General features: G+C 43.1%; 1 protein-coding gene across 1 annotated transcript; it reads right to left on the reverse strand.

Moving 5' to 3' along the window:
* Positions 1 to 12,294: 12,294 nt before the first annotated feature.
* On the reverse strand, positions 12,295 to 41,480 carry ADTRP (androgen dependent TFPI regulating protein; the record flags this gene model as incomplete). Its single annotated transcript, XM_079533285.1, has 6 exons — positions 12,295 to 12,338; positions 17,522 to 17,673; positions 22,169 to 22,284; positions 32,667 to 32,768; positions 34,118 to 34,252; positions 41,328 to 41,480. The coding sequence occupies 6 exons, from the start codon at positions 41,478 to 41,480 to the stop codon at positions 12,295 to 12,297; spliced, it is 702 nt and encodes a 233-aa protein (XP_079389411.1).
* Between the last annotated feature and the right edge of the window lie 30,609 nt (positions 41,481 to 72,089).

The raw sequence follows: 72,089 nt of genomic DNA on the forward strand, positions 1-72,089 counted from the left end.
AAAATGCCTGATTGTGTGGGAATGTGATGAAGTTGTTTGTTTGTTTGTAATCTACATGAGAGTTAAAGAAGAGGAAAATCCAGTCCCTTTTTTCTCTCTCATTTTTGTTTTTGTGCAGGAATTCAATCTATTTTGCTATTTGAAGCCACTGGCTATAAGCGGCCTGGCTTGAGGTTGAACTCAGTGCTGCACAGCTGCAAACAGTGTACTTTGAGATCAAGTGGTGCCTCTTTACAGCAAAGTAAGAATAAGCTGCTCTGAGCTGCTATGCTGGCAGTAGGAAGAGAAGACAGGGGAAGGTGTGTGTGAATAAAGCAAATATGGAGCTGTAATTGTGACTTGCACGCTTACTTGATTGTTTGCTTTTGATTTTAGTATGACCATGTCAACTTCATGGCCAAAACTTTACTGAAACAATGGATGAGTTTTGTAATATTTGCTAATTAAAAACATAATAATAGCACGTGATCATATGGGAATGCACAGTTGAGTGGATGGCCAAAGTTAAAGCCTGATGCAAAAGAAAACAATTTTGCCAGCATTGATCCAAAGACCAGTACAAATAAAGGGAATAAAATAGTGCTCTTGTGCTGGGAGCCAGAAGGCCTCTTCTGCTAAGCCTACAGTGTTCTGGAGGGACATTCTAGCTGAAAGTGGTAGCTTTTGCTTCATGTGCTTTTCTAATTCAGGGTAATACTATAGCAGCACTATGGCATGGTCATCAACAGAACTGTAAGGCAACCTTTTCCTCTTCCATTTGTTGTGTGAAGCTGTCCTGGAAATTCAGTCTAGATATGTTTTTACATGCTTCCATCCAGAAGCAATAGATATCACCAAGTTCCTTCATCCCACTTTCAGGTTTAGTTAATATCTTGGTGGGTATTTCGATAACTTCAAGTGAAAGAAGAATTATGCTAGGTCAATGACTCTAAATGTGAAATGATTTGCTGCCACTGACTTCAAATAGAGCTGTGCTGATACCCAACTTAAGACCCTACCAAAAGTACCTGCAGATCTATTCAAACAAAGCATTGTTTAATATGCTCTTAGAAGCAAGGTCAATCTGCTGAAGGAGAATTTATGATCATTATCCTCTGACATTCAGTCACTCTTAAAGCAGCAAGGAAGCCTCGCTCTGGGATATCAAAAACTCTATTAATACCTACGAAACTATAAGCCTTTACCTGAAAATCTCTTCATTAGCTTAGGGTTAAGAATGTTCTGTCATATTACCTTGTTTGCCTCAGAGCAGAAGTTTAGAACTAGTGAGTAAGGAGATTCAGTGTTTCAGTGAGGTCCTGAGGGGAAGGAGGAGAGAATCTTTGAGAAGGAAAGAGATTCTTTGCAGAGAGTGGTGATTGGCATCTGCCAGGGAGTCAAGTTTGGGGTGGAGGTGGAGGAAAGGAGAGATAAAAGGAAGTAAGAAGGCTTTCTGTTAACTCAAAGTGATCTGTTTAAGGCAGACACAAAAAGTTTGAATGACAGAAGAGAAGAGAGGTGGTCCTTGTGTCTCCAGCTCCTCCGGGGGAACAAGGGAATGCCCTGGAGGAGAAATTGAGAAGAGCTACAAAGGCAAAGCTTGCATTCAGATTTAAATGCATTCTTCAATATTTAGCTTTTAGAAATGCTTTCAAGAATCAGCTGAGGGACAGATTGTATAATAGAGGTTGAAGTGGTGACAATTACTTTTTTGGATAAGAGCAGCCTTGTCAAGGAAGAAACTGTGAAGATTTTCTTGTAGGGAAGCTGGGAGAACAGAGTGGAGAGCAACTGAATGGGGCAGCTGGAAGCAGGTTGTCATATTAATTGGTGCTTTTTCTGGGTTATACGAAGTGTTGTCAAGTTTTGAAGCCTAGTTAAAAGTATGGCAAAGGGAATTATAGTTGAATGTATTCTGGAACAAATATAAAGGGGAAAAATAAGGGAGATGTTTGGGAATAGCACAGAGCTGTTTCCAAGGCTCAGAAAAAGATAAAAACAGCAGTTGTCTTTGGGATGGTTACAGCCATTGATTCACAAAGCAAAGGCTCATGTGATGTATACTTGTAGGACAGGACTGGAGCATCATCTGAGATGTCCTCAGATGCCATCCCTGTGCAACCCTACCCATGGCAGGGGGATTGAAACTAAATGGTCTTTGAGGCCCTTTTCAACCCAGGCGATTCTATGATTCTATGTCAGAGGCTCAGTGGCTGTGAGCTGTTATGAAAGTGATGGAGGAAAGAGAGAAGGGAAAGGGAAGGGGGAAGTATAATCTCTCCTGCAAAAAAAAAAAAAGGCTTGTAAGGAGAGGCTATCTCATAGTCAGAAGCCAAGACCAGCTCTGTGCAGAGGAATGCTGTACAGAATCAATACAAAATATGTGCAGAAATAAGAACTACACGCAAGCACAATGAAGCACGATGGCGCACTGATGACTGAACTCTAAGAAAGCACAACGCATTTCAGACTTGAATATCTGAAATAATAAGAATCCACTTAACCTGCCAGCCCTGTGTGGCACCTGTAGAACTTCGATCGCAAGTACGTGCAAAACAAGTGGACAACTGTGTCCTTCATGTTATTTCCTCTCTGCTGCAGTCACTGCTGCAGAAACACACCCTGCTGCTGCACAGATCCACGTCGCTGGGAAAGCTGTTGTTCCTCAGAAAACAATGCGCCGAACGAGGAGTCCAGTGCATAACAGTGCACTCGTGTCACTTTGGCACAAGCGGAGCAAGCTGCTCTCCTCCCAGCCCCCCCCCCCCTCACACAGGAATACCCTAATCAGGGAAATATGTGCTGGCTGCTTAGCGGAGGGGTCAGATCCATTTGGATGAAATTCCAGGGCTGCTGTGATAACAATGGCAGGAAGTGGGCTCCTTGAGCTGGCTGTGGTGGCTGCCTGCCCTCAGCAGTAGGGTGCTGGAAGCTCTTCCCACCATCTGCTGCTCCGTGCTGCCCAAAAAGCCCTGGTTGTTCCCTGCGCCGTGGAGAACCAAAAGCTGATCGAATGCCATCAAAGCTAAAAGGCAGGAAGCCCTCTGTAACCACTGAACGTTATTTTGTGACTGAACCTGAATCACCTCTTTAAGTCTTTGGGAGTGGGAAGCTGTATGCACTCATGGTCATGTTAGCAGACAGTGAATTCCCCTCTGCCCAGTGGAAATTCCTCCTGCATGAACATTGCTATAGGAATGCATTACAAGCCTGATTCTCAGATATTTTCAGTTTGGTCTAGTAATTCAAGCTCGTCTGAGGAAATTTTGCACTGCTTATTGCTCTTAAAAGTGTATGGGGCAGTACACAACTTCACAAGCTTGTTACTAACTTCTAATACAATAGTTGATTTTCATTCTCTCAGCCTCTGTTTTGTTTTTTTGTTGCTGTGTTCTGCTTGACTGAACCTTCCCATCAGTTAAGACAGGTGTGCAAAAGGATCCAGCCTAGGGCAAAGGAGCACGTCTGGCATTTCCTGGAGCAGTGCAACAGCGCAAGTCTCCCCTGTGCACTGCGGGAGATGTTTGCCTATCTCACTCTGACCCTGAGATGACAAGGAGGAGGAACGTGAAGGCAAGTGCAAGCTGAAAAGAGCATGAGCACATTTTTCATTTCTAACATGCCATGGAGTACTTCGATTGCCTGATAGCAACTGTATGGGAAAATTCTGCCTTATCGCTTAGTTTCAAATTTCTTCCTCCTCTGGGGACAGGAGACAGCACTTACATGCGCAGGCAAAAAATGTGGGAGTACTCTGTGAATTCTCTGATGACTAGGAAACTCCAGACTTCAATAACTTAACAAAACAAACCCCAAACTCCTAAACGGCACCACCTCAGCTGTTAAAAGGAAATGCATTTTTTCTGTCAGTGTATTCACCATTTCAGTCTCATTCCTGTTGTGACTGCTTTTCTTTTTTTTTCCCCCCTCCCCAGCTGCTGACAACAGTGCACTTGTGCAACTATTTCCTGCACTTTCCTGCAGATCACTTCCTTTCCTCCAGCTCTGGAAGGAGGTTGTACCGTGTCACCTCAGCTGACCAGACCTGCACCCACATACTTGTTTCCCATGTGGATGGATGCTGGGCTCCCAGCGAGGGTGTTGCTGCTCCCACACGTGGAACATACTTTTGTAATGAACATACACACATTCCCCTGAGGCAGGCATGTCCAACCGGTGGCCCACATGTGGCCTGGCCCAGTCCATCCTGCAGTTGCCCTGTGCCATCATGGCGATGGCTCTGCCCCACTGAGTTACCCTAGGCTCGCACCCATTGCTCACAGCAACCACACACAGGTGTGCAGTTGGCACTGCATAGGCTGAAACCTGGACGTGGAGGGGTCATGGTGCAGTGCTGACTCAAGTGATGGCACATAATTATGTGTGTTGTGGCACATTGGCTAAATGCTGTCCTGTGAGCAGAAAAATATGTAGCTCTGCTTTCTGTTTTGATACAGGTTTCAAGACTGCCAATCAGTATTTCAGTTCATTTGTGATTTCATTTTCAGTCAACATAAATACATTACTTGTGAATTTTCAAGTGGAATGTACAGAGTTGCAGTCAAATGTTCAACTCAAACAACAATATGCTTGTGTCTCTTTACCAGTCTTCTATAAGCTCTCTTACTGGAAAATATCCCTCACTTCACAACTGCGCCTTATTTGTGTTTTCATTCATTGGCAGTGCAAGCACTTGCGAGCAATTGTTTTCAAGGATGAAGCACAGGAAGAGCAAAATTTCATCAGAAATCTCTGACAGACACCTTGAGAGCTCCCTAAGAATGGCAACTGCTGCTGTCAAACTATACTTATGTGTTAGTTCCTCAAAAACAAGGTCACGTATTCCAGCAGATTTATGATTTTCTTATTTTAATAAAAAACATTGAAGATTAAAACAAGTTTTGTTACCTCTATGCATTAACTATATAATAAATTTGACAAGGGCTGCTCTGGAATTCATGGCTTCTATTTCATTACGTAGGCCTGCAGTGTCAGAGGCAGAAGTTGGTTGGTATGGCAGCAGAGGTTGAACCTCCCCACCAATACTGTAATGTTGCTGTGTGACAGATGGCAGAAGAGGGGCAGTCTGACAGAATGGCACCTGATGTGGAAGTGCGTATGGAGCAAAGGCGTGTCACTGAATTCCTCCATGCAGGGTATACACCAATACCCACAGGCATTCATTGATGCTTGCTGAACACTTAGGGATACCAAACAGTGGATGTGAGCACAGTGAGGTGGTGCATGGTGTGTTTCAGCAGTGGTGACAGTGGGTCGCCTCCATTGGCACAGATTTTTATGAGTGCAGTATGCAGGCTCTTGCTCATTGTTGGCAAAAGTGCATAGCTCATGGTGATGACTGTATTGAAAAACAGTGTTTTGTAGTTGAGAATTTGCTGTAGTAGTGTTATTGAGCTCTTTGTAGCTGTTGTCGTCTTGATGGAAATAATTAGGAGGCATTAATTTCAGAGCATCCTTTGCATATAGGGCCCTAGACAATTCCTATTCATGCAGTGCACCCTCTGCAAGGTTTAGAATCATAGAATCATAGAATCATAGAATCACCAAGGTTGGAAAAGACCTAAGAGATCATCCAGTCCAACCATTCACCTATTCCCAATAGCTCCCAGTTTGAGGCATGTGTCCAACCTTTATGCTTGCCTGGGCTGTACTGTGTCAAGAGGAATTGTCTAGGGTTGCATATACAAAAATTGCTCTGAAAGGGACAGGGCTGCTGAATGGCACAGGCTTTGCCTACAATGCTTTAAATATGTTGGTATTTTTCTCCCTTATAAGGTATGTTCACATTTAAAGAGAGCATAACTCGGTCTCCCTCACAGTCTGGTCTTTTTGGCCACTTGGGGCCTGACTTTTGTTTCCTTTTCTTATTTTTTGTTCTTCAGTGTTTCTCTTCTATTCTTCTGTGACCTTGTAACGCCACAGATCATTCATCAAGTACCCAGCAATGGCCAAACAGAGGCCCATTACAGCAAGCATACGCAGCATTTTGCCAGCAACAAATATGCTGTGGTTAGTAAATATTGTGTAATTGGATAGCATTACATAGAAATCAGCTTTGGTGTTTGCCAGATATTCAAGTTGTACTTTAAAAATAAAAACTAGATAATAGCTGCCATCTGAGATAGCTGAGGTGATATTTTTGGCCCATTCTGGTTTTGCTACATTTATGATTCAGAACTTAGGTTAAAGTTCAGAGCTCTATTTGATCGGAGTCCAGAACTCGGATTTTGAATGACTGAGATGTCTGATGACAAGATGTGAATGAAAACTTGAAAGTCACAATTTCACAGCATGAACTGTATGTATGTCTGTGGATTTTTCCTTTTGTTCAGGGTGCTCTTTATCAGTGAGAGAAATGTAAAACTACAGAGAGTGAATGACCGATGGCATAGAGACTGTCACCTTTATTTTGTATCTAGAAATATGCAGAAAGCAACAATACAAAGTTCTCCTGGATGACCAAGATGCCTTAGCTGTGACTTGGGCTGCTGACAGCAGAAAAGGCAAGCTGCTCCTTCACTTTCTGGGCTTCAGGTAGGAAATAAATAAATTCCATTGCTAAGAAAGAGAGTCAGATGCCTATGGTTTCCAGATATTTTGCTTTCACATTTCCCAGCCAAGACTGGTCATCATTTTATGGTATCTCACAAACTGTTATTCAAGTTTGTTTCTTGAGAACTAACACAGGAAAATGCTTTTTAACAAAGCTTTTCATAGGAAAAGTTAAAGAAAGAAGCGGTAGGACAAAAATTACCTTGGCTTTCTTTACATTTCCCTCTTTGAAATGTATTTTCTCTCTCAAATCAGAGCATTATAAAAGTAGAACTAATCGTGTAAGCGTGTAACTTCGTGCTCAAGAATAACATAAAATTCTGAGATGCATAAGCACAGGGATGTGGTACCTAAATACTCATGTTCTGCTCTCACCTATCGAGGCAGCAACACAGAACAGCCCCTTAAAACTCTGCAAACGCTTAATGCGTGAACTCTTTCTCCTCGTGTTTTTCCCTCTTGCATCCCCTGCCTCTTTCTTCTTCCTGCTTCCCCCACTCCCAATGTTCCTACATGTGTTCCAAGTTGTTCTGCTCCTGTCTGGTTTATTTGTGCTGCACACCAGTCACAGTCAATCCTGGAAATAAGTACTTTTGCAAAGACAAGAGTGGGAATGCAGTCACGTTCTGTATTATTGTTGGCAAGATACTCTGGGAGCAATGGCTGTTATTTGGCAGCTAGCAACAAGGAGGCTGCTTTAGCGAGGTGGCAGCTTAAAGCCAAGAGGGGGCTGTTCCTCAGAAAGCCGTGATCCGTTTTAAGCTATGCATTTGCGGGGGGTGTGAGCGCGGTGGGAAGCGCTGGGTGCGGGTAAGGAAACCAAGCGCAGCCTCTCCCGGGGCGGCGCTGCTCCGGCGGCCGGCCGCCAGGTGGCGCTGTAGCGCCTCGTAACCGCGGGTCGGGCCGCCCCTGCCCTCTGCCTGCCCGGGCCTCTGGAAATTGGAAAATCCCCCCCAAAAATCACAGCGTCACGTTCTACCGCGAAACCAAGGGGCTCAACTCGAGTTCCTTTTGCTGGGACGGCTAGTGAAGAGCGAGAAGTGGCTTTAGCTCAAGAACCGGGCAGCCAGTAGCGTCTTCCTATGGGATGAGTGGTTAAGCAGCAAAGATAAACAGGAACAAAAAGGATTATGAACTCGTATATGAATACCGTGGTTTTATTCCAATAGTTATTGAATACCTTGCCTGGGAAATGGGTGTTTGTATGGCTCTCATGGACGACTCTAAGCCTCCTCTTCCCAATACCGCAGAGGGTCTATGGGTAATTTTGTGGCACCAAGTATTTAATTATGTGCTCTGCCAAGTGAAGGCAAGGTCTCCGATTGAATTTTAACCTCCCTGGACAACTATTTTAGATGCTTTGGTAGAACACAAATGCATATTTTCTGTATGCCAGATTCCGGCCCCTTAACTATCAAAGAGTAGATCTTCAACAAGTTCCACTGAAGGCTTTGAACAGGCAGGCGGACAGGAAGGCTGTGGAACTCCACAGCTTTTATGCTTTAGTCTTCACTGGCAATATTCTTCGCACATCCCTCTAACAGAAGGTGGGGACTGGAGAAGCAATCTCCCTCCCATTGCAAGTGAAGGTTGAGTTCACAACCACCCGAGAAACCTGAACATCCTATGGGTCCCAAGAGATGCATCCTAGAGTGCAGAGGGAATTGGCTGATGCAGTGACCAAGCCATTCACAATTACATTTGGAACATCTTGGAAGTCAGGTGGTCTCTGGTGAATGAGGAAATGGCAAAGATGTACCCATTTTTAAGTGGAATGGAAAGAAGGACCCAGGGAACTACTGACCTATCAGCCTTACCTCCATGCTGGGGAAATCATGGAACAGGTCCTCCTGGAAGCTGTGCTAAGGTGAATGGAAACAGGTGATATAGGAGAACCCGGCTGGCTTTACCAAAGGCAACTCCTGCCTGATCATTCTTGTTGGTTTTTATGATGACGTAGCTGTGTGAACAGGGGAACAGACACTGATGTCATCTACCTGGACTTCAGTAAGGCCTGAGACATGGTTCTCCATAACATTCTTCTCTCCAGATTGGAAAGATATGGTTTTGACAGGTGGACTGCTCAGTGGATGAGGAACTGGTTATGAGATCGTACCCAGAGAGTGGTGGTCAATGGCTCAATGTCTGGATGGAGATCAGCGATGAGTGGTGTCCCTCAGGGGTCTGTAGTGGGACTGCTGCTCTTAACATCTTCATCAATGACACTGATAGTGGGATCAAATCACCCTCAGTAAGTTTGCAGATGACACCAAGCTGTGTGATGTGGTCAACATGCCTGAGGGACAGGATGCCATCCAGAGAGACCTAGACAGGCTTCAGCAGTGGGCTCACGTGAACCTCAGGAGGTTCCACAAAGTCAAGTGCAAGGTCTTGCACCTGGATCATCACAACCCCTAAAGTGGGAGATAAAAGTCAAGGGAGGTGATCCTGCCCTTCTGCTGTGTGCTGGTGAGACCTCACCTGAAGTACTGTGTCAAGGTGTGGAGTCCTCAGTACAGGATCTGTTGGAGCATGTCCAGAGGGGCACAAAAATGATGCAAGGGATGGAATACCTCCCCTGTGAGGACAGGCTGAGAGAGCTGGAGCTGCTCCATCTGGAGCAGAGAAGGCTCCTGGGAGATCTGAGAGCCACTACCTTTCAGTATCTAAAGGGAGTCTATAGGAAAGAAGGAGACAGGGTCATTAGCTGGGTCTGTTGTGATAGGACATGAGGAAATGGTTTCAAACTAAAAGAGGGGAGATTTAGATTGCATATAAGGAGGATGTTTTTTTACAATAACAGTGGTGAGGCACTGGAACAGGTTGCCCAGAGAGGTGGTAGAAACCCCGTATCTGGAGACATTCAAGGTCAGGCTGGACGGGGATCTGAGCAGCGTGATGCAGCTGTCCCTTTTCACTGCAGAGGAGTTGGAGTATAGGTGACCTTCAGGTGTCCTTTCCAACTCAAACAATGCCATGGTTGTACGAACAGCACTCAGTTATGTTGTTGAGGTTGAATCTTGACCTTAAAACCCTGGCAGGGACCCAGACCAAGAAATCCATGTGGGAAATTGGAGAGGGAATAAAGTAGCATGTCTATGCTTTTTGCAGAAGTAAACTGGTGACGAAGGCATGAGTTGGGATGGAAGCTCCTCAACATGGTGGAGACTGTCCCCAGCTGCTGCTGCTGGAAATAGCTTGGGGTGAGTGTATGGGATAGGTCCATGTGGTGCTGCTCTGCCACAAACAGCAATCCCTTTTATGTTTACCAGTGCTCTCTCTCAAAAGAAAACAGAAAAGCACAAACAATTTTGTAAAAAAAAAAAAAAAAAAAAAAAAGTCCAGTGATAGGTTATGGTGGTAGGTTGTTTTTTTATGTGCTTTTCCTCTGGTGAATTTAAACCTTCATTTTCTCTCTGCCGAACAAAAGTGGCAGGTCTAAGGAGTATTAGGTAATTGTGGTTGTCAGATTGCACATAGTGTTGGCGAAATATTAATTGCTGTGTTTTTGCCCAAGGCTTTATGCAGCAGCCCCTTCATTTACCTGGGAGCAGGTCATTTCCCTCCCGTTTCAGACTGTGTACTGTTGAGCAGCATGAAAGGATTCCTGTACGGCTGCACTGTGTGTGTAGGCGGGCATCTCATTCAGTAATAATTTCTAATTTATACAGCCATGAAAATCTGCTGCTATAAATAAACAGTTCTGACTGACTTTGCATGCTTACTCAAAACAAAACGTGTGAGAGAGAGAAAGAGGCTGAAAGAAAAATCTAGTGTAAATGTCACAAAGACCAGTGTTCCTCAGAGAAGCCTATCATAGAATCATAGAAGGGCCTGGGTTGAAAAGGACCACAATGATCATCTAGTTCCAACCCCCCTGCTGTGTGCAGGGTCACCAACCACCAGACCACGCTGCCCAGAGCCCTTCTGAAATCGTAGGGAAAAGGTTTGTGATCAACAATGTACAGTTTTTCCCATATGCAGCTTCATGTGTGCGTTAGAGAAAAAGGAGCAAAGCAAAGCTGAGATCCTGCCGTTCGTGTTCTTGAGACAAGTATTCCTGATCTTCCTCTCAAAGCACATAACCCAGACCCAGCCTCTCCCTCCTCCAGGCAGCATGCAGAACATGGCAGAGCAGAGCCTTCCTTGAGTCCTCACTAAAGCAAGTAATGAATGCAAGCGATCCTCCTCACACTTTTGCAGTCCAGCAGGAAGGTCCTCAGCCTTAAAAGCCACAGCAGGAGCCCAGTCTGCCCTTCAGATCCTCTGGCTGGTAGGTGGGGAAAGAATAGTCCCATTGTCAGGGCCCAGGCTTTGTATTGAGCTTCCAACATTTAAAATGCTTGCATTAGGTTATCAGTAAAAAAATAAACAAGAAACAAACAAACAAAAAACCAAATAGCCATATAAGGAGTAGCCTGAACTCTATCCTCTTCCCTAACTCACTGCATGGCTTTCTTCTGTCTGCCTCTCAGAAATAGTTCCTCTGACCAGCATCTTTTAGCTGAACCCTTTCCTCTCTCTCCTTCAACAGGAAAACTCTGTATACATGTGCACATGTATCTCATGCATATAGTCTGTTTGCAGCCTCTTTCTAGCATGTAAACTACCCAGTCTAGAACTTAGGTGCTTAACACCTGAGAAAAACAAATGTACATACACATAATTTCTTATTGCTCACAGGCAGCTTACAACGTGCTTTGTTTTTCTTAAGCTACAGCAGCATGAAAAAGATGAGAATAAGACCCCGGTGAACTGCGTGTGCAGTAACTGTGAGCTATGGGTTTGGGCAATGAAGGCAGAAGCATTGCAGCTGGTTTCAAATCCTCATTGAAACGCAACGCTAATAAGAGAGATCCCTCCCGTTCATGTTGACCACGAAGGAGTGCTTACACCACTGCCAGTTTTGTCTGTTTATTGGAGTTTACAAAGCACATCTCCAGTGTTATAGATGTTAACAAGATGTTGGGGCTAATAACAGAAATCAACTATATTGAGCGAGTTTAGTAAACATGTGAATGGGGTGTAATTATATGGCAGGCAGCTTTATGTTAAACAGTGCTTTAAATTAACGTGCTTTCTGTCAAAGCAATCATACAGTCGGTATAATTAGGTTACTTTTGCTACAAGATTAACTGAAACCAAGAAAAAGGAAAAAAAGTTGCGTTCAGATTTCATATTAATGTGGAAGGGGGGATATTTTGCTCGTTAATATTCCCGAATGTTTCTCATTAGAAGAATTTGGCTTTGTGGTGAACTTTCTGAGCAAACATTCCTAATTGCAGTCCTTGTTAGCCCAATTTGTTATCTATCTAGCTTGGAAGTCGCAGCAGTGTTAAAATTATCCCTCATCTTAATTTCTTCCAGACTTGATGAAAGGCAATCCAAACAAGAGCTGGCTTGCATGCACAGGTCCTTCACGGTGTGGTGCCAACTTGTGAGGGAGTTCATTTACCAGTGACAAGTTTTAACTGTGGTCACATCCCGATGCACGTTGTGCAAGAGACAAGAAATCTGTGTAAACAGATGAACACGATTTTCTGATTCATAGCAGTTGCGGAGTTATCATGTAAGAGGCAAACGTTTCACATTTTCCACCAGTTTTCCATATGTCTGATGACATAATGGCTTCACCAGAAGCTGCAACGCATTGGAGAAAGGATTTATCACAGCTGCATTTATTTTCCTCTACTTCATGGCTTCAGCATTCATGGAGAGATTGTTTGGCTTGAAGAGGAGCGTTCACTTGCCTTTCCGTTTGTAGTCCAGTATTACTATTGAATCTCCTGTTCCAAGGCAGAGGAAAAAAGAATGTTTAAAAAAAAAAAAGGTAGAACAGAGAGAGAAGTCCTCAGATAAATTCAGGCATGCTGCTGGGAGGTGGCTGTGAACTTGTCCCCAGCCTGCCAGCAGGAACTGAGCTCGGTGGGGATTAGGAGCAAAATGCCTTAGACCAGCTGCCTGCAGGAGTCAAAGGAGCTTGGGATGTCCCTGGCAAGTAAGGGATTACTCAGTTTCTGCAAGAGGGACTTACAATCTGCCAAGGACCACATCCTTGGTTGGGAATAGTGGTGCTTCACTAGTGGAAAAAAGCATCTGCCACTGAGCAGCCTTCTTCGCTGTAACAACATGTGAGAAGCTTTCAAAATAAAGCACCTCTGAAAAGGCAGCAGATATGAATCCAAGCAGCTGGGATATCTGTAGGATGGCACAGGACTTACTGCTGAACCACAGCTTTTTGAGAGCATCTGTACTGCCATGGGCACCTAGCATGGCAGTAACCAAGTATGTTGGGGTACCTTTATTTAGCGCTGTCGCAGCCCCTGTTCCTCTGTGCTGATGATCACTTACAGGGAGCCCTTTTTAAAGGTGCTGTATTTTGTCTGCAGTCCTCAAAGGGCCTGAAACACTGTAATTGCTGGGTTGTATTTATCTCCAGCCTGCGCAGCATGTGGTGATTGACCTGATAAGTAACAAAGTCCTGGCATTTCTTCCTTCCTAAACGGTCCTGTGAGCATTTAGTGCTGACCAGTACAAAGACTGCAGGGAGTATCAGATCAGCCTATGGGGCCAGAGACAGCATATTAGCAAACACCTGTTTGTATTTGCCCTGCAGTGATGAAATTGTAAGCCCCGGGTCGCCTGAGCTTCCGCCTGTGTGTCCCTCTCTCCCCTGCAGATCATCAGATAAACCTGTCAGCACCACCAGGGCTTGTGACAGATGGTGTGGGTTCCCTTTAAACAGCTGAACTCCTGTACCAAGGGGTAATCTGCAGCTCGGGGGAGTGGCAAGTATGACGGATATAAATATGCCATCACGAGCCTGTGGCATAACTAGGATGAATGAATGAGGCAAAAGTGGGTATTCGTACGTGGCTTGCAAACTCGGGCCTGTTAAACCCTCTTACAGGTGAGTCCCATTCATCACTGGCAATACTGTGAGACTGCAGACAAAAACGTTATTCGTTCACTGAAATAAATGGATATACCTTGGACTGTTACTCTCCAGTCCTAAAGGCTCAATAGAACAAATGCTCTTGATAGAACAAATGAAGATATATTCTGGAAAAGAGGCTCTGTTTAAAAATCCCTGCTGGACCCTACAGAAACAAGAGGACTGTCAAAATGAAGGGTCGGTTCTGTCTCTATGCTGACAATTACCTGCAGAGCATCAGCATTTTAGGGTTCGTAATAAAGCTGCTGTTTGTGAGCCAGCACAGTGGTAGGATGACTTCTCAACCCACACAGCTTTGCTTTGTACCCCTTCGTTTGCCACTTGGCTTTCTGCAATCTCAACTCAGTAGCTGCTCAGGAGGTGTCAAGACTTCAATTGTAGGGAGGTATTACTTTGTATTGTGCAGGTTCCTCTGCCACCACGCAGGCTGTGTATCCCAATAGCTGAGCACTCTGTATTCAGGGAGCTTGGCTTCACAAGTACGTAAGAACAAAAATAAAAGCCAGGGAAAACAACCCAGCTCCTAAAACAAGTTATATGGTTCTGTAAAATACATTTTGCACAGAGGTGCTTCAAAAAGAAGAGGGAAAATATGTTAACGAGAAGATTGCCCTCTAATTTTAGCTTAGCCTTGGGTGAATATATTTCAGCTAAGGCTTTCCAAAGCATTCAGGAGCTCCTACAGGTTCTGCAAGCGCACATTCATCTACGCCTGAGGCTGTTGCTAGTTGCTCACCTATTGCTCCTGTTCACCTGCACTTCACAACATGAAAATGAAACAGCTGCTGAACTTTTATCAGACCTGCTAGACAAAAGGCAAATGAATCCTCTGCATCTTCAAACGCTGGTGCCAGAGACCTCATCTGAAATGTTGCTTTGTCTGCAATGGAGAACTTTGATCCTGAGGATCTGTTTGTCTCAGCTGGAGCAAAACCTGAGGGAAGCTTGCTTAGCTTTTGCTGTTCAGGGTTCTAGTTTTGCAGATCAAAGTTGCCTGCATGATGTTTCCTACCCGTCAGGAACGAGAGAAGCTATCACACAGTTCATCTTTGGCACCCTGACCCTGCAGCCAAATTCTTGGGCTGAGGTAAATGTATGGCAATGAAAGAATCAGCCCGTTGTTTCCAATTATCCTCTTTGGAGTTTCTGTATTACTCAACATTGTCTAGTACTCCAGAAACTCTGGGATTTACAACAAACAAAAAAAAAGTCATTACTTGGTACTATTTTCTGTGCCTCTCGGCCTGTGCAGCTGGGTTGCCTTAGTTACCATGAATCCAACTGTGCGACTGGAGGGAAAGGCAAGTGAGAAATAATACATTTTTAAAGCCTCTAATACTATATGAGGCAGTTTGTCTATAAATAATAAAACAAATTTAGGATCTGGCATCTTTGGGCTGTTCTGAAAAGGAAAAAAACAAGGTTATGTTATTAAACAGCCTGCATTTTTAGCTCGCAGAAATGATGCTGCATCTCTCTGGTGGAGCACAGGACATAGCTTTGAAATGACATGCCCTAAGCTGAAAGTCGCTATCCTTGGACTTTGGAATAATTTGGAGCTAAATATACCTTTATGGGTGGAAAAAACAGTAAACATTTACATAGCTGATGCTCTTTTGTTTTGGCAGAAGTGGTGGTGGCCTGAAGCTACAGAGGAACGTGGCAGAATCCTTATGGAGCACAGTGCTGTGGGACAAGCTTCATTTGCTGCCTACAATTCTCCCCAGGATGCGAGTGCTCCAGGAAGCCAGGTGTGATGCTCTCACTGAGCTATTTGCTAATCACTTCTTGCCTCTTCAAATAAGCACAGCTTATCTCCATTGCTCTAGGCAGAGTCTCAGCCAGCAGCAGCCCAGGCAGGTTTGTCCTTTCCCACTGCAAATTGCTTTGCTTTGTTGGTTTGGGTTTTGGGTTTTTTTTGGTTTTGTTTCATGTGTGTGTGTGTTTCTTTCCACCCACTTATTTTAACTGTATCATCTCTTAACTGTGATGAGAAGATGAGATGGGAAAGGGTAGGATGGAAAAAAAAAAAAAGTACGTGGAGGCATTTTTGCTGCAAGAAGAAAGGTATGTTGGAATTGCATCTTCATTCTATTTGCAGCTGTTTTTACTCTGGCAGTGCTGAGCAGATTTGTTTCAGTCAGGAATACATTAAGACTCTGGCACACTGTAATTTGGAATACCTTCCCTCTGGCTGTGTTTCAACACTATTGGGATCTTGTTATCAATACCAGCTTAAGGAAGTCCTGCCTTTCTCTTGGGTGGACACAGCCGGGAAATGGATCAGTATAATTATCTGCGTTAAAGACAAACCCCTGCTCACAAGAAACAGGCATGTGTGGTGGAGTAGGAAGGAGTTGGAGGTGGTGGGCAGGAGCTCATCGAGATGTTATTGCTCCCAAAGCCCCCGTGTAATCATACTGCAGGCTCAGATACCACAGAGGAACCAGCTATTGGGGTGTAGCTTGCAGCTTTTTGTATCAGTGTGCTGTAAATCTAGGTAATGCCATCAGTCCTGGAGGTAAGCAGCTGAGGATGCATTTAAAGAAGTAAGGAGAAAGTGAAAAATATAAATGGAGAGACAGATCCAGCACATGGAGAGGGCCTTCATGGAGTATGAGGGCACATCAGACATAAACAGAGAATTATCACGTATGCTGCACACATCTATATGATCTGCAGTTACATTAGCACACACTCTAGACCTGAAATTGTTACTACCTATGCATTGTGAAAAAAAATCTGATTCTTAACTAATACAAAACCTGATATCTAACACGAGACCTAAGCTGTCTTGTGGTGGTTGTGTCGTGGTCTTTGATTAAACGGAGAGGTCAGAAATTACTCATAGTAATGGTTGCTATTTATGTGGTGCCTCTTTAACTAGAGCTAGTGCAGAGTGCCTGCAGATCTGTTTTCAGTTACTCAGGATCCTCATCATGCATCATATTTATGCAAGAATAAAATTCATCCAAAATTTCCAAACTTGGTATGTAGAGCAAGTGTCTTGTTTGCAAAGGTATGAACCACTGAACTTGGTTATTCAGCACATTTGAAATTCAATCTGCTGCTCTGAGGTAGCTGGGTACGGCTGGTGAGAGACTAGCTACAGACACTCCACTTTGGCTTGACAGGCATGTGAGACTTCACAAAATGGATCAGGCATCAAATGCTCCCTGAGAACAGAGGGAGGTTGTCTTATTTACTTTCAGAGGTGTTTCTTCAGGGCTTTTTCTTTCATCAGAAATCTAGTTTAAGAAATTGCAAATGTTCACACATTTGTCCTAAATAAAATACACACGTTTTCTTGACAGAAACGCTTTCATCCTCAAAAACTTAATCTTGAATGAAAAAGGAAAGAGGCAACCAGAAGGGAAAATAATTAATAATTATAAAGTCCCACACCAGACTCTCAAGCTTCATCAGTTCTCTTTGCTCCTCCAGTGTTGTCCTTCTAAGAGACATTGTTTTTCCTAACTGCTCATTTATCCAAGTAAGGTTGACTTTCATTTTCTTTAAAGCATTACTGGTCATGCCACTACTGAAGCCAAAGGGAGATGTTTCAACAGCCCATTAAAACTTCCCAAAGTGCTGCTGCATTCACAAAGCTTTCGCTTGGCTAGACTAATGCCTTCCTATAAATTGTTAGTAAACCATTCCTGAGTCTGATAAACACCATACGACTTAGGTAAGAGGGTTTTAGGCAGAGCTATTTTGCTTCTCCAAACCACCATTTGAGAAGGAATTCAAAATACAGTGATTATGCTGGTGGGAGTCTCTTCTCAAGCCACATTGGAGAAAACTGGCCCAGATATTTCTTTTTGTTTGGTAGAGTTGGCAGCCTTCTGGTCTGTCCTGTTTGTTACTAAATTCTTAGGACCTGGCAATCTCTATCCAAAAGTCACCCCCTGCCCCAGTGTATGTGTGTCCTTCTCCCCACCTGCCTTGGTGATCATAGGAATTCCTTTTATTTTTTCTAATACGGATAGAAATAAATAAAAAAATTGGACTGACCCCATATCATACGGTTTAAGAACTCTCCAAAATTGTAGAAACAGACGACGATGGCAAGGCTACTGATGAAAAAGGCGCCTAGCCCAGCTGGGCTGAATGAAGCAAAGAGAGGGTACACCCACTCTCCTGTTACAAAATAAATCCATAGGACCCTGGGTGAGAGGAAAAACAACATTTGGTTAGGGCTATTCAGTGAGAAGATTCATTTGCTCATTTCTGGCTTCTGAAGGGCCGTGTTATCAAAACAGTATTGATACAGAGAAGATTAGCTCAGCTGTTGATACATCTCCTCAATATTTGGGCTATTTGCTGTGTAGCACACTTGAATCATTGCTAAATTAGATGGATTTTGGTGCAGCTTGAAATACACACAGTGTTCTGCTGTCACCTTGGTGGCATTGGCTATTAAAACAGTAAAACAGCAGTAAAATAGTAAAATGCTCAGAAATATAGGTGTGCACTTCAGTATAGAAGTGAGGCTTGTTCAAATAAGCTCCTAATAGGTTTTTGCTCTTTATTTACTGATTTTTCAGTCCCTATCCAGAATCCAAGGGTCTATGGTAACAGAGGTGCTGTTTCTCATTCTTTCTATCCTGCTGGTGTTGAATGCTTTAGAAAGCAAGAAGAGATTTCAGGAGATGACAGGGCATGGACTATTCTCTTAAGTCCAAAGTTAGGAGAGGAGAAACAAGTGGGTAGGAAAGAGATGTACTCACTTTGCTCTCTTGTTCCAGGACCAATTGCTAGGTACTGGTTTGGAAGAAGGAAAGAATGAAAAAGAAGAGAATGACTGTCTGAAGTAGGCCCTCTCTTTCTGCCTTTTTCTTCTCTTAAGATGAGACCTGTGGCTGCTGCCAGTTCACTAATACTATTTCTTCCATTACTTTATAAGAGTGGATGGAAGCAAGTGCCTAGATTTAAGAACATAAAAATGGTGTCTAGATATATATTTGAATGGAATATGTAAAGAATATAAAATATATGGCAGATCTCCAGTGATTTCTGTGAGGCTGTGCCCTTATAGCATAGGGCTGAACTTACCTAAAATGGTTACCTGGGACAAAAGAATCCTAAAAAGATTTAATTATTGACTGGAGAATACACCTGTTGAGTACTTCCCACTACCAGTGCTGACGTGGGAACACCATGGCACTCTCTAAAGGTGCCCTGCCTTGCATCATGCCTCAGGGAGAGAAGTGGAAACCGGTTGTCCCACCAGCATGTCACAGAAATAAGCCTTTAAAGAGTGCTGAGGAATAAAACATGGCTGAAAGGATGGCTTCTTGTTTCTACAAGAAGAAAAGGAAGAGGTAGATTGGAGAGATGTTAGGAGTGACAGAGCTGTCTTTGCATGAAGATGTGAAGTGTGCAGTGCCCAGAGAGGTGGTGGATGTCCCATTCCTGGAGGCATTCAAGGTCAGGCTGGACAGGGCTCTGAGCAACCTGATGCCCCTGTTGCATGAAGGAGAGTTGGACTAGATGATCTGTAAGGATCCTTTCCAACTCAAACGATTCTATGATTCTATGGTTTTCCAGATTCAAGAGAGGTTCTCTCATCCAACAACCTGGGCTGCAGTACAGCCATAAGGAGAAAAAGGCCTGTGCAAAGGCCAGGGAAAGATGAGTAGGAATGTCAAAGACCAGGTGCTAACTGAAGCCTGTGCAGTACAGATATCCATATGCATTCTTCACTGTACTGGGGCTGCTGTTTTCTTAATACATCTCAAACAGTAAAACAGAGTGAAAAAGTGCCTTTATATATTGAGGAACTAGATTATCTTGATCTAATTTAGCTGGCTGGAGTGCCTGATAGGAAGCACTTCCACTGGAAATTTTGAACTTAAAAAATGACTCGACTGTTCAGAAGCACTAAAGCTCTTTCAGTTTCCTCACCTGATGGAAGCTGTGTGTAGCTAGGGTTTTATCTTGGGACATACATTCAGGGTCATGAGTTTATTCATTTTGACTACAGAATGGTTGACAGATTTTTATTTCATTTTATTTTATTTTGCTAGGGATTTCATAAAATGCAACCCAACAACTTGCAAATGCACGTTGCCTCTTTCTTGTGGGCAATCAGCTGTTAAACATACATGCAGCGTTCAGAAGTCGATTATTCTGAACATTTGGTTACACCAAATTTCAATGTTTAGCAAGCTTTTACAGTGAGAATTTAGAACTATACAATGCTCAGAATTATGGAGGACACAGACTGAGAAAACAACCTGGGTATAACCAAAGCTGCCACGCTGCTGTGAGACTGAGGACAACATTTAGATAGTGGAGGAAAGTGATGCGCAGCAGCCTGAGAAGGCAGTTTGATGCTTTTGTTATCTGACCATTAAAGTCAATGGGAGCTGTGCATTCACTGGAGGAAAAATAAAAATGTTTCCCTAGGAAATTGTTGAATGGGAAGATGCAGAAAGGAGGAGAACATATTGGCCACATATGAGTTTTCTGAGGTGGTGGTTAATGCAAAATTAAAAGGTTATGAACTGAAAATGAGCATGCAGTAAAAGAAAAACATTTTGATTCCTAACAGAGATGAAATATGGGCATATTTTAAGAAAGCCATCAGTTTCTAGATTTACTTTTTTTTTTTTTTTTTTTTGTAGTTTAGGTCTTTATAGATGGTGTGCAATCTGTAATGATTTATATTCCCTTACATTGGTAGTTTGATCTTTTCTCCAAAAACACATGCACAGTTGTGAGGAGTAAGATTTATTTTATCCTGATCTTTATTGCTAAATTGATATTGCCACTGAAATGGGAAAGAGCTTGCTATTGTTACCTCTTTTCTAAGATTTAGAATGACAGTTCTGAAATTTATATATTCTTCACAGCTTTCAGTGTGATGACTCCAAGAATAAGGCAGGAGATGCAAGATCCATCCATGCAAGAATTAACATACTGAGCAGTTTTCTTTGCCGTGATGACCTATACTGGAAGCTGCCTTTTCTTTTTAATCCTATGGGTATTCAAAGCTATCAGAGGCAAGTATCTGGTGCAAAAAGTCACAAACTGCTTGATTTCTCACTGCCTTGGAGGGACCTGGCAGCACTCAGCCCATCGATACTAGAGGACGGACAGTGCGATGACAACAGTGACAACTCAAAAAGAGGCTTTAAGGGAGCACTCTGTGTTGCTTGTGAAACATAAGGCACCCAAATGGGGCTGTTTAATCAGCAGGTTGCAGCTCCAACAGTAAAATATGTGCACATGTTAAGTACACAGACTGAAAACCTCTTCTGTTAGTTGGAAGCTTTTGTCTCTGGCTTCAGGAACAAGGAAGGCAGATGGGAGATTCCTCATTGTCTCAGAAGGAGAGAAAGCAACAGCACTGTACTCCCAAGAAGCCAAGATCCAGGTACCAGGGCCCTGGGCCACAGGGGACAAACACAACAAGGAGCCCAGAGGCATGCCAGGCCAATTCAGAGAAGATACGAGAAGGACTGAAACAAGCAGTCTGATCAATTTCTGACTGAACAGGATCTGTGAAAGCTTGCCCCCACCGTTATCATTCCCTGGTTGGAAATAGGGGGCAGGAGAGGTTGTCCTATGGGCATGGCACACAGCAGTTTGCTTCTGCATCCACCTGTGCCCTACAAGGCTGAGACAGAGCGCTTGCTGGGGAGCCAGGGGAGGTGGTAGTCCTGTGTGCTTCAGGCTTCCTCATGGGCATCGGGTGGGACTGACTGGAAAGGACTTGGCAGGGAAACGCGTCTCTCACAGCTATAATAGTATTAGGCTGTGGGCTGGATTAGGATAAATGGCTCCAAACTGGGTTGCATAACATAGAGCTAAAGTCTGCTGCTTCCAAAGCTGCTGCTACGGGTCTCACATCACGGGAGTGTTTTATCTGGGCTGCTTATTTTCTGTTCCTGTATTTCAAACAGTGGGCTGAGGTTACTCTCATCTGATGGGTGGATGGAAGTGGGAAGGCTGGATCCCTGCGTGGTTCCAGCTGCTTCTCAGAAAACTTTGGGTGAGCGTACCCTGAAACTATGCAGATGTACTCCAGAGCTGAGTCTCAGAGTGATCTGAAATGTTAGCAGCTGCCCATAACCCGGATGCTATGAGCAGGAAAGGATGCAAACACAGCTCCAGGGGTGTGCAGCACATAGAGGAAGTGGGTGGAGGGCTGTGGACAGGACCCTCTCAGACAGGGTGGTGGTAAAATTGGGCACATTGCTGGCAATGTAGGTGGTGTCCACCAGTGCAGATGGAGGTGGTAGTGGGACAGATGCCTCCTCAGTACCCATCACTTCCCACCTGCCTCTGAATATCACTTTCTAACTTTCTAAATCCAGCGTCATGCCCCTGTGAGATATAAAACTGAGTTCTGCTCCTTTCCTGCTCCCCTGGCTCCTGGACTTTGAGAGTTGATGTTTCTGATAATGTAGGGTCTTCTTTTAAGAGGCTATGAAAGAGCAGGGGATACCAGGTGTGGCCTCAGCAGCTGTACTTAGAAGAAACCCACTCTGCCTGCATCTGGAAATGATCTTCATGAGCCTCACCTGGTGTTTAAATGGCTTATCTACAGACCAGATTGTTGTCTGAGAGGGAACTTAGCGTATGTGTAGAGTGTGGCCTTGCTGTACAAAGCAGATCACTTGAAGTATGTGTTCTAAAGTACGTGGTTCTTACCAACTGACATAAAGAAAAGAGGCACAGCCTAACAGGAACAGTCCCTTCTTCTTTGCTGGGTAGCGATGCGGTGTGGCAAGGATTTCCAGAAGAGCAAGTGGTAAGACAGCTGTGTGCTGCAGAGAAAAAAAGAGTGTGTCACAGAATGGTTGCAGCGCTGCTCACAAAGCTCAAGAGCTGGCATGTGGGTAAAGGTTATGGTTCAACAGGAGAAAACTATTGCAAAGTCATTGGTAGTTGATGGGAGAAGGTGAGCAGGATAGCAGAGAAAGATGCACAGATTTAAAAACTAGAGGGAAAAAAAAAAAAAGAAAAACACTGAACTAGTAATTTTTTGTTTCCCCTGTGAAGTCACAATCTGTTGGATGCATAGCATGATGTTTCCTTTTGTCCAAAGGAAGTGGTGCTATTTCTTTCAGTGTTTATGTTTGTCAGAAACTGTGCTGAGTATAAGATATGGTAGTATGGCATCAAAATGTATTGCTGTATGTAGTATGAGATACCACAAATACGCATGAAATTCTTTAGATGCACTTTGATCTCTAAATGCACACGTGTACAGCATGGATGAAAATGCTTTTTATCTATTTCTTTCAGAGGCAGACAGCCATTTTTGTCTGTCGCTGCCAAATAACAGCTGACTGTACATACTCCCTCAAGACCCCCAGTGCACCCCCAGGAGTTGCTATTCATACCTGGCTGTCACACTACCGAAACAACCCATCTGTCTCAGTTAGCATTTCTCAGAGAAAACAGAGAGAAATATTTACTCGATGTCCCGGTTTCTCTCACTTATTGGCACAATATTTTCTTCTGTTCTGCTTCTCAAAGATATTCTTCAGCTCTACGACCCTGATAGTTGATGTACAAACGATTCCCTCACTAATTTAACCAGAAAAGTGCCTCCAGTGCATACACTCTCTTTCATATATGGTCCCTGTAACTGTCTGTCACTCCAAAATCTATGCATTGTACCACCATCATAATGTAATTATGAGTAGTAATGTAATTAGGTTTTGGGGTTTTTTTTTCTATGAGTGGGCAACTGTTTGTCATCAAGCAAAAATGAGATGCCCATGGAAGACAGCTATGGTAGAAAACTTCTTCATCCTCACAATTAGGCTTTAGCCATTCACAGTGAATTTGTCCATTTTGCGAAGTGGATATAAGTTCTGGTTTTCATCTGATGTGCAACAGCCTACAAAATTCCTTTGGGTATCAAGAAATGTCCTTGCTAGTCCTTTAATTAATTTAAACCCTTTTAACAGCTTTAAGCTGGTTGCTCCTGCTTGTATTTTTGCTGTACTGAGAAGAATTTAGTATTAGTGACCTGGTGAAATAATCCTTTGCTAAGGCAAACAGTTTTCAGGTAAGGGTTATTTTATATACTTATTTCCTCAGTTTGGGGCTTTTTGTTCTCAGAGTGAACACTAAATAAGCACAATTCACCAGCATGATGCTCCTTTAATAGAGAAAGTATATGATGCTCTGGGACAGTATTAACAGGAATGTTGTGTGTAAGAGCTGGGAAGTTACTGTTCTACTCTATTTGACACACATGAGATTTTGGCTTGCATTCTACCTCTCATCAAGGACACCCCATTTTGACAGGGGCAAATAATTTGGAACACACCCAGAGAAAGAACAGCACAAATGACAAGAGAATGCACGAATGGGAAAGCAGCCCAAAGACGAGTAGAAATACATCATTGAATCTTGAGAGAAAAGGAAAATGAGATTGACTTTTAAAGACTTAAGATGCTGATACAGTAATGACTGTGATGATTGCCTTCTCCGTATCCATCACAAGTAGGACCAAGAGTGATAGGCTCAGTTTCCCTCAAGAGAGATGTGGCTTTATATTGGGAAACACCTCATAAGGACAAGCAGAGTAGCAAGGAGCTAGGGCAGCTGGGCAACCACTTCACAGAAGAAGCTAAGACAAAAGGTTGGGTGTGTTTCTGCCATGCCTCAGTTTTCCTCTTACTTAACAATCTGAACCAGCTCACCAAGGGTTATCATGCAGACTCCAAAGATGATGCAAGAGCAAGCAGAAGCAGAGGATGAAAGCATGGAGAAACAGGGCGTCTCCTTTTCTGGTAAGAGCACTGTCACAACTAAGACCACTGTGGCTCTGGGCAGCCTGGTGTAGTGGTTGGCGACTCTGCCCATGGCAGGGGGGTTGAAACCAGATGATCATTATGGTCTTTTTCAACTCAGGTCACTCTATGATTCTATGATGATGACCACCAGCATCTCTACTTTCTTAACAATCCTCCGTCTCAATTCATGCATCTTTGTGCTGTCTTACAGTACGGGGATCCCACAGGAAAAGAGAAAGAGGAGAGAAAGGCACCTGATTTGCAATTTCTCAATTTCTCTCTTCCATCAGGTGATGGCTCAAGACATCCCTCTGCAGCACTTTGACCTCATCAGACAGCAGAGCAGTGCTCTCTGATACACTCACAGGGAGCAGCAAAGGCAAGCCCACTATGCTAACACACGTGTTGGTACTGAAGAAGTTTAGGAAACCAGCAGTGGTTGTGAGAGACAGTTGGAAGCTCTCCTTTTTATTATATGTTGATTTAGAAAATCTGATCTGCTAAACTAGTTATTTTTTTGTTGGGTCCTCCTCTGTTGGAGGAGATAGAGAAAATACTGAGGGGCCTGTAGATCAAAAAAAGTTTGAAAGTCCCTAGCAAAGCTGAAAATACGGGAACTTTTGGAAATAAGAGTTTAGAGATAGGGGCAAGTTCAGATTTCTGCTCTGCTTGATTTATAAGGGCCTGAGGACAAGTTCCTTTCTCACTGGAAGAGTGCTGCCACCACCAAGAGCAGGAAAACTGTTTGGGAGTAGGGCTGCCTGCCTCTTGTTTTGTGAACAGTTTCTCTCAGCTCATGGATCTATCCTGATTTGGGAGAGGAAAAAGGAGAAAGAGAAAAAAGTAGAAAAAATAGAAAATGAAAAGAAAGTAATCTGTTGTAGTGTAGGAAGGCTTTTTCTCCTCCCAAGTTTAATAATGACACTTGTATAGAATTTATTAATGCACGTGCTGTGTTTTCTATACAAATTATTGTAGATCTCTAAACATATTTTGCCATACATTAACCCAATTTTACATAGCAATGCATTTTCAGCTTATCCTAGCTAGAAGGTCACTGTGTATGTTAACTGGATGCTCTGATAAGGGCCACTTATAATTGCCATGCAGATAACTTCTCAAGACAGATAGTTCTCGGTTAGTTCATGCACATTCAGAACGATAGCGTTTAACCTTTTGGTTTTGGATATGAAGTTTCTCTTTTCTTTGCATGTACAACCTAGAAACCAATTGCTGGCTTGGAAAATGTGTGGTGCAATCTTTCCTTGTATCTCTACTATCCTAGAGTCTGCTGGTGACTTCATGTGTTTCTGCCAAGGCCAGTTTGTCCATGAGTGGTAAAATGATGGTAGAATTTCTGCTGAATAACAGACCATGTTTACAAGAGCAGATGAGTTCCTCACGACACATATTTATACAGCAGATACCAGAAGAAATCTTAGCTTGCCACAGAATGCAGAGCCTGCCCTTTGCCTATGACACTCGGTTAGCTTTCCAGATGACTTCCCTCTCGTAGCTGATAGACGCTGACTTTGGCAGCATCATTAGCGATAGGCCGTGTATCATAGCTAATCGTATCTGCTGAAAGGCTTTAAAGTCTTTTCACATCCTCCTCCAAAAAGATGTATTTTTTCCCTCTCATTATTTTTACCACTGGTTTCTAGTCCGCAGTTCATTAAGCAAACTTTCAACCCTGTTTAGGTATGCTTTGTCTAAAGAGAACAGCGTTTGTACGGGACCAAATTCAAAGACAAAGTTTTGCTTCTTTCTTTAAAGAAAACATAATAATTAAGCTCAGATTGACACAGATCAAAACATTGGCAAAAATTGCTGGAAACACTGACTCAGGGTTTTTTTTATTTCAATTAACAGTTTCTCAGTTTCCTGTATAAACAGTGAAAGTGTCAAAAATAATTATCTTGGAGAATAAACTATTTTACTGCAAGATATGGAAAACTGGGTGTAACAACAGTGGTGTGTACTGGTCTGCCTGTTGGTGAACTGAACTGAATCACAGACATGTTTTTTCTCTTGGTAGGAAACCTGTTAGTACTTATTTTTCTGTTCTTTTAAGTATTAATTTACTTGTCTAACAACCTCTGTTTGTCGTGGAAAGCTCTTAGCTTACAAGTTTAGTAAGAATAGAAGCATTCTGAGTGGCAATTCTTTTATTTGTAGAGTGGGAAGAAGGATATGGGACTTTCAAAATCATCATTTTATTAACAAAAACACTTGTTTTTCTGAATTTTTTTCCAGTCATTTGACTGAAAAGTCCTCCGTGGCTCTTTTTGTCACTTAGGGTATTCAGCTTGGATTTGCTTTCTTTGCTCTGACAAACTCAGGTGAATCGGACCTAATTATAAAATTGTACATTCTTCTTTTTGCTCATGAACTTTGGCATTTGACTACAGGGGAAAAGGTTTCTTAAACGTATGTTGAATTTTGTCTGAAATACTGGCACGCTATCTTGTCTCCTACAGAGAATGATGAAATTATAACATTTTCCTGTTTCCCTCTTCTTTTGTTTCCTGCCCTATGTTGTCAGTTGTTTCCTAGGATACATTTCAGGTTCACGAGTTTAAACTGAGATAAACAGTCCTCACTGGATGTTATTTCCACTGTTGGGTAAGACCACATGGAATTTTCACTTCCAGTACATGTTATTTTGAGTAATTTGTGTTTGTTTATTCAACATTATATACTTGCTGTGCCCTTGAGAATATAAGTGAAAGCAAGTTTCCTAGGGCTAAGAAGACGGGGTTGGTTAGAGCTGTTGTTCAGCTGTAGGTTCCAGCTTTGCTGAGCTTTAAGGCCATGAATATTCTCCCCAGAGCTGCTGAGATCACTCACACGCCTAACGCGTGCATTTCAGTTTGACTCAGCTTGACCCTGTTTGACTCCACAGTCAAGGAAATGATGCCACGGCTGACCATAGCTGTTTGTTTCTCATTTGTCTGCATTTACATACCCTCTGTGTCTGCTTTTCATTAATATGTGAGACTTTAGCAGGGGATTTTCACAAACATTTACCACTGGCCAAACTGAATTTAATTGGGCTCAGTTGGACACCATTGAGTGCTTTTGAAAAAGTGCCCGTCTTTTTTTCAGACAAATTCCCAAGAGTGCTTGTGAGCTGAAAACCATTCATGGTAGATACCCGTGTTTGTGTCTTCTCATAATAAAACTAAATGGCTTCCTGTCACCATAGACACTGTTTAGTTTTATATACTCCTCATAACTTTCTGGATCCCGGCATGTCCTCTCCTTTCTTGGCTTCATCTTGAGATAAATTCCCTCTTTGGATTTATTTTGCTAAGATACTCTCTTCATTCAAATGCCTCCATTAAAATCTTATTTTGCAGTTTGTCTGCATACATTTTTAATTCTTCTCTGAATCTCCTCTTTTTTTCTTTTTAATTTTGGAGTGGAAAAAGGTTTAAGCAGCATTGTCCATTGAGATATTCATTAAGATATTTAGCAACAACTGATTTTCTCTCAGAGTTGTCAGCTGTCTCTTACAATCTTGGCCATGAGAGCATGCTCAAGAACTTACTATTCAAGCTTGCATAGCTAGAGTAGGAAGTACGAGGAGCCCTATTATGAGCACACATGGTACCAAATTAATTGGGAAACTACTGCTCAATTCCAGTCCAGTAGCACTCTGCACTGAACTTCAGCTACTGTCTGTGTCTCCCTTTCCTGAGCCTATTCATGCTTATCTTTAAAGGCATTATTTTTTTCCATGTTTTTTTTTGTACACATAGGCAGTTTGGGAGCATGTTCGGATGAAACATCAGACCAACTGTATGATCAAAGGTAAAGCAGTATCAGAGGTGACATTTCCTGTAGGCATTTTTGCAAACAAGGTCCTGGCTGAATATCTGAGTCATTACTAGCAAATGTTTTGTATCAGTGTCAAAGACAGAATTTTAATTGCATTTCTGCCTGGCATTAGATGCATAGTCTAGGAGCTGATGTTGCACTGCAGATGGAAGCTGACGTGGGACTGAGATGACATCTTTCATTGCAGAATACTTTCATCCAGATGTTCCTTCTCAGGGTGGGATATGGGGGCTGCACCTGTGCACACCAGAATAGCAGCAGCCAGGGAGGATTCCCTGCCATAACATGTGTCTGTGAAACACATACTTTCTCCCGGAGGAAATGAGCTTATGTCAACAAAAATGGGAACTTAAAAAAAATATATGTAGTGCTGGGAAAAGCAAAGCATCTTTGCAGTTAAACTGTGTGAGGAGATTAATGTGTCATAGCCCTCATGCACACATTCTTCTTCTTTGCCAAAAGCTGAATGTGATTGGAAACCTATGAAGGTCCATAGGTGCCAGACAGCTTAAAATTGAGATTCCATGAAATGCAAACAAATTGAAATGTTTGTCTCTTGTATAAGTAACAAGAATTATTAAGCATTAAATACCAATTGCAAAAACAATTATTTGAGATGGCCAAAAATGAAACTGTTCTTGTGTACACATTTGGAGCAGGAGTCTAATTGGAGTGGCTTGGACAAGCAGGTTCTGCTCTACACAGTAGTTTTGTATGCCCCAGGCTGGTCAATGTCACAGCAGCTTCCTCAAGTACTGAACGATATAATCATCCACATAGATACCCTCATACATGAGTAGGAGTGAATTGCACGCATACACCTCATTTTCTTTTCCAGGTGGAGGTAAACCATACTCTTGCAACACAACATTTTTGTTGGTGTGGCTGTGTCCACATAGGGAAGGCAGTGGTTTAGCTAGGTACAAGCAGCTTGTAGACACCAAGAAGCTCCAAAATGAGAAGAAGATTGTCAAGTCTGGATCCCATTCTTACTGTCAGGGCACTCAAGTCTTTGACTCCACAGTACTTCCTTTTTACTTTCAGTTTCACCTTGGCATTTTAGCTTCACCAGAGCAGAGTTCAAAGGTAGATGACGTGGTTTATGTTGTCTACTTTGCTGAGAGTTTGCCAGGTGGTTTTTTTTTTTTCTTTGCCTCCGTTTATCATTTTGCTCCTTTTTAAGTCCTAGCTATTATTCTTACAAGCTCTTCAGAACAGTAACTATTCATAAGTACATGTCATTAAAATGCCTACGGTACTAAAATGCTGATTTTTTTTTTCAAGAAGGAAGGCGTAGTATGGCTACATAATAATGTAGGAAAAAGATAGCTAAGCTAAAATTAGCCACAACCTAAAAATAAAGGAAAATGTATTTTTTTAAAGAAAATTTGTGTTTTACAGGAATTGTGACTGTAGACAAAAAAAAACAAAAAATAAAAATAAAAAAACAAAATACAAACCTCCTTTATGGAAACACAACTATAGTATTTCCATTTTTGGAAATGCATCTGCTCAACATTGATGTATTTTTGAGTGATCTCTTCTGACCCAACATTGCCCTTTTTTGTTCAGCATCCAATTCCATCAGCCCCATCAAAATGTGGTATTCCCCTAAACTACCATTAAGTTGAATAATACATGCATATGATTTAATCCAAGCTGTCTCCAGCAGTTAGTGGTCTTCTGGAGAGTATCCAGATACTGCATGAAAAGAGATAACTGGGAAAGAAATAAACAATTTTGCTTGACAAATGGACCAGTGTATCTTTTGTCCCAGCCATCTTAGTCTAGTAAAAAATCTTGTTCAAATACAATTATTTTCTTGGAGACATAAATCGTAGTTTTTTCTTCCTCTGTGATTCTCAGAGCTTGGTACAAAAGCAGCATTGTTATCCCAGCCAAACAGGAGATGGAACTGAGGCAAAGCCTTTGGGTTAAACTCAGTAGTAAGCTATAAGAGAACCCCAGGTAGCTGGAAGCTATTAGTAAGATTCTTTTCTGCATTAGCCATCTTTTCTGCAGAATAGGAAATGTTTCAGCTGAAACTGCTAAGACTCGCCTAAAATGGAAGCTCTGGATGATTCTGGCTACGTGGTGGGAAGGCACTGACACCTTCCCACTCTGAGAGCAGGGAGTGAGAAAAATAAGTGGCTAGTTCATTTTTGCAGGGAAAGTGCTGGAGCATCACTGTGGACTGAAGAAGCTTTATATTCCTGAAGTGATTTTGTGTGCTTGTTTTTTAGGCTCACTCTTTAGTTACATAACAACATATGCCTTCCCTATTTACCGTGTTAAAATAGGCTGAGATAAACTCCCACTGCAAATGACACAGCACTGACATATACTGCTGATACACTGATGTCTTTTTCCACCAAAGTCAGATAGCTGCTGCCTCAGTCTGCTGCAAAATGTCTGTAATCTCAGAGCCATAAAGCACAGCAATGTGCGAAAAAGTGTTTGCTTGGCAATCAGTGCCTGAGAGATTGCCCCTTAAAATGTTGGTAGCTCCCCAGATCCTCCCAGTGAGTATTTTGGATTGGAAGAAAGAAATACCTCAGCTAAGGCTGAAAACCTGAATGCCGTTGGGCTGGAAATAAAGCTTTTTGTAATGCTAAAAGAGAGCTTTTTTTTCTGGAGGGCACTGAAGATTTATTTCCAAATCTTTATCATGGCATTATTAGAATTTTTGCCTCTGGCAAAAAGAACTTTGCTACACACCTCACCTGCTTCCACAGTGAGGAAGAAATGGTAGTTCTATCAAATACTTTCTTTTGGAGGGTTTATCAGATATTTTCCAAGATGGACAGTGCAGTGCAGTGCACGTTGCGCTCTGGTGAGTGATGTGCAGATGATTTCTAAGAGGCCCCATGATGAGAAAGTGTCCCAAAACACACGGATTGACAATAGCAGGGATCAGTCTGCACTCATGGCAGATGTCTTACACTCAATAGCTAAGGAAAAGAAAATTTACCACCCAGAAGCTGTCAAGCACAAAATGTCTGCAGTGTATTAAGAGCTTTAGAAATAAAATACCAGGTTGTGATAGAGGTTTGCTTTATGTGAAGTTTCTCTCGTCAAAATAATTTTGAGGAAGAATTGTTTTCCTTTTTTAACACCCGTTTTTGACATTTCTGAAATGGAAAAGCTTTTTGTTGTTGTCAAAATGACTCTGTTATGAAATGTAGATGTAGGTAGGGTAAGGAAGATGTTATAACGAACACATTTTAGGAGTTCCTGCAAATAGTTCTACCTCATAAAATAAAACTGCAAGTTCTTGCAGCTCCTAACCTTCCGTGTCATAAACAAATGTGGAAATGGAAAGGGCAAATTCTCAGCTGTGTGCTGGGATTAAAACAAGAAGCAGAGCCTGTCTCCCCTCACCACCATCCTGTATCCTCCCCTTCCCCAGTACATCTTCTGCTGTGAAGATTATAACATTCAGCAAGCCGACAATACCCAATTCTGGACCTAAAGCCAGTATGATATTGATGACAAAAGGAATGTTTTCGGGATTTAAGAAGGAACGGTGCCCTTTTCCATCTATTAAGAGCTTTGCTCTGGTGCTTAAGAGCCCCAGTGGAGATAGATTGGTGGGCAGAGAGCAGGTGATAAGGTTAAAAGTGCACGATGGCTGCTGTTTATCAGTCAGATATCATCAGCGCCAACGGTGCCTGTATGTGTTTGGATTCCACACACACACATTCAAAAACACGTATCTCAACCAAAGGGCTACTCAAAACTCTTAACAAATTTACCTTAAAAGCACAGCTGAGCTGCTGCAGTGGGTTGGAAAGGGGTGCACTGAAGAAATGAAGTCTGGAGAGAAGTGAAGCTGAGGCTTCTGTGCGCTTATTTCATACTTTCTGGCTCCTCCAGTTCAGTCTAGCTCTGAACCTCTCCCTTCTCTCCCCCTTCCCATGAGGCCTCCCTGACCTTACAATCCACCCACGATTTCCATGTTGCTGTCATCCTCCTTACACTTGACTGATGAGAAATATGTGATTATTTAACACATCATAAAAACAGCCAGAGCAAATGAAGGAGAAATCTGGAAAGTATTTTTAGAAATCTGTAAACAATCATTTCGATTCAGCTATTCAAAGCTGTGCACACGTTAGGTTATTAGCTGTTGAGCTGTCAGATGTTCTTTGGTTCTTTCACCTTTTTAAAATAAAATTAAGAAACACTTTGTTATTCTCCCAGCCATTTTGTATGTCACAGACTTCTGTTTGCAGAAACAATTTCTTTTTCGAGCTACAATAAACAGAGAAGGTTTTTCTTCCCTGTGACTGCACATCATTTCATTGGCTTCAGAGGTTTGACAAGCAATGATTCACTGACATTCCTGGTGTGCTAAAAGGCTTCTCAAGGCAACTTCAGGCACATGCATCTGTTTGTTGTGTACAGCTCAACATCAACGTCAGATAAGCAGGAAGGAGGAGGTGAGAAAGAAGAAGCTGTAAAACTTTTCTGGAAAGATGCCCAACGCAATGGTGGGACGCACATTGCCAAGGCTGTCTGCTGTGCAAGAGGCAGGAGTGTTTGTTACTCACCATGGTGTGATTTAGCCACGTTGGAATGACTCCATCAAGGCTTTTGGGGTAAACCAGCTCTCGGTTGTAGGTGTACAGGATCCAAAAGGATATAGAAACAAACTGGAAACAAAACACAAGAGGGAAGACATTTCAAAAGGAGAGAAATGGAATTGATGGCATTTGGGCAGTGCTTTCGTTTTCGAGAAGGTAAAATATCTCCCATGTGAAAAATGGTGATATTGCCAGATAGTCTTATGTATCTCACATGTTACAACGTAAAGAATTTACACTGAGGTGCAGTGTTCTGTGCTGATAATGTGAGAAAACTCCTTTTATAAACTGACAGCACTGACATTTCTGGGGAATGTGTGATTAACTTTAAATGTTTTTTCCCTTTGCAGATGGGATTTTTTGATGGTCCAGAAGTTCTCTTTGAGGGATTGGCTGTCAAGCCACACTGCTTGGTAATGAAGTAAAAACAGACCTTTCTAGAGCAGTTCACCTAAAACTTACTCTACCTTCACAATTCGTAAGCTTAATTTCTAATTTTCAGGTGCAAGCAACATGGTGGGCACCCATCTTTTCCAATAAAGGAGGACTTACAGCGGGAGAACTGAAAAGGAGGAAACAAACTCTGGTGTCAGCAACCAACATCTGGAAACTGATTTGCAGTTTCTTGTCCTGGCTTTGTAGTTGGGCATACATTGTGTCTCCTGAAGCTGAAAGAATGTGACTGTGTTATGCCTCTGTGCTGGTGAAGATGCATGGGGGATAGGACAAGTACATGGTGGATGTTGCTGTGCAGGGAAGATAAATAAGCCTTCTCTATCCCTGGCAGAATTTCTTTAGTGAGCCAGCTGGCTGAGCTGCTTGGGGACAAGATTTAAGCAGTTTCTCAGCCCTGTGAGATTCAGAGGTGATTGCAGGCTTCATTCACACGCAGTGGTACCCATGGGTTCCAACAATCAGCACCAGATGAACAGTGCTGTTTGTGAGGGAGTAGGTGATCCATGGTGAATCTGATGTAGACTATGACAATAATTAATGTCCTGTGAAGCTGTATCTCTCTGGTGCTTATTTTAAGTCATGCTGGAATTGGAGAAGGAGGTGTGAGGCGTTGTTGTCTCCCAGGCACCCTCTCATGTCCTCTTGGCCCATGCTGCCCTTTTGAGAAATGCCATAAGTGGATCATTCCAAAGCTATTTGGAACATAAGATTAACAGAGGGGTTATACTTCACCCTTTGGGGTCAATCTCTGATCATTTGGGGACAGTAACCCTGAAGTTTTCACAAGAAGCTTTGTATTCAATCGTGGATGCTAAAGGCTTATACTGTCTACTCTTCCTGATGGTCCAAATCTGTTTTCAAATGGTAAAAGGTGGTCTGCAATCCTTATTTGTTTGACATGTGTGCATGTTTTGCTATTCACATCTATGCAAATGTTATTTGTGTGTACAGAAGTTACTTACTGTGGACACTGGGAAAGCCAGGACACTGAAAAGAAGGTCTCTGCTGGAAATTACGCACTTAGCACATCGCAGTTCCTTAATTAGCCTCAGGACATCAGCCAGGAAGGACACCCCATAGAAGACAGCCTGCAAAAACTAAAGTAATTACATCTAATGAGGAAAACTCATCCAGCTTTAATTAGCATGTTCCTTACTGAACTCCATTCTTGCTCTTCAGGGAGCTGTTTTGTTCACGAGCTGCAAGCCCGCGTGAGGGAAATAGCTTTGGGCTAAATCTTTTTTACTAACTGAAAGTGATTAAATAAAGTAGTTTGGGAGATAACTTTAACGGTATCTCGTTTAACAGACTAAACAGAGATGTGTCGTGTGATTCGGATCAAGGAATGGAAGGACATGTTGAAAGCAGCTCCATCGCGCCTCGTATGTTAATTGTTATGTTCAGTGTGTCTGAGCAGGAACAGAAGTAAACAAAATTTGGCACGTGTCGGGAGATGTTTCCTGTAAGGGAACTGCTCGGTAGCTTCTCCCATGGTTTAGTCAGTGCAGGGTCTTCTCTCTGGGTACTCACAGAGCAGCTGACTCCAGGGCTGTACGAGCCAAGGAGCTCAGAATGCTCCAGTATGAAAACCAGCTGCAGAAGTCACCAAACCAGAACCTCTGTTGCTTAGCTCAGGGGGATTGAGGGAAGGATTTCAAGTGCTTGGAAGCAGAGATCCAGACTTTACTAACGCTGGGTACATTAAAACATAACTAATGAATTTCAGAGCGCGTGTGGGATCTTTCTTACAAATCATATGCAAGGTATGAGTGTAGGGCTGCTTAGGGAAGATGGTAGGAGGATTTTGTAAACGATAGGTAAGTGACAAAACAGAATTCTGCAAATTGCGTGTGAAATTGTGTGTGAAATTGTGTATGAAATTGTCAGAATATTGTGGTTTAAGCCAATACTGCTTTTTCTGATTACTTTGTTTTCTCTCACAGTGCCATCACAGCAACTCATGCTGAACCAGATGTGTCAGACACACAAAGTCAAGCAGAAAAAAATCTTCTCCTGCTATCTCGCATTCAGACAGCTGAGTCTAATTTGGTTCTGTTAATTCATGGGGTGGCCTCTTCTTTCAGGCTGCAGTGGACCAAGGTGATGCAACATGGGGAAATCAGTCTACAGCAAATTCTGGACAGCTACTGATGCTCAAATGCTGTGTTACAGCTTTCAGGATGAAATCTCTTTTGCCATGATCTTATTCTGAATCAATGTTTATTTCAAGTATCTGAAATTGTTGCTGATTACTTCATTAGTTTGTGAGGGAGCTGAGAAGGGTGGTGCTTGGGAGGGGACAGAATTAGTGCAGCACTTCTCCTTCCAAAATCCCTGTTATGGAAAGGATTGAGGGAAGGAAGGACTGATTTCACCATAGCCTTCTTCACAGTAGGACTTCTGCAAGCTTTGATAGAACATTTTAGAGACCAAGATGCCTTGCATGTGGCCACTCAGGATGAGGTCACGCATCACCTGGTTCAGCTGCAAAACCTCATGTTTCCTCTCTAGAGCATGAGGTGAACAGCTGCATTTTTTATATAAAAATGCACACATGGTTTTGTTCAACTCCAAGGTATCTAAAGCAGCTGGTTCCCAGCATAAGTTCATACAATCATAGAACGGCTTGGGTAGGAGGGGACCTCAGGGATCATCCAGTTCCAGTCCCCTGCCACAGACAAGATTGTCGCTCAGTGCCAGCCAGGGCCCCATGTGACCTGGCCTTAAATGCCTCCAGGAATGGAGCTTCTGCAGCTTCTCTGGGCATGAATCTGAGTCCATATGGGGATTCAGCCCTCCAAGTCATGGTTCTGATACATAGAAGTATGTGCCAGGGTGCAGTGTGCTTAGAGCCATACACATGCTCAACCCAAACACATATCCGAGTGTTTGGCCTCACCAGGACACAAAAACCAAGTCCTTGAAGAGCTAAGAAAAGCCTGGTAATAAACAGAAGCTCTTGCTACACCCTGTAGAGCCAGCAGTAACTTTCTGTAAAAAGCCTGAAAACTGAGCATGAGGGTGGTGACAATCTGGTGACACATAGTGACTAATGACCAATAAAGCAGTTAGGGGAAGGCATGGTTCCCAGAGGATGGGGCTATTATTATCTCGTACGTGTTCAGCCTTATATTAGTCATAGGACAGAGATAGGCTTCTCCCTCCCCATGACCCTTCAAAATTAATTAAAACAAACAAATCTGAAAGGAAACACAGAGTTCCAAAACAGCCGTGTCAGTCTGTGAAGTATTCTGTCTTATTTAGGGGAGAAGAAAGTTATCTTCTGAATGGAAAGTACTCATCCAAATATTCATTTGATTCGTTTCTCCATGATTCATTTCTCTAGCTGAGCGCTAAGAGCATCTCCTGGAGAAGTTTGAATCCTGTCTCAGCAGCACATTTTATGTACTGCTCATGGCTCAACCTATGTCCATTGGAGTGGATTCAAAGGGTATTCAGTTACTTTGTGGTCATCCTGTATTTTCAGAAGCAATGGAAAGACGTAATAAAATAATTTTCAGAGCAGAAAATTGAACCTAGCAAGAACCATCCGTCTGACAGGATGAGAAACAGTGACTTACATCAGAGCTCCCAACTTGCAGCCTTTCAAACTTGGTCTTATTCCTGTAAGAAAAAAGTGTATCCAAATCTTGCAGCCCTTCACTAATGGACTAGATGACTTTTAAAGGTCCCTTCCAGCTCAAATGATTCTATGAATGTTGAGAAATGTTGGGAAAATGTTGAGATTTTAAAAAATAAAATAAAAAATCGGCATGAAAACATGAAATTATCCCAGATGTCCTGTGAACTTCCCAAAGATTGGAAGCGTTCAGAAAGCTAACAACTAACCCAAGGGAGAGAGTAAGGATATGACAATCCCTTTTGGAGAGATGTTGCTTTCCTTTGCAGACCCTGCGCAGCTCCATGGTGCAAGGTGCTGTAGAAACCCTTCATTTGCCAGATCCGTTTTCCAAACTAAGAGTCATTGTGACAAAGGAAAACCGTAATTTTTATCTGCTTCACTGATCCGGTGATCACAGAAACTGGGTGTTTCTGTTCTGGCATGATTCACTTTCACATGTAAGACCAGACATATATACATACTGAATTCTCAAACTTGTAGAAATAAACTGGGCTCCAAACTGTGCCCTGAAAGGGAAAGAAATCTAATCATTTGGACTGACCTATTAGATATAACAGTCCACATTTAGTGCAGACACATGTCCCTTCACACATCTGAAAGATAGGTGTACTGAATGTGAGGTCTACTTGGAAATATGTAAAAACTTCCACAAGAACTGAAAATATTTTGGTTATATGAGGCAAAAGCACAAGGGCTAAAATGGGGCAGGAATGCAATTAATGGTTTTTGAAGGTGCAGTGTGCTCATTGTTCAATGATTTACTGATAGATTTATGGCAGAGAGCAGATTTTCATGAGCTCAGCTATTTCAGGCAGTGAATGGTTCTGTTGGTATTCTTCTGTATCACAGACAAATAAATACTGAACTAATTTTATCTAACATTTCTGCTTGTTCCCTAGTCGGTCAATTAACTCCTTTAGTGGAAAATCCACTTTGCTCTTTTTTTATTTCAACAAAAACATTGTTTCCCTTCTGAATCTCGATTGCGACGATCACTAGATAGATAAATTAAAGTGAAGGAAAGTAAGAGCTGCAGCTCTCCTGGGAGCACCACATGTCTGGCATTGTGCACAGTGCTCGAAGACAACCGTATCTAGAAGAAATTCTTCCAGCATCCCTCCAGCAGAGCTGGGAGTCAAACTGCATTCCCATCTCCTGGAAATCATCATCTTTCCCCATATTTCCATAGCAGATCAGAGTGAGCTGGCCACAGCAGCTTTCTGCTGGATTGAATTTAGTGCCTTTTTAAAATGCAATTCTGAGCTGGTAGGAGGAATTTTTTGGGAAAGTTTCCAAACGATGCCAGATGCCAGGCAATCATGGCCCGGCAGGAAAGACATAGAAGAGCTGAACCAGAGCTCTGCACGGCTCTGGGGAAAGCTTCAAGGGCACAGCTCAGCATGGCAGCTCCTCTGCATCAGCACAGCATGTTGGGAGCCTCTCAGCTCTTCCATGGCACTGTGCTTCATGGCACCCCAAGGCACTCCTGGGCCTATTCCCAGTTGTGCAGGAGCACAGCACAATGGTTGTTTGTGGGCACTGGCGTAGGGAAGGAGCTATCTGGGCAAGCATTGGTTTTCAGGGGATGCAAGGAAATGCAATGCCAGGCACGTGCACCTTAGGGATGGGCTCCATCCCATGCCGCAGAGTTGGGGTGTCAGGCAGCTTCTTTGAGGCAGAAGGGCTGCCAACCATGGAAGAGGAATTTGGACTCCCTGCATTATTGCCACCTTTTCTGTGTCAGAGCAAGGCAGCCCCTCTCTACCTTCCCGCTGGCTGACAGCTCCATTGTATAGTTGGTATCAGATCAATGCGTGGTTGAAGACTGGAGATGAAAGACTAGAGAAGTGGAGCAAGGGCCTCAGCTCAAAGAGATTTAATGGGATCTGAGCTGCTCAGCAGATTCTTAAATGATCTGGGGAAGGGAGTGAATGTGAAGGTGGCAAAGCTTTGTAAGTCTTTTTCTATTTTTTTTCTGTGGAAGCTGAGCCTGACTGTGAAATTGCCAAAGAATCTCAGGACACCGGGTGCCTGAGAGATCAAATAGAAAGGCAGAAATCAGTGTTGGTAAATGCAGAGCAGAGTATTTCAGGATAAGAAGCATCTTCAGTTATAAGTTTTGAGATAGTGAGCTCTAAATTATCTATGGCTCTTCAGGGAAGAAATGTGGGGCTCAGTGTGGACAGCTGCCTCATACTGCTGGCTCCTTGCTCAACGGTCATCAGAAAAAAGAAACAGTTAAGACTTTTTAAGAAACAGACTGGGAAACAACTTCAAGCCACTGTATACATATGTGTTCAGAGCTCAACCATTGCAGTCTGTCCTATTTAGCCCTTCATGAAACTAGAAAGCATAAGGAGAAAGGCAACAAGGAAGTTTTAATGAAAGTATTGGCCCTTTGTGAAGAGAGATGAAAAAGACTGAGACTTTCAGCTTGAAGAAAAGAATAACCAGGGGAGGAAATCTCGTAGAGGTCTGTAATGAGTAGCAAAGAAAAAGTGAACGAGAATGGACAATTGTAACATAGCAGTAAATGGGAGCCCAATTCATGGTGAAAATGAAAAGCTCTTTCAAAATGAATTGCTCTTTCACACAAGGCATTGTATTGAGGAACCCATTGCCATGGGACATGGGAGGAACCAGAAGTATAAACAGGTATGATTTTTGTTTATAGAGATGAGAAGTAGGCTTTGAACAAGCATTAGTTTTCTCAGCTTAGGTTTGCCTTCTGGGTATGTCTGGGTGCTGCTGGAATGCAAGCTGAGAGGGCAGAACTGTGAAAGATCATTTTACACCTCCACATCGTCTTGTCTTTGAGCACATAGCTTTTCCCTGATCAACTGCTGGATACTAAGTTCAAGGGAACCTAAATATCCATTCCAATGGATACTTCTGCTTCCCAAAATGCTGGGAGAGGGGCACTTGTTTTCTCAATCTAATGCTTGAAGGCTTTGTGGCATACTGGGGTGGTAGGTCTCAATATAACTGTGTCTGGGGACGCAGGATGGAGGTGCTGCTTTGACCGAGGGCATAGCTGGTGCTTTAGTGGGGACAGCTTTAATCCAAAAAAAGACAAAGGAGAGGAGCTGGGCACACAGAGAGCAGCTTGTCCAGGCTTTAACTATAGATGTTTTAGGCTACTGACAGATGTCCCTGCATGAAGTACTGAATATCCATAAGGTAGTTGAATCCTGGCCATTTGATTGTTGGTATTTCAGAATAAAATAAAATAAAATAAAATAAAATAAAATAAAATAAAATAACAGAAAATTTCACAAAAAGTCTAAGTGTACTGATATGAGAATAAGACAAAATAACAACAAACCACTCATATGTCATCCTGACTGAAGCAACGCATATGTCCTCGTCCTTCCATTTGGTGCTTGCCCACTAACAAGGACCCTGTGGCTCTTTGAAGCCCAGGCTGCTATCAGCCACTTTGTGTGCCATTAATTTGGTTGTGAATATTTCCTTGAATAACAGAAAAATTGAGGCTGGAAGGGACCTAAATTTCCCAAAATCCCTGAGTGTGTGCAAAAGCTCTACTTGGAACTGGGGACACCTTAGGCTTCCAATGAACACTGCAGCGAGGTGTCTCCTTCTGAAGAGTAAAATTAAATATAAATATATCCAGTGCCAGGCTTCCCACTGATGCTTAACTCTGACTGTCACATAGAACAAACAAAAGACCAAAGGGACCTTCATCCCCTCAGTCACCTTCAGGTTAACTGAAATCTGTCACCTGCAGGAACCCTCTTCCTGTGCTCAGCTTTTCCACCCCACTGCTGCCATCATCACAAGTCACTGATGAACCTTTTGGTCTGTGAACAAGTGCTCAACCTCAGAATATCTCAGGCACTTTCATTTTACGTCTGCTTCATGTAATGTCAGCATAATAGGAGAACCAGAACGCATTACAGTCTACATTTTTCAGCGTAATTTTAGGAAATGCAGCAAACAGTATTGACAGCACTATTAAAACACATGTAATAATGTCACAAGCATCTCTCTGTAGGCTGGAACATCCTCCCCTTGTGTTCTAAACTGACTTTCAAACTCTGAACGCTCAAATTAGCACCATGCCGTGCTTTTTTCCACCCTATCTTGAATTTATAGGAAATGCAACCTACTGAAGAGCGGAAGTCAAATTGCAAGCAGCATGATAACATGCGCTGCTGTTGCTTAACTGTTAGTTAAGGGTTAGATTGCATGCATCAGTCCTTCTGGACATACTCTACTTTGTTCCCCTCTTCTCACTGGTAGCTCATCTTTCACAAAGAGGCAGCTTGCTGTGGAGTACTCACTTTTCAGCAGCCAAGCAGCTTGCCAGCCAATGCTCTTTCTGCATAAAACCTGTGACTACATTTCACTGCACAAGCACAGGCACCCACTGAGCTCCCTTTGGGCTATAAACCGTTAAAGGAAGCAGTTTAACAGCAGCAAATCCACCAGCTGCATATGTCTTGAGGCACAGACGGCAGACAAACAAATAGACATATTGGTATCACTCTACAACACAATTTGCTTACCAGATTGAGGACTGTCAAATATTTCCACTGCCCACCGTAAAGGAACACTTCAGATGGCCGTTCTTCTGTTCTTAGATGTGTGAGTGAATAGAGGACGAAAAAATACCAGGCAAGAACAAGGCAATGGTAAGCTGCGAGAGTAGAGATTTCCATGCTTTAGCAAAAAGCGAGTGGTAATCAGTCTGAAAGCAGCTTTTCTTTTAAGGCCCTCGGTGGCTGTGCATGGAGGCAGCAGGGAGGGAGGGATTGCCGCCTCTGAGCAGACTCGGGCCCCTGTGCCACTTAATCACGTTGGTAGGAACATTCACAATGCTGTGAACCTTGCTTCTGTTTTTCCCCTTTTTACTGCAAAGAGAGGCTGGAGGGGGACGGGGTGAGAGGAAGAATAGGCTTACTCCCTGGATTTAAATGCCTTGCTCAAGATTAGCAAAGATTAGTTGCAGAGTTACATAAGTTTTTTGATGGTTGGTTGTTGTTTTTTTTTTTTTTAATGTGAAAGTCTGGGGGGAGCTTTGCTACTGATTTTGTGTCACTGACTGTGGTGCAAACAAGTGAGTGAAAACAGACATTCTGCTCGCTTGTAGCTCCAGGTATAGGCATATCTCTGATTCATTTTGAGCAGCCTTTGTGACTGCCTTCCTTTGTGCCAAAGGGAAACACAGTGCTCAGTGAAAGAGAAACTGAGTTGTTAATAGGCTGGGGAGGTGGGAGGGAAGCCGAGAGGATGAGTAGGCAAAGGTTCTCTGAGTTGAAAAACACCGAGCGTCGACATTTTTTATGGGAAAAAGCTGGAGCCCTTCACATAGGAAACCCGGGAGGGGATGGAGCATGGGGGTAGGTGACAATGCCAGAGCAGCACAGAGCTCCTCACCCACCTGCTCCCCTAGCGCTGCCATCCAGAGCGCCTCTTCCACTGTGAGACCAGCTGAGGTAAAGGAGAGCAGGACTGGCACTCACACCGTGGACACGGAGTGAAGATCTCATGGAAATGCTCATTTTTTCGTCCTCTCCCACCTTGCCAAAGTGCCCTGATTAGCACTGGACCCGAGACTTCCTATCTGGGCCCCCGCAATCGCAGTGCTGCCTGCAGTAATTGCCACCTGGGTATTTTTCCACGCTCGATCCCTGCAGGATGTGGCAATAAGGAGCTCCTCTCATCACTGCAAAGGCTTTCCTTAGGCAGGGCTTGGCTTTGGCCAAGCACATTGCATAAAATGAAGTCTTTTTGCATTTCCAATTGTCCTAGAGGGAGCGTTGAGCAATCTGCTGTGTTTTGAATTGGTTTGTTTTTTCTCTTGGATTTATTTTTCCCCTCTGATACTGGACATAAGGCTCCACGTGGGTTGATTTGCTACGAGCTCAGGCAGTGATTTGCATGTATGTTGGGAAATAGTCCTTTCAGTAAGACTTCATTGACCTCTCCCCTGGTTTGGACTACCCACATCCCGATACCCTAAGCATTCCAGCCCAAATGAGATATTTCTGACTTGTTTAGGAAGACGTAGATATAGATGTTTTTGTGGTTGTTTGAGGTTGGAGAAGAAAACCAGAAAAAAAATAGTAAAGGAAAAAAAAGGGAATATGTTTTTGGACACTGACAAGGCCATTGGCCTTTTCCAAGGAAATCCAGCAGAGAACACTTCACAGTTGCCTTCACAGACAGTCTGATGAGAGGCAGTGTGGGATGAGAGGTAAAGACCTCAATTTGTATCCCTCGGGTTGCATATTGGTACAGAAATTATTCTCTGAACAGTGGTGATGCACTGGCACAGTTTCCCCAGGGAGGTGGTGGAGTCACTGTCCCCGGAGGTGTCCAAGAAATGTGTGGATGTGGCACTGAGGGATGTGGTTAGCAAGCATAGTGGGGGCAGGTTAGCAATAATTTCAGTGGTCTTTTCCAACCTTAATGGTTTTATGATTCATGAGCTTTTTCCTCTGCAGCTCATTAAGACATATTAAGACTCATCCCTGCAACAAAAGGCAGGAGTAGAATGGGAGTATGGCATGGAGTATGGCCCTTTTTATTATTGATTTGCATATCAAAGGCACCTGGCATTCAGCACTTCACAAGTTATCTTCACACCAGTCTTTTTGATGGATTTGCTACAGTGCAACTTTAAAAACAGGAAGGCGTCTGCTTTTGCTCAGCAGGTTCCTGAATTCATGCAAATAAATGTAAATGTATGCAAAATGGCAAGGTATGTTTTTCTTTTCTGGAAGATCGTGGCCGGTAGGGCTGAGAAAGTGTCAAGTATGGTGACAGTTTTTTGATGTGGACACCTGTCCCACAGACTGAGACCATCTGCTTTGTTTTCCCATCTACAAGAAGCAGGATACGCATCCTTCAGCCTAGCTACAGAATGCAGAAAAATCGCAAAGGAAGGATGAGTGCCAGGTACGTCTGAAGTCTCACACACCGTGATTCACAGAGTCTTCCTGTGCTGCCAGTGCAATGCAGGGAGGAAATACACTGGAAAAGCAGTAAGCAGTACATTATGCCTTCTCCCCATTGGGATAAACATCTATTCAAAGTTCAGTGGAACAGAAAATTCAACCCAAAACTTTTTTTTTTTTTTTTTTTTTTTTGCAAGAGTTGAAGATGAAGAAGAAAGAGGGAGCACATCAGGATGCAGACATATCTAGTACTGCTGCAGAGCAGACAGGATCGGCAGAGGATATCCTATTATCCATCTGCTTGGTCCCACATCCCAGCTCACGTGTGCAGCTGAACTACATGAATGTATTAATGCTCCCAGCATGCTGCAGGGGCTCATCTAGTTTGAGCAGTGATAGCTGAGTTTTTGCTGAAGGAAACTGGGGGCTCCCACTTGGTGCAATAATGTGGTTAAACTAAAGGACAGTGATGACTAACCGGAGCTGTGAAACACCTTACATATGCAAAATGTCCTCTGCTCATATTCTCTTCTAGGGGAGTTAACCGGTTTACCTGGTTTTGCTGTGAAATGGCCTTCAATCACTCATTAGAAACTCTTTACTCAGAGAGCAGCGAGGCACCAGCACAGGATGCTCAGAGAAGATGTCGGTGCCCCTTCCCTGGAGGCATTCAAGGCCAGGTTGGATGGGGCTCTGGGCAGCCTGATCTGCTGGGTGGCTGCCCTGCCCATAGCACAGGTTTGGAACTGGGTGGGCTTTAAGGTCTCTTCCTACACAAACCATTCTGTGATGCTATGATTATTATGGTTCAGGTAGTGGATGTTACTATCATAGACCAACATGTCTGTTTGAGATGCAACACTGTGTCTCCAATAGTTGGCACAGTACCTCCAGGCTCCCAAGCACTCCTCTTATTAAGCATGTTGTTACCATGGAGTGCTTGGTTCACAGCTCAGCCTGTCTGTAGTGAGAGCAAAAAAGGGAGCGATGAGCCCTCATCCCCATGATGTGTTTGTGTGATTATGTACTCAAATGGGCTGCAAGGTGTAACACACAGAAAAGGCTCCATGCCTTGAAAGCTGCCTCTGTTGATAGAAACAAACATTCCTGCGTTCTCGTGGGCTAGCAATTGGTGAGGTGACTTTCTTATTATACTTTACACTGGCAAGTTTTGCTTTCTGCCAGAGATTCCTCCATTGATGGCAAAATGAGGCTAAGCAGGAAATTGCCAGCAGGTGGATGGCACTAAGGGAAGGTGGGAGGGAAGGACTCAAAGCCAAGGAAGCCACACAGGAAAGGTTTTGGGGATGTGAAAGCCAAGCTGGGTCTTTGTGCCTAGCTTCTTTCCTAGGCATGCTCTAAGAATCTGTGAGTGATGTGAAAATGGAGCTTGCTCCTGTCAGAGGGATTTTATTGGGTGAACAAAGCATGAAGAGTGAGGTACGTGCAGTTTTTCTTCTAATTTTCTGCTGCTTGTTTTTGTCCTTAATGCAATTCTGTTATCCTAGGCTTGAATGTCATAAATTGTTCATTGTTAATTTATTGCTGTCATACGCTGGCTTGTGTTGAGGATGCATTCCCTAAAGCAGGACCCATGGCTGCCCTTCTGTGGCATCTTCTGTATCTTATGTGAGCGTTTCCAGAGCTAATAGAGAATATCTCAGCTGTGTTCTGGTAGCTGTTGGTGTTGTAGGGGTTTGTGCAAAGACACACCATCTGATGAATGTTAGCCAAGAAAGCTTTTTAGCATGTAGAAGTAGTCTGCCTGAGCTTTATATCCTTGGGGACGTTTGTAATAATAGTTACAGAAACAATTCTGTAACTGTTCTGACATTCAAAATGAAGCATAATTGACAAAATTGCAAGCCTGGTGTAGTTTTGCTCCAAGCATCCTCGAATCCTGAGGCAAGCTCCTGGAAATCATGTGGTTAGTGTAAGTCATGAGACTTAATTCTTTCTGATTTTATTTGTCTTAGGCTTTAGTAGCTTCTAGGGGTCTGAGTTTTCCAGCTCTTCCTCACAGCTGTCTGAGTGACAAATGTAAAGATGCTCTAACTGCTAATCTGGGCTGAGGGCTTTGCCTTATTGCATGGCAGTGATAGCTGCAACCAATAAAAAAGAAATACCCCGGGACCTTGTTTGCTCTCCAAATTTTAGTGCTACAACTGCTACTTGCTGCTCATGGAAAGAACAGTTCAACTGTTGAAAGACGTCATGCATCCTTCTGCATGGGCCTCTCATCCTCACCTTCTGTGACATTTTATTCATATGGATGTTTAAGGCCAAGACGGGAAGTGATTTCTCTCATCTTCATAGGCTTCTTCTGAATGGTTCTTTTAAAACTTGTTCTATGTTGTCAAAGTTCAGAGGGGTTTTTCAGTCCTGTGGTGACAAGTGGTGTGCTGGCAGAAGCTGGATGCAGCAGGTGGCCCTATTTGTGTCTGTGCTCCAATTTCAGTCTGTGCAATACAGTGAGTTTTAAACTGGTGTTTAAACTGTGCATTTATTCACACATGTCACTGTGATACAGAAACAACTCTTCCTGTGTAACAATAACTAACTTGACACCTGTGATAGCGTTAAATGAATGAAAATTATGACATTACAGTGAAATATTTCCAGCAAAGATAAGAAGGGAGAATTGGCTTCAACAGACAGGGAGAAGAAGGCTGAGGTACTCCGTGAGTTCTTTGCCTTGGTCTTCACTGGCAGCCAGGCTTCCCACATCTCTTGTGTTTCAGAACCATTAGGTAGGAGTTAGGGGATTAAAATGTCTTCTGCTTTAAGGCCAAGTGCAAGGTGTTGCACTCGAGTTGGGGCAATCCCAGATATGAATACAGACTGGGAGAAGCAGCCCTCCAGAGAAGAACTTGGGGATCCTGGTGGATGAAAAGCTGGATGTAAGCCAGCAGTGTGTGCTTGCAACCTAGGAGGCCAGCAGTATCCTGGGCTGCATCAAAAGATGCATGGTCAGCAGGGAGAGGGAGGCAATCGTTCCCCTCTACTCTGCCCTTGTGAGGCCCAGTGTGGTGAACTTCATCTACACCTGGGGCACCCAGCACAAGAAAGATGTGGAGCTCTTGCAGCAGGTCTAGAGGAGGCTCACAAAGGTGATCAGAGGACTGGAACACCTCTCCTTTGAAGACAAACTGAGGGAGTTGGGTCTGTTAGCACAGAGGGGAGAAGGCTCTGGAGAGTGACTGAGGTGACAGTGAGAGTGCATTATCTCCTTCCTCAGTCTTGCACTCTGATTGCAAGCTTAGGGAAGGAGGGAACAGCTGGGCTTACCTCTTTCTGTCCACACCTGCCTGCTTCTTGCACCGCATCACGGTCCTGTGGATTGAGTCAGAGCAGAGGTGGCATCTCAAAGAGCACCTTGCTATTGCTGCTTACGAGGCAGGCTGTTGCTATTAACTTCTTAAGGTTATTTCACGTAGGAATGGACTTGATTTTGGGAAAAGGAGAGAAAACAAATATTTTTTTTCCGTCCTTACTGACAAAGTCTACCTTAATGTTGTTGTTGTTGCTGCTGGCTTTGTTAGATGGAGCACACTGGCATGCTTCTTTTCCTTATGGCTATTTTCAGGGCTGAGTAAAAGCGCCTCCAGCTTTTTCAACACTTCACTTGGCTATTGGTAGATAATCAGATTTACCTGTGAGGAATCTGAGCTTGGGATAGGCTATTTGCTACAAAACTCTTGTACTGATATGATCCTTTTTGCAGTCCTCTGAAAACATGGTTCATAAATGTTTCATTACTTTTGAGGGACCTGAGATTTCTTGGTATGTGTGCTTCAGGTTCCTCATGATATCTGAGGTTGTCCATAGATTTTTGTCTCCTGGACAGCTGCTGGGGGGCAGTGGTGTTTGCTGTTGGCTTCCTGGCTCATATACTTAAAATTGTCTTGTGTTCTTCCTTCCTGAAAGTGGGAGTGGAGAAGAAATCAAGAAACCTGCCCCTGCCAAATTCAAGATGTTGGTTATCAGCCCTTTCTACTGTTTACCATTCATGCAGCTGAAAGCTTCCTGTATTTGGCAGTGAATTTGAGTTCATCTGCAGCCTGCAGGACAGAGCTTCCTCCTTGTTTTCTACGGAAGCTTTCTTCTGTTGTTTGAGTTTAGACTTGGGAGTGATCCATAGCAGTGCTTTCTGCTTGCACATTGTGGAGCCCTTTAAAAAGGGAAAGCATTGTGACTCCTGCTGTGAAGGGAACCTGAGCTCCTGGACAAATTGCCCAAAAGTAATAGGTGGAAACTGCTGAAAAGACGATGGTTTTGAGTTGTCTTTTCTTGCCAGACCATGCCCTGCTGTAGTGGCATTACCTATATTCATGTGTCTTACACATATATATGTGAATGTCTTACTGGTGATGGCCATGGCTGGTGACCAAGGCATGGGGTAAACAGGCAAAGAATTGAAGAGCACCCAGACCTTGAGGAGACTGTTGCTGGGTTCCCTTAACACCAGCCTCGTGTGAGCCTAGCTGGGATTTGGCTGAGGCTGAAGCTGGGCAGTGCCAGCTCCCACAGAGAGGAGTGCTGGTGCCACCTAATGAAGCACCAGTGCCACTTCTCTCTATGCCCTGGGCTGCCAAGAGGAAATATCGGCTTCTGCGTCATTAGTGACAGCCTCATGGTGCTGAACGAGCCTTTGATCCCTTCCTGCCTTGCAAAACTGCATAGTGGGTGGTAAATTAATCCCTGGAGTTCAGCCCAGCATGTGTACAGAAAGCACAGTGGAAAACGTAGGCGGTGTGCACTGATACTCAAAGCCAGAAGCTTGCCTGTGCTCTTGGGCTCTGGTTGGCATGGTTCCCCTGGCTTTGGTGGCAGAAGCTCTCCTGTGCAGGTGTTCACAAGCATGTCCTCCTCTCTGGAGGAGTAACGTTATCAGTGTGGAGCAATGTTATCAAAAAAGCTGAGCTGGGTGATGCTAAAATTCCAGAACTGTTTCTTGCTCAGAACTCAACTTTGTGGCTCGCCAGTGTCTCTGCAACACTCGTTGTGATGCTGGACTTGCAGAAGCCAATCCAGCACCTCCAGCTTGCAGAGGTACAGTAATAGCCCTCATCAGCAAGCCTGGTGCAGTGGGAAGCAGCAGGCAAACTCTGAGAACACAAGCCCTTCTTTAGGGCTGAACGTGTACAGCTCACAGAAAATGAGATACCCTGATTACTTATTTGTACTTTGTTCCAGATATATGGTGGGGAAAAAAGTCAAACACTGTGAAAATGTGGAGAAAATAGATGTAAGCAAGCTCAACTCTGTTTCAGTAGTGCAATGACCTGTGCATTTTGATGGTTTTGGGGATTGCTGTTGCAGATCTGGCTTGCCACTTCAGTTTGTGGGACACATGCAGACTTTTAAAAATGTGTTTGAAATGTATTTCTGCAGTGAAGGCTAAAAAAAGCCTTCCATTCTAATTGGTCTCACTTAATCCACCTTCAGTTAGTGAGCTTCAGTGGTTAACTTTGCATTTAGGCCATGGAGAGAAGTTTAGCAGGCAAAAAAAGATGAAGGCAAGGAATGAAAAATATCCTACAATCTACAGGAAGAAAGTATGCAGATGAAAATAGACAGCAAGAAATGGAAAGGAGAGCACACAGCTTTCAGGAAGCTGGAGTATGATTCTTCCAGCTGTCCTGCTTTTCAAATGTAGCAGCTGATCTGTGCAAGCAGGTAGCTGTCAGCAGCAGCAGTTATGAGTGCCTTGTTGCCTTTGGGTGCTCTCTTCCGAAAGGAGGGTATGTGGTGAATGCTGCTGGTTTAGAATCAAGGACTGGTTTGGTGAAGTAGAGAGGGGAATTCTGTCTCTTGGAATCCCTGTATTTAAATACATGTATGTATATAGAGGTGTTGTTTTGTCCACCTGCTGATGAGCCTTCCCTGGGTTGTTCCACTTACAACAGAGCAGCTCTATGGTGGAAGAAGGAGATTCTCTGAATTGTACCTTGGTATGACACCCTGCTGTTGGACTTTTCTGGCTCAGAGGTTGCATTTAACTTGCAGTTTGCTTATTTTTTGATTGCAGAATTGACTAAAGCAGAATGAATGGAAATGTTGAGTAAGTCCAACATATCTCCAGTGTGCTGCTTAGTACCTGTGTTATGCAACTGGTAGGTCTTCAGTGAAAATCACAAAGCATCAGCAGTGCAGACTTTGTCAAAAAGTTGTGGGAAATCATTAGCAGGCATCTTCTCTTCTTGCCTTGTTCATTTTCCAGTTGCCAGTTAGGTTTTTAGGGGTAGGAGAAGTAGTTTCCAATGGTGGCTATCTGTTGTGAACAAGTGGAGAGGCACAGTGCAGCGTGTTGAGATTTGAGTGAAGCACTGGGGAAAGGAATCTGGGCTTCTTGGGGATACAATATGCTATAGAGAACTGCTGTGCGAGTCACTATTGTTGTCCTATTACCTCCCGTCCTTTCCCCAAATCAGGCAGTCCTACCAGCTGCCAAGAGGACTCTTGCTCTGCATTAATGCATTTATTCCTCCTTCCTCAGTCACTGCAGTTGGCAGTTGCCACTCAATGGCAAACTCATGACTCTCCTCCTTGCTCAACTGTTGAGGTGAAATAGTAGTTAAGGGTAATCAGGCTCTTTCTCTGCCTTCATAGGAATCACTCTGTTATCCTTAATGAATGAGGCTTTGTTCCCTCAAGTTAATCCTGTCTCTCCTTGCTTCTGGTGGAATCTTTCACTCAGGACAAACCTGTTTATTTTTTTCCTTTTTTCCCCAGATGTGGGGAAGTGGGGGTAAAGCAGAAGATAGGCATGCTTTTTCACATTGATTTCATCTGAGTTTTGGTAAGCCTTGCTTGGAAGCTGCTCAAAGCTTGTTGGCCTGACATGTTTGTTTTGGAGAGGATGTTCCTTATTAAGTTAGTGGTGGTTACATGCAATGTAAGTTTTTAAAGTGGGTCAGCTACCCAGAGGTCCCAGAGGATGATATGTTTTTACAAAGAGGATGCTGGAGTGGGTGAAGAAGTGTCATGAGGAGGTGAACGACACAGAAATCTTTGCTTCAGAGACAGTAACAACCATCTGACCTCTTTCTGCTTTAACTTTCAGCCCTCCTTGAGCACCTGCTGGGATTCCCTCCTAGAGTTGAGGGCATCTGAAGCCTGGTACAGGTCATGCTGCTCACTTCCTTCCCCATCTCTTGGGACTTTTAGGTTGGGGATGCTAGTTATGATGGTGTCAGGCTACAAGGCATATGGAGAGGAGCTGTATCTGGAGGTGCTGTGACACTAGGGTTGATCCTTGCAGAAAGAGGAAGAGCATGGAGTTCCCCAGTGAGAATGGCTAAATGCGTCACTTTATGCCAACATCAGAAATGCAGGGTGTGTACTTTCCCCTCCCCCTTTCACTTCTCTATTTTTATTTAGAGCAAAGGAGAATCCCCAGACCCCATAAAAATGAAAAAAAAAAAAGTTTGCATCTGTTTCATTTTCACACATATGTCGTGATGTCACCTCCATCCCTGGAGGTGTTCAAGGCCAGATTGGATGGGGCCCTGGGCAGTCTGGTCTAGCATTAAATGGGGAGGTTGGTAGCCCTGCATGTGGCAGGGGGGTTGGGAGATTCATGATCCTTGAGGTCCCTTCCAACCTGGGCCATTCTGTGATTTGGGAATTCCTGTGGTTCTGCAATGGCCGTTCTCGAGTGTGCACAACTGAGGGAAGCCAGAGGCAACTGGGACCACTCAGCATGAGGATTTGGTTTCACAGAGCAAGGCCCTCCTCGGGGCTTTGTCTTCCACTCCCCGGGGTGCTCAGAAGGGGCTGGTGCCTGCAGAGGTTGCTGCTCTTGTGCAACAGCTGCAAATCATCTCCTAAATCCATCCCCAGCCAACACTGAGCATGGCTTTGTTTTGCTTCCCTGAGTATTGTGAGGTGCTCAGCAGCCCCAGGGGTTGCAGTGCTCCAGGGCTGCCCTATAGGTGAGCCCATCCAGGGCTGGGGATGCTCACAGCTGTTCAGGTCAATTTGTCTTTAGAGACCAGACGTCCTTGGGAATACAGCAGAAAAACAAACTACTCTTTTTTTTTTCTTTTTTTTTTTTTTCCCCTCCTGCTTAGCAGTCCCCTGGTGCTTCGCCCTCCCTCACGATGCTCCCACAGCTCATCTGCCAGCATCTCCCTCCCGGCCGCAGCCCGCGATTACCGCCGTCGCTCCCCAGGGATGCCCGTGTTTAGCATTGTGCCACCAGGGACACCCCACGTGGCACCAAGCAGCCCAGCCTGCGTCAGCCTGCAGATGCGAGGCACTTCACTGTGCTTACATACACGTACGCCTATAGGAAAGAGATGATTTAGCTGCATAAACTCTCATTAACGGCAATGAGATCGCAAGGCTGACAGCTCCAGGAAGCTGTTTGATAGCTTGCTCCTGACGTGCGGATTTTGAAGCCCGTGGTCATACCTGGCGATTAGCTTTTCAGCAGTAATCTGCTGCCATGAAAACAGAGCCTTTCAGTGGCTTGCGTGAAAAGGCTCCTGAATGAGTGCCGTGATTCAGGGCCAAAAATAATACATCTCCCTTAAACAATGCCAGCTCTGTGGTCCAGGCTGACAAAAGCCAGTTAAATTTAAAGGGACCCTGTTAGAACAGGCCTAAAAATAACTCCAGCCAGCTGTGTTTTGGTGAGTGGGTGCATGCTCACATGGTGCTGTCCTTCTACTCTGCCAATTTTGTTTTTTGTTGTTGTTGTTGTTCTTTTTCTTGCCTGACTTTGTCTCGCTCTTCTCATGAAGCGAACACAGGCTTTGTATATCTGTAAGTACGTTCCTTTTTCCTTGTCCTCCTCCTGGACAAGTGAAATAAAATACATACAGGGTGTGCATGTATGGAGTACAGCTGCTTGAAGAGCAGAAGCAGAAGAGCTTCAGTTGGTTTCCCCCTCTGAAGCAGAAATCTGAGCAGATCTGTGTTTCTCAGTATCGTTTGCCAACTAATTTTCCCAAGTCCCCTTTCCTGTTTCTGGAGCAGTATAACAACTGCTGGAGAATCCCTTGTGAGGCCATGATAGGAGACATCATCCATCTCCCCAGAGGAGAGCTGCTGTGTTTGCTCATTCCCTCTCCCACGTACCCACCAATATTGCTGGGGATGTTACTCCGAATGGTTCCTGCTTATTTGGAATAACATACCCAAATTGCACAATTACTGACAGAGATAATAACAAAAATGGCCCAAGCATTCCCTTCCCACTCTTTTTCTTGTGGGTAGAGATAGGGATTGCCACACTGAAAAGTGAAGCAGAGATTGTTTTGAAGAGAGAACACCAATGCTGTTCAAGCACAAGGAAACCATAAAATATGATCAGGTGTCTTCTTAGAATTGACAGTGTTCACCTCCTAATGTTATTTGCAAAAGAAATCATGAGTGAATGCTGATATCTTGGTATGACTTTGATACGCTTTGATTTTGCTGGAATGCCATTTTCCATTTTCTCATGCTCTCCCCAGGGTGGTTTACCTACAGTGGATGTTTTCAGCATCAGCAGGATCTGATGTGCATTTTGCTGTATCAATACAATGCGGTTGGCTACAAATTTGGCTAGTGATAGGATATTTAAACTGCTACTTGCAATTCAGCAGGTTTCTTTTCCAGAGCATTCTTCCTTGGCTTTGGGTTTACAAATACTTCAGAGGACTGCAGTGTTCAAGGGTGAAGAGGGTATCTGCCACCAGGGAAAACAAAGAGGATGGAGACTATCAGATTGTCTCAGATATTCCTGCAGGCTTGCACTGGTTGGAGGTATAACAAGCAAGAAACCCTTCATTTTGATCTCATTATTGGCACTGAAATGACAATGGAGTTCAAAAGGCTTTTCATCTTAAGAAACAGAGAGGGCATCTTCAAGATATTCTTCAGAAAATAGTTAAATGGAAGACCCCAAATCTGTAGGTTTTTGGTTTTTTTTTGCATTCATTGATCTGATCTTAGACAAGGCAGACCAAAAAAGTTCACTTCAGAACACTTGGACTTTCCGTGTCAGCAAATTGTCCACAGCTCATCAGCATGGATTCATTACTTGTCTGAAGAACCAGAAGTCAGAGCAAGTGTTGCAGAAAAATTTTGTAAAAAATAGATTCCCATTTCTGCAAGAAGCTACTGGAGTACATCCACCTTTTCTGTTTACTTTCTGCAAATTGACTTACTGGTGAGAGTGCTGTGGATTTTTTTTTTTTAAAGGCAAATGTCACACGGTAGTCCCCAAAAAGCAAATGTTGAATTAATAATAAACATTAGCATTTTTTTCCCCAAAAACTGGAGTTGATCATTCAAATACAGCAGGACTGCTTGATTTGTGTTCAATCAGGACTAATCAGCACAGTCTGAATTTTGAATGTTAAATGCTTATGGAGTCTGCTCATAACTGATCTACATGATAAATTATGCAGACAGTTACACGTTTAATTATTTCAACAGTGTCTATCCAAAGGTTGGTATCTGCTGGTGGACAGTGCCCAAGTGAGGCGGATGTGAAGGAATACAGAGAGTAATTTCCTGTGAACAGTTTACTCATTTCTGAGCTTGATTCTGAGGTTTACAGTTCTTAGCTTTTCTACAATGCCTGTTGTTGTACATTCACGAGGGAGCCTTGTCTCATTGAAAAGTTCTGGGTGTGCCTTGGGGGGAAGCAGCACTGCTGAGATGTGATACAGGTCATGTATGGTGCTGCCTGTGGAACAAGATGCCTCTTGAATGTGTGGTGCTCCCATCTGGCTGTTGATGCCATTCCCCTCTTGTTTACGGGTGGTGGTTGTTTTGCCAGCCTGTGCCCCTCTGTGGGGTGGCATTGTGCAGAAAGGAACATCTTGTCTTTGGTACCAACATGTCACAGCCCAAACTCTATGGGAGCATGATCTGACTTGAAACACGCAAATTTGGACTTCCTGATGAATTTTACAGGGTTAAGGAAAAGAGTAATATTGTGTCTTGGGCTTGGATTGCTTACACGATAGGCTGCGTAGCTAATTAAGACTTTCTTATTTTGGCACAATTTGTATCTGCAGAAAGAGCCTCAAAACAGCCTGACACAGCAATCAAATGTATGTGGTAGGAATGATAACGTATACAAAGTTTTCGCCAAAATGTTAATTTGAAGTAGATTTTATCAAACTGAATTTCACCCAAGGTTTTCATTAAGGATAAATCCTAAAAACAGATTAAATAAATAAATCCCAACAAACCAGAAATCCCTTTGTAGAGGGACCCTGGGCTCTCCCGTTGCTATCATTATCATCTTCCTGTGACCTTCTGAACAATGAGAGTTTTCTGACACTGTCATCTTCATCAATTGGAATGTATTTCTGATTTGCCACAAATTAGGCAGTGATAGGAAAAGAGTTGCAGAAAATGCCTTTTTTTTTTTTTTTTTTTTTTTTTTTTTTTTTTTTTTTAAGAAGTTTCATTAAGATGTCAGCAGCTGTTTCTCATCCACAGCTCTGTCCCTTCCCTGCTTCTGCCTTTGCAACTAAATCCCATCAGTGAAACTGAACCATAAATAAAGATGAAATTAGCTTGGTTATCCAATTTGAGAAAGGTGCAAGAAATGAAAAGTATATCACAAGTCAAAGGGATCGTGCTTACTATTTTCTCTTTATTAATAGGGTTTTCAGTCATCAGACAGAGCAAGTACATTTATTTGGGGCTGTTAAACTTGTACTGTATTTTCAATGAAGAATTAAGTACGGGGCAAACAAAGGTGTAACACAAGGCAAGATCACCTAGGAAGTTCACACATGGCTTTGCCTCCCTCAGTGATGGGCCTCTCTGCTGGAGGTGAGAACAGAAGGCTTCTGATCTGCAAGAGGAACATTCCATTTCCCTTTCTCCAGTCAAAACTCACCCATACCACAGTGCAGCTCACTGTGATGCGCTTCTTCAGAAAGTCTCATCCAGGAAATTAGAGGTTTCATTCTCAGTCTGTTGAAGCCTGTAGAGATCTCTCCTCATTATTTCAGCTAGTGCTGGAACAGGGGCATAACTGATCCTGACAGGAAAATGAAAATGTTCTGGGGAATCCACAGTAGCTTTCAAAAAGTACAGTGCTGTGTATGTGGTGAAGATGCCTTGCTAGATGAAGGAAAATTGTATGGAAGTTAATATGCTTTAATTTATAGAGGGAAAAAAAAATAAAAGAATAATTAAAAAAAAAAAAAACCCACCACCAGGGAAGTTGGCTAGTTGACTAGATAACAAAAATATCCCAAACTCCACAAGTGTATGACAGCAAGTATGCACCAACAGCTTGAAAGAATCTCTAAATACTGGAGATTAGGGAGAGGTCTATTCAGGCAACCCTGTGTTTTAACTCTTTCTTAATTTAATTCACTGCAATGAATTGTATTTTCCCTAAGGGAAGAGTAGAAAGGTAGATGAAGTGAAACTGGCTTAGTTGTTCCTCTGCCCTGAAAAACATTGATATGACCCATGCAAAATGTTCAGTTCACCACCCCTGTTGCTCTTTGTGATGGGATAAGGTGAACAGAAATTTGGCTGTGCAGTTCTTGGGCATAACAGAAGAGAAGGACCCCTCAGACTTGATAATCCTGTTTCAAGGCCCAGTGCTACTGGCAAGGTGTGGGATATGTGCAGACATCAGAACATTAAAGAAAAAGGGAAGAAGAGAAAGTATTCCTTTAAACTTGAAGATTTGTTGCTCACTTGTATAGTGAAACACATGGTGGTTTTTTTGTGAGAGAACTCAATATCACCAATCACCTAGACAGTACCTGTAGACAAGACTTATTTGATCTTCCCTTATACAGTGGACCTATCCATTACCTATGGGATTTGTTTCCTCTCAGGAGGATGGCTTGGGTAAAACAAGGCACTTTGTGCATTTACACAATGAAATAAATGCTTCTAAGGTCGTAATCTCCATCACTGGAGATATTCAGAAGCTGTTTAGGTGTGGACCTGAGCAGATGGCTCTAAGTCACCCCGTTTGAATGAAGTGTTGAACCTCAAGAGATCTCTTCCAATCTCAGCTATTTCCAGTGGGTATTGTTCTTGGTGATGCATAGCAGTAGGACAAGGAGTAATGGCCTAAATCTTGAACACAGAAAGCTGTGTACTACCATGCAGATGAACTTCTTTATGGTAAGGTTGATGGAGCCCTGGAACAGGTTGCCCAGAGAGGTTGTGGAGTTTCCTTCTATGGAGATATTCAAGACCCATCTGGATGCCTACTTGTGCAATCTGTTGTAGGGAACGTGCTTTAGCAAGGGGTTGGACTCAATGATCTCTTGAAGCCCCTTCCAATACCTGTGATTCAAGATGATACAAGTAAATAAATAAATAAATAAACAAACAAACAAATAAATTCTTGCCCTGTTACTGCCATCCTGCCTGACTGAGCTTGGTCTCTCAGAATATGCCAGGAGCCTGTCTGAAGGTTTGTTCATACTGCTTAACAGCTAGCTCTGTTTTGGACATCTGCTGGAGCTGTCCAAGATGTGCTGCTCTTATTATCCATAATGCAGTACCTGTGTCAGGGCTGGGGTTCATTCCTGGTCCCCTCTTGGTAGTGTTGACATAGCCAGTTGCCAGTCTTGATGAGAGAGAATAATAATGAGATGAAGAATGGCGGAGCCTTTTCAACACTTCAGGGCAATGAAAAGTGAACTCTTCAGACCATGCTGCAGTAATTTTGTGTGCTTCCTCTATTGATAAATGTCTCCATAGTTCTGGCTGCAACTTCTCATAATAGCAAATATCAGGGGGAAAAGATAAAATATGTCTAGCAGAACAACTAGACTAGCAATAATGCCCCCCAGACATGCCTTTTCCAACCCAAACCTTGGAACACAAAATGGAAAAACATGCCAGAATCTACTTCATTCCTTTTAAAGCTGTCCTTTATCTACAATTTCAACCACTCTGAAGCAAATGCAGTAAGAAGGAATTTGACTGTTAGTTTTTCTCAAATTTAGGTACTGTCCATCCAGATTTCCTCTAATGCTTCCAATGCAGACTGTGTTAGAGGAACATATGGTGTGAGCCTGCTTGTACCAGACATGAGCAATGAGCAAGGAAGGCAACTGATGGGTGCCTGATGGCAGTGTCGTCTTCAGTGTCTGTGGTGCTGCACCAATTGGTGAAAGCCATGGAGGCAGTGGGGTAAGCTTGAAGAGAGTACAGGGCAGGTGCTTTGCTTTGGTCATCCACAGACTACCTGGAATAAATGTTTCGAATCCGAGGTGAAAAGCTGAAACTCTACTAAAAGCAGAGTGTTCTTGGTTCTCACTTTTGTAGAGATGTTTATCCAGAAGTCCATAATTGCAGCATCCCAAGTTCTTCTGTAGCTCTGTTTATGATCCATTGCCTCCTCCTTAAAAAATAAAATAAAGCTGTCTCTTAAGGACAGTGGGAGCTCAGTGGCATCTTTTGTGTGGTGGTTTTTTTTTTTTTTTTTTTTTTTTTTGCTGGAGTAGTATGAGATGTGGCAACAAGGAACAGTGCAGCACAGTGACTTAGCGGGAAGGGAGATACTGTAATTTGGCATCTTGCACGGCACACAAGCAGTAGTTTCAGATATGCTTTTCCACATGGATGAATGTCAGCATTGCTAGCAAGTTTTTCTTCTCCAATTCTAATCAGCCCTGTAGCAAAGACACAAAACTGTATTCATAAGTGCCTATATATATATAAGGGTGGCAAACGGTAGAACTGAAGGCTTGAAAATGGAATTCAAAGGACCAATCATCCTTGTGATTGTTCTTGTTATGAAACGGTCTTATGATGATACCTATATTTTACAGAAAGGGAGATGTGCTGCTTCTCAGGCTGCCAGAGGAAGCTGTTCTGTCTCTGTTTCATTTTTCCTGGTAATGAAATGTGGAGTTTTTCACCTGACAGATCAATAGCCTTTCAACATCTTATTTTTTTTTACTATTTTTTTCCCCGTGCTTCCTAAATGAATATCTGTTATTTGGAAGCATACCAGAAAAAAAAGAGAAAATGACTACAGAAAAATTTGAAGCAGAATCTTACATTTAAGCAACTGTAATACAAGAAAAAGGGATGAAATGATGGGTTTTTTTCCTTCTTTGTGGTGAATGAGGCTGTTACTGCATAATGCCTTTGATTGGTAGATGTTGGGTCCTTTTTTGATGACAGACAATCAACCAGAATCAGCGTCTTCACTAGCATGATCTGCACCTGGCATTTCAAAAACTTTTAATGTAGCTATCCCCAACTTTTGCTGGGTGCCTGGCGATGATTGCTTTGAGTAGGCTGGATTGGTCTTGCTCTTGTTTCCAGCTAGGCAACTGGATGTACTCAAAGTTATCCCAATAAAGCTTAAGTATGGCCAAGACAACAGGATTTGCCTGTCTGCAAAGCAAAGATGCTTAAAAGCGTTCCTACGTTGCTGCTGTGGAGATTCCTGGGAAATTAAAGTTTTGCCTTTATAAAAAGTAGGAAAAGAATCTGTGGGCAGACCATCCACCAGTGCACCTATCTTCTTTTCCAATTACTTCTGAGGAATCAGGACATCAGCAGATCTTCCTTGTTTCTGGTGGATCCCAGAGCCATGAAGAAGAGTAGGATGAAGAGAAGTAGTGGGTATGGGCTTCTCAAACCTCTGGTGGATTAGAGAACCCAAAAGAGAGGCAATGTAAGGAGCAGTAGTTTTCAGCAGGCTCTAGGCCACTGGGGGTATTTAAGACTCACAGGCAAGATTTTGGCACTCCACTGAAGTTTGTATTTCCAGTCTCAGCTACATTTTACAGTGGCCTTTGTCCCGGATGAATGTTGCCTTTTATTCAGGACAAGTTGTCTTTTCAGCAATGTTTAAATGTATTTTTAATGTGAATTATCATGTATGGTACAGCTTCTGAAACAGAAAGGGAGGCTTTGAGAAAGCTTTTTGCTGGCAGTAAATTAGATTCAAGTTTCTGTGATAAGCTGTAATAGCTCTTCAGAGCAGATGTGTTTTATCAATTTAAGAACACAGACTCAGAAAACATGTACTGAGTTTAGAGTTTCAAAAATGTATTTTCATGTTACTGTGTACACAGTCAGCAATAAATTTACAGAAGCTATTACTTTCAGTTAAACATGATGCAGCTTGCAGTGCACCTATTACTTACATATTGGGTGTTGGAGGAGCTTTCCAGGCTACATGTTGCTTCCTACAGTGAAGCCGGGTGCTGGATGAAATGATGGGCTACCAGCCTAGGTTTGGCCAAAGGAAAAAACACCCTACAAGGCAGATAATCCACATGCTGTTGTATAGACCCACAACACACAGGAGAAGCATCCCACAGTTATGTCAGCGATCCAGTTCCCTGACATGAGGGCTGCTTGGCTACTGCTTCACGTGGCAAGAGACACATCACTGACATCTCCTCCTCCTCCCAAATGTTGCTCTCAGCCCTTGGGGAGGACGTGGTGCAAGCTGCCAGCTTGGGCTGTGCTAAACTCCCAGCAGTGCCCTCTCATTGCAGCACTGCCCATGCACTCCCTCTGCTCAGGGGGATGGCCCTACATGGTGGTACAACAGATGTCAGCTAGATCGTACAGCCCTGTGATGGCGATCCACAAGAGAATCAATATGGTCCCCATCTCATAGGTGCTTTTGTGGCAAATCACTATTGAGTTTTATAGAGGAAAGATGTCCAGATTTTCTGGGTGTTGTACGGGTAGGAATGGAATAAAGTCCTTTCCACTGCCTGGCCATCTACTTCTGTTTTGCAACAGCACCAGTCTGTAAACGAGGCACTTTTACTCACCCCAGCTATAAGAATTGATGAGAACTGCCAACCAACACTTTTAAGATCTTTTTCCTAGGAAGAGCATAACTCAGAGCAGGCTGCTCATTTCTGCACAAATGTCTGTTTTTCAACCAGGCTGTGAAAATAGTCAACAGAATTTTCATGACATTTTCACCAGAAAAAAGCAGTCAAATGAGGGAAGGTTTTGCAAAGCAGTAGGTTGATTTCTTCACTGCTGTAGAACACAGAGTGCCCATATATTGAGAAAAAGGCCTTGAATGGGACCTTTCCAATACTGCCCATGTTACTTCTGTGCATGGAACATTTTCCAGTCCTACTGATAAACTGGCTTGCTAGGATTAGAGAATTAAGGGGCTAGGAAAGAGGCTACTTGAAATTTATTTCTTTCTAGCAAAGCTTTCCTAAGGAAGCAAGTCTTATGCAACAGCATTAACTGTCTGGACCGGATCTCTCAATGGCTGAATTCTTTGGTTATTTTAGAGAGTCCTGCAAAGGAAAATAGTCTGAGTCATTGGTAAATTCCATCTGTCATGAATATTAGAGCCCCAAAAAGTAAAAGGCAAAATGTTTGCCCCAGATTCAGGCAAAGTCTGCAACATCATCATGTTTGTTGCTAACTGCTCAAGTTAGAGACATTAGAGAGAGAGTTTCCGGATGTCCCAACCAAAAAGGTCCCTTGAGAGCTTGAAATCAACCACAAGACACAGACATGCAAGAAGCTAGTTTTCATTTGGTTCAAGCGTGTGAGGGACTGGCTCTCAAACCTCTGATTCCCCTCACCAGCACCATTTCTGTATGGCTTGATTTCTTTTTGAAATGTTCTGTGCAGCTTTGAAAAATATGCTCAGGTCTCAAATACCTACGACAACTTTCCCCCATGTAAGGCAATGCGTGCTGGTATACTTGCACACTCAGGGCATACAAGGAATTTTCCAGCAACCCCTATAGAGCTGAGGTCAAGTAGAGAGAGTTGGATATTTTCTGCCTTCATTGCATCATTCAGTTGTTTTCAATCCTCAGAAAAGCCTCTAGGGTTTCCAGGCTGGCTCCACTGATGTGACACGATGCTGGCTGTGTTGTTTTCTCTGATAGTTAGATGTTTTTCTGTTTCATTCTGTGGTTAGGTTGAAAGGGGTTGCCCATGGTTTGGGATTTCCACCTCAGTTCCTTCTTTCAGCATGGAGGAAATTCACTACTTCTCTCAGTGCGACATGATGTGGATCATGACTATTTTTGTGAAAATCCTTTTCTAGTCCCATTCTGCCTGGAGTTTCATGACAGCAACCAAAACAGATCTGTTCACTTTCAGTTATTTGCACAGAGTGGAACAGCTCCAACTGTAAATACTGAATCTGATGGCAGAGGAGCCAGCAGCCCTGTGGTACAAGTCCATACAGACATCTCCAGCCTGTGTGATATGGGAACCTGAAGTGGTTCTGTCTGCTGGAGTACCCTTACATCGGACATCCCCTTTGTTGCTCAGAGTAATAAGCTTTGGACAGGATTGGGTCAAGAGCAGAGAAGCTGATAAATGCCAGTATGGTGTGTAGGAGGAAGCGGTTGTGCCAAAGAAAGCCACAGAAAACACAGCTTTACATTACCTCATCTCTACTTCATGTTCTTCAGCTGCAAGGCTGAGTTGTCCTGGGGCAGATTTTCTCATTAAACTGTGCTCCTTGATTCGTCTGCTTAGGGCCTGGTGCTCAGCAGGATGAGTGCTACCTCTTATTGCAAGATTCTGTAGGGTCTGCCACCATGGGTATTGTTATGGGCTAATTGTGAGATCTCTTAGCTTTATCCTGATGTGCAGAATAACAGCCCTTGTGAACACATTGGTTGCCTGTAAAGTTCTGGAGGGTGGGTAACTAGGCTTGGAAGGAGATACTGTAGGAAAAAAGTGCTTGCTTATACCCAGGTTGATTGGTCTTCTGGTGGCTGAAAGCAGTGCTGGCAGGGAAATGTTGTATTTTCCTATTGCACTTCACTTGTTTGGCCCCAGGAGATGAGAACCAGAGGTTGTGGTTTCTGCAGCTGCAGATTCAGTTTCACAGACTGCTGTCCCTGGTTGGCAGGTGGATCTGCTGACTGACTTTGGAACATAGCAATGAAGCCCTGGCCCACGAAGGTGCTCTCGAGGAGTACAGATCTGCAAAATTCCACTTTTCGTTTGCTTCAAAGCAGGAATGTAATTTTCCCTTAGATGCAATTCCTCCTTAAAACAAAACCTCCATGTACAAAACACAGTTGTGACTTTGGATTGCGGTAGGGGAAAAAGATGAGTCACATGGTTATAGTCATGCAATCACTGTAACTTTACTTTCTGCAACAGCCACATAAGGCTTGCGTATCTCCTAGACACATTATAAAGAAAGAGTTCAGAGGTGTGATTTAAGAGGAAGAGTGCTAGAAGACTTTCTTAGAAAAGTTTATTTGTGTGTTCTTATGCACTGAAAGCCATTTGCTTGGCAAATTCCATGAGCATCTACGGTGTTACTGCTGTGACTGAAAGGCTGAGGCTCATGTCAGTGCGCATAAAACCCTCTGAGAAGAGCAGGTGACATGGTAAATTCAAACCAGCCAAACAAAAAGCCAAAGGTTGTTATTTTGTTTTGGAAAACTTACGAACAAGTGACTGTAACTTCAGGTTTAAAAAAAAAGAAAAAGAGCAAATTTCTACGAGCAGTCATCACAAGTATGGACAGAAGGTGACTGCACACCAAGCAGAGCAGAAAGCTTTCTGGACATGTTTCACAGGCTCTCTCATAACCAAACTTTTATGGAAACCCCCCTGAACAATCTGGGCTATTTCATAGTGCTTAAACTAAAACTAGCCTTCCAGCTTGCAGATGAAGCATTTGGATTTGTGAGAGCACTGCTCAGCACACGTGTATACAGCGTTTCTCTTGCAGGAGCACTGTGCAGGCAGGAGAAGCAGTGGGGCTAGAGGAGTCCTGGGTGCAGCCAAGTCACTGTGGCACAAACAGGTCCTCTGTTCTTGCAGGTGGGAAAATGCTCCTCTCGGAGTTGTCTGGGCTTTCTGTATCTCCAGGAACATTGTCAGTGTTAAAAATAGCAGTGCTGGGGCTATGAAGGAATGCAGGGCTGTGACTAATGCTCTGTTTGAATAAAGCACCTTCTGCTGTGGATTCATGTTTTTATTTGCAGTTGACACCCAACATGTACAATCTCCCCGTCCTGGAGTGCATGACAGATTTGGTAGGGCGAAGCTTTAATTCCTATTGGTAAACTACAAAGGCCCCCAGTGTTGGGCCTTTTGCAGATCTCTGCCCAAACGTAGGCCACAGCATAAGAAGGTGTAATTTAGTGTAAGAAGGACTTTAAGGCTATATCTGTGGGCTAACAGATTGTGTGGAGCATTATTCGGGTGTGCAGATGTTAAAGCATCTTTCAGGAGCAAATCATTTTTTTAATATGTAAGTGGAGATGAGAAGTCTACTGGCACAGACTGGGTGAAACAATCAAAGCATTCCTCAAGGTTCAATGGCTATTTAATGAAGAATTCAAAATTCAGTACTATAAACAAAAATATCAGTCTGAAAACATTTTCCTAATCCTCTCAAACTCGTATAGAAAGCCTTGCTGCTTAGTACGATCAAAGCTGGCTTCAAGGAGCAATGAGAAGCAAATTGGACTGGGATCATGTGGGAAATCCCACCGGGGGAGTCTCAGTAGTGAAATAAAGCCATTGCTTCAAGAACTCTGCTTTTCTGCCACGTTGCAAGCACAAACTGCGAGGAAGTGAGATCGTGGCTGTTGATTCTGGGGACTTTTCACAGGCACCCATTGCATCCATTGATGTTGTAAAGGGTCCTGGAGGGGATGAGGAGCCTCTGCCAGTGATTGATCACAGACCTTCAGCCTCTTCAATGTGATATGTGCATCTGACCCCGCGGCTGAGGAGTAAATGCTTGCTCTCATGACACACAGCAGGTGAGATCATTGCTTGAGGAATGCCAGACAGTGTTGTAATAGTCTCACATGCTCATCTTCTGGATGGGCTAATTTTGCTCAAGCTTTAGAAGACAATTTTTTGTTACTTCTGAGGTGGTTTCTTTCCCGATAAGCTGCTGTAAATGGCAATAAAATCTGCTTTATGTTCTCAGCTTTCCAAAGAAACAGCAACTCTCAGGTCAGGGCAGCATGTTGCAGATGGCCAAGCACTGCAGTTGGATTGATGACTTCTAACTTGAGAGCTGTCTGACTGCCATGTACACCGGGTCTGCCCTAGGAGGGCTGCATCTCATTTAAATATCTGAGCTGTATCCAGAGAACCACCCAAACCCTGCCTTCCACTCTCCATCTTAAGAACAATGGAGGTGGGTTATAGGCAGAAAGGCCCTACCTCATCATTCTCAGAGACCACAGCATCAGTGCAGCCCTGCAGCTGGACCACAAGAGTGATGAAGATGGACCTATGAGCCCGGCCACCATGGTGTGTGCTTTTGTGGCTCTTGTGACCTCTGCTCCCAGGTCACAGAGTTGCTTCAAGCTGCACTTCTGAGAAAAGGAATTGTCCTAATTGCACTCAGTTTACCTCGCATTGCTCTAGTTCTGTTTATTATACTGAACTCTTTTACTAATTCACTTCTGCTTCCCCTACAGTAAAGAGTGCTGACCAGATCATGCATTATTCAGAAAATACACTGGGCCTTGTTACATAATTTAGCATTTTTTCCTTCTGTTCAAGCATCTCCAAAATTTACATCAAGGAAATTAAGGAAAGAAAAGCTCTTCAAATTAAAATCTTCCAATTACTGAATGCCAATACTGAAAGTAACTACAAATTTCTGTTTCATAGAGCAGATAAGAGGTAAGAGGATGCACAGCCTTCTTTGTACCCCGCTAAAAGTTAATGGAATGTCTTTGTTTCACTCTCCGACAGTTATAAAAGTGCTGCCTTATATTGCAGTCTCTAGAAGCATAAATAAACCTGTGTATTTATGCACATAGATGGTGACTCAACTGCTTCAGATAAAAGGGTCTTCCAAAATTGCCATCTGATATGGAAGAGGGGGGAAATTTAGCAAGTAGTGCTCAATGTGATGCAAAATTAAAGAAGCAGCAAAATAGCAATTCTAACTACCCTGCTCCGAAGTGTTGGATGTGTGTACTGACCAAACAAGAAAACAGGGCTTAATCAGTATTCATTCCGGTATCTTGAAGTGCGTAATGTTGGAATATCTCAAAATATAACGGCTTTTGTCCTCATTGGGATAGGTTTTGTCTTGACATGAGCAGGAGCAGATAGTGCAGGATGGCTGATAGCGTTCATGGCTGGTAACCAGCTTTAACAGCCACCTGAATGTGTGATTTCTGCCAGTCCCTGGTCAAGCAGAGGGTAAGCAGAGGAGTAACGCTGCGCTTTCCCTGCCTGAGCTGATTTACTACACTGGTAATTCTGTCACTAATAATAGAGCAACCGAAGCCAAGGGGAACTCTAAGGCAAAGCAGGGATTTACAGTAACCAGAAAGCGAGGGTTTAAAGCAGCCAGGAAGAGAGATAATTGCAAGTTGCAGCGTTATTAAATTATAATATCAGGTGCAAAGCATTACGGGGCTAACCTAACAGCATGCATCCATGCAGATCTGCACAAAACACTTGCCTGTTCCTCTAGGGTTTTGTTGGCATCAACTCAACAATCCCCAAACACAGCCTGAGCATAGATCTAATCCAGCAAGGAAATGCTTGGAGTTGAGATCTCTCAGCATCTTGCAGTGCATTTAGAACTGATCTGAGTACCGAAACTTCCGTTCCAAATGCTTTGCTAAGAGTCCTATTTGGACAGGTGAGAGCTTTATTTACCAGACAGCCACTCTTCCTGTGCCATGCACAGTCTGAGTTTGTGTATGTGGTGAGACAATGCAAGATGATGCTGGAGAACACCATGGTTAGATGAGGGATTTGAAACAGAGGAGATATCAGTAACTTTGAGGGGAAAAAAAAAAAAAAGAAATAGCAAGGCAAGGTTTTTACCATCAGCAAGAGGGACCCCTTGTAGCTTTTATCCTGCATTTTTGGAGCTGGGTGCTGGTTTCTGGCACCCTGGCAGAGTGCTGCTTGGGGCTGCTGCTTTTATTCAGTTTTGTGTGAGCCACGATCCAATCAGCTGCTAGGCTTTTATAGAGCTTTAAAATGTGTCCCTTTCTCCCCACCTTCATCTGTGATTTGCATTTATTAACTGTATGTACAACAGCAGTGTTCTTCAGCTTAGTTTTCAGTTAAGAAACAAGAAGTCATAGCACTGCTGTTGCTGCGCAAGGGCAATCTCTACTTTTAGAATTAAAATGATTGTCAAAATAAGGATTTGATTTTTTTTTTTTTGCTGCCCTGTGCCACATGCTGGGTTGGGGGACGATATGGGAGGCCAGTGCTGTGCAGGAGAATGGGGCACAGGACCTCCATCTCCGCTGAGCTGGAGCAGCCAGGTGAATGGACATGTCCTGCACTGCACCTAGGCTCCTATGGGAACCCGTTTTGTTCAGGCATAAGGCAACCCTCTCCGGGCTGTGCTTACAGGTCTATTTTTGCCGCTGCTAGGTTTGAATTCCCTATAAGCTGTTGAGTAGGGCAGAAAAAAAAATTCTTCTGGGAAAAATGACTCCGTTGCCCTTTTGGATGCGGAGCTGTGATCTGACCTCTGGCCCAGCGTAGGGCTATTTTTCCAACACCGGGTCTGGGCTCAGGAGCTGCTGAAGTGACACTTTCTCATTCAGATGTATTAGGCCACTCACCAGCTGATGATGTCCTGTCCAAAGCACGTCTGAAGGATTTGTTTGTCTCTGAAAAGATAATTTCTGTTAAACTAACCCTTCCAGCAGTATGCCATTTCTGTGTTCCTGGCCAGACAGCACTTATCTGAGTACGTTACAAACCGGTACTTAGATCAATGTTTCTCTGTTACATCTTCACCTGAATGATTTTATCTATTTTAAAGCTATGCCATTTTACAGAAGCCAAAATAATGGCTTTTTCTTTCCAGCAAGCCTACCTGAAAGCTTCATTTAACTGAGCTTACCTGGGATGTTACACCCCAGACAATTTTGACAAATCAATCATGCTGTCTTAATTCAGAAACAATGACGAGTTTTACTGTTCTTGTGTGAAGTTCTTTTGTTTTTATCTTCTCGGTGCGATTATCGCTCTGATTATCATAGAAGGATTTCATCCGACTTTGAGTTTCGGTGTACTTGAATTCATTATACTGTCTAATTTATATTTGATATAAAATGACAATAGCTAGGAATTGTATTGACAGAACTTTATTGAAGATAATTACTCAATAGGAATCATTCTGGATGAGTTAATCAGTTTGAAAATTTGCTTCAATTTTACAGCACTCCAGCGATAAGAAGTGTAGCTATACACATTTTCCTTGCTAAATTGTAGCTATAATTTTGTTTAAAACTCTTTGAGTTCTATCAGGTAAATTTGAGCTCCCCAGAGAAGCCTGTAACACCTAAGCTCAACTTCTGAGATTTGATTAATTCACAGTTGAAGATGATATTGCTGCAGGCAGACATCTTGCTCGTTTCCCTGCGATGGCAGGTTGTCACTTGCTCCGGGAAGATGGCTTGGTGGGAAAGCGGGGAGAAGCTGCTGCCTCCCTCAATGTTATCGAGGCAAGGGGCTGTTCTTTTGTGAAGGAGGCAGGAAAACTGGCTGCCACCACGAGTCTGGGGTTTTCTCTCCTTCATCCAAACCCCAGGGAAGAGCTCGAGGCCCAGGTTCCTCCCCAGCCCCTTTTCTCTCCAAGTTTCCATCACCGACTTCCATGGGACTGGACACAGGCTCTCATTTAACCATGCGCGTAACTTGCTTTGGGATTTCAGAGGCCTTATGCTCAGTGCTTTGCAGAATCAATATACCGACATAAGAAATATTGATTGTAGCTTTCAGTGTGGTTACGCACATTTTCCCTCAATAGGCTGTAATAATTTGCTCACTCGGTTATGATCTATGTCCACTTGAAAGAGTTGTCATAATTGAAAACCTAAAGCTTTGCCTTTTTGTTAATCTATTAAAATCCACTTGGAAGCATGGGCCTTCTCTGTGATATAGTGGCTGTTTCCCATCTTTGGCTGGAAACTGGTATGCATAGGACTGGTTTTCCTGTAACTGCCTTCTGACGAGATGCTCCAGAAATGATTTTCAGCCAGAAGAAAAAAGAAAAAATTCTAACAGTAAACAGTGGAGTGAAGGGAAGAAAGAGATGAACAATTGGCCATGCATTGAGGTACATCTACGCTGTGCTCACAGAGAGGAGGCATTCAGTGGCCACAGTAGCTTATATAGGCTTGACCTAGTAAGTGGTGTAATTGTCGCTCAGACATATTCAACTGGTATTTATTTCATGCCGTATCTAAAAATGAATTGAGTCATAAAAGTGAGAAATAACGAATACTGAAGATAGGGAGACAGATGTAGAAGGCAGACGAAGACAGAATGATCATGCTGAGAAGTCATATTGAGAGTGTGCATTATGGATCAGTTAATTCTTTCGTAGACTATTAATTCAGGGTTTATTTCTCCTTGCTGAAGCCTCATTGTCCTAATGCATTTAGACAGAGGAATAAAATGAAAAGATGGGGTGGGCATGATTCAACAGCCAGAGAAGAGAGTTGCTGTGTGTGGCCCACCCTTCCAAATGTTCCATACTTCCCACTGTAAAACAATTTCAGATTCTCTTCTGAATCTTGGAAATCACTTATACTATTGTGCTTCAGCTGATTTATTTGTATTCATTTTCCTCTTAGCCAAATAGGACTGTTTCTTGGGAAGCATTACAGAACATCGCTGTGCATTCAAGTTATTTTAGTTTGTCTGTTTGCTTTCTGCAGATCTCAGAGGTTGCCAGCTGCTAAGGGTCTGGGCCACCCAATTATTAGTGCTCACCTTAACACTGATTCCAAAGCCTTCATGTAGCTTTGTATGGATTTTTATACTGCTGTTCCTATTTATCTTATCAGCTCTGGGACATCCTTCGTGGAGAACTCTGGGTGCAAACCACTCAGCAGAGAGGAGAAAAAGGCAGTCACTGCCTTATAGGCTGTACAAACATTTTCTTGATCTTCAGTTAAGGAGACAATGCAATGTTATGCTGGCAGTCCTTGTGGTAGCAAGCTGACATGACTTTTCCCTCTATCTCATCTTCAAGGCTGGGCCCATACGCTGTTAATTAGCATCAGCTAATTAGCAAGCACAGTTCCATAGTGTCCTACCTCAGCAACCCTATTTCTGGTGTCAGACGCAGTGCCTGGAGTGTAGCAGTAACTGGGAATGCTGCTGGTGTGCAATCCTATAGGGGGGAAAAGGCACAATGAGCCTGCAAAAGCACCATGTGCCCCAGCAAATTCAACCCTGGTGGAAATGGCAGACATGAAAGCTGTACAAAGCTGGGAATGCATGTTTATGGGGGGAACTGCTGGATTTGCTAGAACTGATCTGTTCTGATCCAGAGGGGCAGAAGGGCTACACTACCTCCATCTAGCAGGATGTGGCCATTGCCATTTGCATTGTTGCAGCACTCTGTGCAACCACACAACTGCAGGTTCTGCTGTGGTTGCCCAAAGCTCTGGGACAAGGACATAAGAAAGGTGGTGTTTAATTTCAGTGTCATGCTTTCTTTTCTTGGCTGGGATGCAGGTGGCAATCCTGGGGCACCCTGACACGAATGGGACAATTTCTTTGCTTTTCTGCTGATTTAAATGAGAAAAGAATCTATCTAATTACTGCAAAAGATGCTAACAGACCTTCGTTGTGTTATGTCAGATTTATTTTCTTGTCCCTGTTATAACATTCCTTCCCCTGCACTTTTGTTCAAGAAGGATTTAATACGGTCGAGCAGGACTTCTAATAGGCTATGATAAACCAACCTTAGTTGGTTTATGTGATTATATTTGTGAATTTCTTCAGTATTTCTAGGAAAAAAAATAAAAATACTGTGTAAGATTACGAAAAGTAATCTTCTATATGTTTAGGCTAAGCACAGGTGTAAAAAAATGGACCCTGGTGTGGGAAGCTGGCCCCCTGCTTCTGCTCATTTTCACAGCCGTAATTACAGACCTGTGAATTAGATGCTGGGGAAGCAAAGTTTCACATTAATGAACTCAGCCTCATTTCTTACTGCTATCCAAGTACTTTCACGCATGAGGTACCACATAAACCCCCGGTACCATCTAAAGGAAAAAGTCAAAACCTCCTTGGAAAAGGTGTATGTGTGTTGATCAGCTGCTGTGCAAAGAAGAAACAATCTCTTTCCACTATCAATTCTCACTGTGCAAGTTAATCTGGAAGCTGCTGAACTTTCATCCATGTAGATTTTGCAAATAGAAGGTGGAGGTAAATGGCCAACAAATGGCCTCAGCCTACTATATGGAAGACGGGAGACGATGGACAATTTTCAGATATCTTTAAGAAAATAAATAAATAAAATAAAAATTCAGTTGTAGTCTATTCAAGTATTTGCTTATGGCATATGTATGGCATAAGTGTAGCTTCAGCAGAATTTCTGGTCGGTAAATTAACTGTTTCCTGTATCTTTGAAGAAGGAGATTCTCTTTGGAGAACTTACTCCAATATTGTATTTTAGGAAGATTGTTTAAAAAAGAAATAAATGCAATCATTTTTTAGATCCTATAAAGAGAGAGGAGAAAGAAAAAAATAAAAATAAAAGAGGAGAAAAAAAACAACAACAATCATTAGAGCATTTGAAAGCAGAAATATCATTGAATTTAAATGGAGCATGAACTCCAGTACACCTAGCAGGCAAGAACCTGGAGGCTGGTTTTAACCAAACCATCAGAAAGCAAAAATTTTACTGTATTATGCAATTAAAAAAAAAAAAAAAAGAAAAAGTAGGAAATAGATAGGAAGAGCTAAAATGGAATGGGCAAATGCTACAGCTGTGTGGGGAAAAAAGCACAACACCCCCCGCCTCATTCCCCACTAAAAAAAACACCAACAAAACAGAACAAAAAAAGTAACAAGAAATCCTTGAAGAATCAGGAGGCCAGAACTTGAAAAATAGTTGGATTGTAGATGGCCAGAAGGATCACTTAAGAAACATGGATATCACTGAGGCATCGAGAAGTCACCAACTCAAGAGTGATATTTTTCTCTCCTAGTGTTGTCTAGGGGTGCTACTCAAAATTATACAGAAGAAAATGGGTTCAAAGAAAATATATTGAAAGAACTGGACAAACTGGAGAATATCTCCAGAGCTCTTAGGCTTGGCCAATCCTGTAAATGACAAAAGTGCTGGTTAGTAGTGAAAGCATTTATCTGATGTCAAAACAGGCATTGTCTTGGAGCACTCAAAGGGGTCAGGAGTGCTTGATGTTTGAAAGTCTCTTCTAGGGGGCAATACAATTGCAAATCACAAAGGTTTGTTTGCAAGCCTGGCAAGTTAAATATCAACTTAAATATCCGGGGCATTTGGAAGATTTGATTATTGGAAAATATGATAAGCAAGTAATGAGATATGCTGAGAAGTGATTGACATGAAAATCATAGTAGTAAAAGGCAAATAGTTTAAATGGTGGAGAATGGTATCATATCCAAGGTTGGAAAAGGCCCCCAAGATCAGCCTGTTCAACCATC

This window comes from Tetrao urogallus (genome assembly GCF_951394365.1).
Source record: "Tetrao urogallus genome assembly, chromosome: 3".
Taxonomy (NCBI): Eukaryota; Metazoa; Chordata; class Aves; order Galliformes; family Phasianidae; genus Tetrao; species Tetrao urogallus.